The following is a 72,089-nucleotide window of genomic DNA, read 5'->3' as shown; positions in this document are numbered from 1 at the left end:
TCATCCCATTCAACAAATCTTGTAATTCTGCATTACATTCACACTACCTGATGCAATGTTTATATTCGCCTCCAACTAAATTGTCGTCATTACCAACACTAAAAGCTACTGAAGCACGATTTCAGACACTTAACAGTCAAGCTTCTATATTATTTAGAATTTGATGTAATGTGCCAGTCAGGGGCCGTCTAAATTGACCAATCAGAAACCACGTCCTGTGAAGGCACGTACGAAACACTGGAGCTAGTTCATACATACATACACACACACACACACACACACACACACACACACAATCTTCGACTATCATCCAAGAGTCTCTAACTAAGTTTCACGCTGACACAACGTACTTATAGCAAGTGGATAACTGTGTTATTCAACTCAAGTTAAAGTGTTACTCTGCCTCGGTAAAACTTTATATCCTGTCTCGCTTGAGTGCGATCCGACGTGGGAATTAAAATTGTGTGGAGATTTTTGTGAACTGTGATGGTGAACGATAGGTGAAGATTACATTCCGTGAACGCAGATCCAAGTACTGCTGTTAGAGTGACTCTGAAGAGCATTTCTTTATTTGGTTTTAATAAAATAAGATGGCATCCTTTTATTTAGCGACTTTCATTGTTGTGGCGTTGCCACTTTCTGTTCCATCACTCACTGTCTGGGTGTTAGAACCTACGAACCTGTGGGCAACGGAGAAGGAATACTATGGGAACAATGAGACAACTTCACAAGCTACGAGACAGGCGAAGCTCCTCTCGTTGGGCTACAGAAACTGCAACAAATTTCCCGTTACGAGTTGGAAATAGCAATACTCTATACGTTAGAATTCACAAAGAACAAGTAGCGTGCGTACGGTCGTGTGCGCCGGCCATCTGCGACGAGGAGAATGGGCCTTCCACCGAAGGTTCTGACGCAGGAAAACGAGCACGTCACACAGAAAAGCCACACTTCGCATATATTATCGACTATCGATTTATTTGTTTTTAATTAACAGTCACTACTTCGTTAATTACCTTACAATTTTGTTTACGGTAATTGATCTGTCAGGCTGAAAGATTTTATTTTATGACTGTGTTTTAATCTTATACTTTTAATACTGGCTTTTATACAGTTGTATGTATTACCTTGCCATTATTCGTATTTGCACTTTTTATGTGGATTGTAAGTATGTATCTAATTCCACATATAGTATGTCAGTACATGTTTTATTGTCAGACGCTAGTTTTGCTTTTATGTTCACAGAAGAGCCAACACCGTGTTACGAGTGTAGGCCGAAATGCACGCGTTTTAGCTCACGCAGGCTGGCGTGAGGAGGGAAGAACTGTACTGACGTGAGGTCTGGAACATGACAAAATATGAGAATTCAGAAAACGGACGGAATTAGTTTGATCCTTAACTTTAATCCATTGATGATGAACGTCGCTCTTGACAGTAGACGATCCACAATATCTGTTCAGAATACATTCTTCAAGATAGTTATTATAGTAAATGAATATGGCGCCTTGCTAGGTCGTAGCAAATGACAGCTAAAGGCTATGCTAAACTGTCGTCTCTGCAAATGAGAGCGTATGTAGACAGTGAACCATCGCTAGCAAAGTCGGCTGTACAACTGGGGCGAGTGCTGGGGAGTCTCTAGGTTAGACCTGCCGTGTGGCGGCGCTCGGTCTGCAATCACTGATAGTGGCGACACGCGGGTCCGACGTATACCACCCGGACCGCGGCCCATTTAAAAACTACCACCTAGCAAGTGTGGTGTCTGGCGGTTACACCACATTTGCCATGTGAAGTAATTTTAATTAAAGACTAAGCATACTGCATTTTAACAATTAAATTTGTGACACTGGTTAATCATGTACCCTAGTTATAGTGCCCTCTAGTGGCGTCAATTCCCTTGTATAAATGCCAGACACATTCTGATCATCACGAGTACTTACTATGTACCTACACGTTTAATCTGACGTTGATACTACATCAGACTATTTTATGATATGTATGGCTGGTATACATGGATGTTAATAATGGAAACACTTTTTATCTTTCTTATGTAGCACCACTCCTTTTATAGATTTAGCGTCAGAAAACTGAATTAAGTTGGTTACACACTGTTTCTCTTTGTAACTGATCTGGAGACGGCAGCAGCAGTAACGGGTGATAGTGAAGTGTAAAAAAATTGTGTGATCAAGACGGACCTGTAAAACAGAGTGCCAAAAATATGAACACGCTCTCATTTTCAGACTTTATGTCTTCACTTAACAAATTGCGTTGTCAACAGAAATGTATCACGGCACATATCATCCTAAGTCGTTAATAAGCGAGTCAGGGGTTGCAACCGCTACAAGCTGTGGAAATCGTATAAATCTGAGTGACTACAAATGTAATGGATAATGGCTAATAGAAATTGTGCCGGGAGCCATTAGTCCTAAACTTTAGTAAATTGTTTCCCTCGTCCACTGTTAAACTAACTTCATTTCTCCTTCCTCCTCCTCCCCTACCTTATCTTAGACTCATGTTTCATCGTAATCACTCTGTAACTCTGCAATGATATCGATTTCGACAGAGAAACATATTGTATCGTTCTCACTGCTCGTAATTTACACGGATCGATTTAAATATCAACTGCCGCAGCAACATTCGACGTGAAATCTTTTACTCTGAACATCCACAAAGATCAAACATTTTTACCATGCTGGGACTGGAAGGGAAATAAGGGAAATTTTATCTCTCATAAAATATACATGTTGCCGAACGAGATACCCAGACTACCAAGATCTCTCTCGTACAGCTCCATTCAGACAGGCGGAATGGCCTCTTTCTTTCAAGTTTCGAAAGTAGGGGAGAAGTACACACAATGACACGTCAGAAGGAGCATTGTCAATAAAACGCCAATGCCCATAATACAAAACTCGCACAGAAGCGAGACAGGATATAAAGTTTTTTCCAAGGCAGAATAACACTTTAACCTGAGTTGAATAACACAAAACATCCACTTGCTATATGTACGTGCTGTCAGCATTAAACTTAGTTCTGGACTGCTCAAAACTGTTCAAAACTTTGCGAAAGTTCCATAAGACATTGCTACGTCTCCTTTATACACTTGCACAATACTGAGGGTTATCGTTCCCAGACAAATATACCAGCTACTACATCTGAATTGAGCACTTTATTATACTTTACTCCATTCTGACAATTTCACAACCTTCAGTTGCATGGTTCATGTTCAATAATGTTTAATTTCGCTGACCTAAAGCAGCCAACCTTAAAATTGAAGAGAACTACACGATTTTTTAGTGACCCGCTGTAGTTTATATGTTGTAGAACTTACGATGTGTGCGTAATTTATACAGGGAGAACCACATAAAATTTGCACTGCAAATATTGTGGAAAAGTAAATTGTTATTGATGTACGGTTTATCACAGTGGATTGGTAGTCAGGTGAACATACTGTTATATTATGTTATATGTGCTCTCTCTCTCTCTCTCTCTCTCTCTCTCTCTCTCTCTCTCTCTCTATATATATATATATATATATATATATATATATATATATATATATATATATATTATAGCACATAAACATATAGCTTGTTAACGGTAAAATGCCTATTGACATTAAAAGACGTAAAATAGGGTAAATCACAATGTCAGTGGTGTTTGTTGCCAGACTATATTGTGAGTTGTTTACGAGATATCGAATTTTGAGAAGTTTCCACATGTTTGTGCCCTTCAATCTGCGTAGTTGCTAGGTACGATTTTGTTATGTTTGCTTACAGTGTGCTGCTGTATTCCTTGAGTACACTGTGACTTGCTAATCGGTTATAATGCGGTAGTTCAAGCAGTATGTCGTGAGTGGACGATGAGGTATACCAATGCAGAAAAAGCCGAAATGCCCTTGGTGCATGGAGAGTGTAAGAAGATTACAGTTCGTTCTTGTTCAGTTTATGCGGCAAAATATCCCAACATACGTCAACCATCTCGACAGTTATTATCACCCTTTTCAATCAGTCAATTGAGAGTAGTAGTGTAATACCTAAACAACGTAACAGAAGGAAACAAAGGATAACGGAAGAGGAGAAAATTAACGTTTTTGCTGCTGTTCTAGTTGATCTCTACATTACCTCCCGCGCAAGCGCTCGGCGCATTTTCTATCAACATACAGTAAGTTCCATCCCCACCACATATCTCTTCATTAGGAGCAGCATGAAAACGATTAAGTGAATCGTGTTAAGTTGTGGACATGGGCATTAAGACAAGGCACTCAAGATGTGTCATGTATCTTGTTTAGTGATGAAACTACATTTATCAATCATGGCCAGCTAAACCGCCGAAACATGTACTATTAGTCTGTTGACACTCCCCTTTAGCTTCGTCAGGTGGACCATAAGCTTCATTAAGGTGCAAACGAAAGGTGTGGGATAGTGACCCATCAGCTTATAGGCCAGTGTTTCATATACAGATCACTGAAGGCGCACAAGTACAGTAGCCTCCTACAGACCATCTTCTATGGTTGCTAGAAGATGTTCCTCAGCAGACTAGGAGGGGAACCTATGACACCAGCATGATAACTGTCCAGTCCATAGTGAACGAAGTACTAAGGTATGTCTTCACGGCCGGCCGGAGTAGCCGAGCAGTTCTATGCGCTACAGTCTGGAACCGCGCCACCGATACGGTCGCAGGTTCGAATCCTGCCTCGGGCATGGATGTGTGTGATGTCCCTAGAATCGTTAGGTTTAAGTAGTTCTAAGTTGTAGGGGACTGATGACCTCAGAAGCTAAGTCCCATAGTGCTCGAAGCCATTTGAACTATTTTGTATGTCTTCGCGAATTGTGCCCAAATCGTTGGATTGGATGCAGAATCCCGATCCACGGATTTGATGCCTGTAGAATTTTTATATGGGGAAAGTTGAAAGACGCTGTCTGCAGGGGCATACCAACTACATCAAATGGTGTTCGTCGACCTGTTACAGCAGCCTGCTCGGACATCTCCGCTCAAATGCTATAGATATTCTATATTACCCATCTTTCCATATAGCTTACCCGTATTTCGTCAACTTTCTAACACGTTGCACCATTTGACATTGTCGCATGCTTATTCCAGGTCGACAGATCTAATGAACATGTCTTGATTTTTCTTCAGTCTTCCTTGAATTAGTAACCGCACCTTCAGAACTGTCTCTCTTGTGCCTTTAATTGTCCTAAGGCTAAACTAATCGTCTTCTAGCATCCTCAATTTTCCTTTCCATTCTTCTCTACATTAATCTCATCCGCAACTTTGATGCATAAGCTGTTAACCTGATTGTTCTTTTCTTCTAGCACTTTTCGGTTCTTACTACCTCCGGAAATGTGGTGGATGATTTTTTTCAGAAAGTGAATAGTCGTTTTGTTAGCGCTTTTCCCAACGATTTTAGAAATTTCGATAGAATGTTATCCACCCCATTCCGCCTTACTTGAGTTTAAGTCGTCCAAAGCTATTTTAAATTCTGATTGTAATACTAGATCTTCTATCTGTTCTGACTTTTCTATATGTTGATTTGGCCCTTCCGACAATCATTTCTTTTTCAAGTACATCACATTTTTCACGTAGCCACTTTCCCTTAGGTTTTCTGCACTTCGTGTTTATTTCGTCACTAACAGACTTGTAATTCTGTATTCCTGAATTTCCCTGAACATTTCTGTACTTCCTTCTTTCGACGATCCTCTGAAGTATTTCTTCTGTTATCCATGGCTCCTTCGCAATTACCTTCCTTGTACAGACGGTTTCACCTGAACTGCGTACTGAGGTGTTCATTATCACAGTATCAACAGCGTTAGACAACTTCAAGCGCTTTTCTTCATTCCTTAGTACTTTCGTCTCTCACTTCCTTGCGCAGTGATCCTGTCTAGTCTCTTAAACTTCAGTGTACCCTTGATCATTACTAAATTGTGGTCTGAGTTTATGTCTGCTCCTGGATATGCACTACAATTGATAATATGGTTTCGGAATCACTGCTTGACCATGATGTAATCTAACAGAAATCTTCCAATATCTCCCGGCCTTTTCCAAATAAACCTTCTTCTGTTGCTACTAAATGATGTGTATTGCAGAACTCAATTAGTCTTTCTTCTCTCTCTCTCTCTTTCGTACTACCAAACCCATATCCTCCTGTATCATTTGACATTATGTAACGTAACTGAAATCTTCCCAGATCTCCCAGCCTTTTCCAAATATACCTCTCCCTGTTCTAATTCTTGAACAGAGTATTCGCTACTGCTAAATGGTATTTATTGCAGAACTCAGCTTGTCTTTCTCCTCTCTGTTTCGTACTGCCAACCCATAATCTTCTCTAACACTTCATTCTATTACCTCCCCGAAAACCGCTTTCCAATGCCAATGACTATTAGATTTTAATCTCAGTTTATGTTCAGTATCGTCACATACTTTCTTTATCTCTTCATCCTCTGCTTGCAGCGTCGGAATTTGTACCTGAACGATTGTTATAGGTGTTGGTTTGCTGTCGGTTCTGATGACATCAACTCTACAACTAAACTGCTCACAGTAACTCTCTGCCCTCCCTTCCTATTCATAACGAATCCTACTACCATTATACCATTTTCTGGTGCTAATGATATTTCTGCTGCTGTACTCGGCTAACCAGATATCCTTATCTTCTTTCCACTTAACTTCACTGTTTAACTTCACTAACTCCCATTGCATCTGGGGTGAACCTCTGCATTTCCCTTTTCAGATTTCCTAGCTTCCAAACCACATTCAAACTTCTTACATTTCACACTCTGACTGGTAGAACGTTACCCTTTCATTGTGTATTCAGTCTTTTTTTTATTGGTCACCTCCACCTCAGCAGCTCCTTCCAGGTGATCGCAATGGGGGACTAGTCCGGAATGTTTTGCCAGTAGAGAGATCATCATGACAGGCCAAATGTCCCTAGGATCAGGCCACACGCCCTGTAGATACACACTGTGTGTCTTTAACGCAGTTTCTTTCACTCCTTTCTGCATCCTCATGCCGTTGATCATTGCTGATTCTAGCGCATTTCGGTGGCAGTTTTCCATCCCAGAAACCAAAAGTGCCCTGAACCGCCCTCCCTCCCTCCTTGACAAGGCCGTAGGAGGAGCTAGGATGACTTCTTATTCCTGAAGTCATCTGCCGCCATTGGTGGTGATTTTTCTTCATAAACTTGATTCGAACCGAGCACCGACGGTGTATTGATTTCTTATGAAAGACGTTACTCCTAGACTCCAGGAGTATCTTTTGGAAATGACAATAATTTTCTGAACTTTAGATTGCTATTAGTGTCTGTAGATGGGGTAGCACTGGTATCGCTATGGATTGTAGCAGTAGTAGATAGATGGTGGAATTTCCCGGTATTATATATTATGATTTATGCTACTGTGTTAACATGTTAGCCGTTTGTAACGTTCTACGGGCGGACGATGTGAATATTTTGAATTCTCTTCTGTTGTCTTTGTCAATTCCCGCTTTGTGTCACATTTGAATTGTATATTTATTGTATTACTTCGGAAGCTCTTTTACTTACGTTATTACGGTATTACGTCCATTTGGTGGACGGTGCGAAAAGTGGCAGGTCACTCACATGAGTAGTTAAAGGAACTCGTTAAGCTTCGGTTACACGATCAATCAGTCTAATCTAAAAGCCGTAAATTTCACTAAACACCTAGGTATTACTATTACGAACAACTGAAATAGGAAAGAACACATAGAAAATGTAGTAGGGAAGGCTAACCAAAGACTGCGTTTTGTTGGCAGGACACTTAGAAAACGTAACAGATCTACTAAGGAGATTGCTTGTACGTCCTCTTTTAGAATACTGCGGCGCGGTGTGGGATCCTTACCAGATAGGACTGACGGAGTATATCGAAAAATTTCAAAGAAAAGTAACACGTTTTGTATTATCGCGAAATAAGGGAGAGAGTGTCACAGAAATGATACAGGATTTGGGCTGGAAATCGTCGTCGCCACGGAATCTTCTCGCGAAATTCCAATCACCAACTTTCTCCTCCTAATGCGAAAATATTTTGTTAACACCGATCTACATAGGGAGGAACGATCACCACAGTAAAATAAGGGAAATCATAGCTCGTACGAAAAGATATAGTTGTTCATTCTTTCGGCGAGTTATACGAGATTGGAATAATAGAGAATTCTGAAGGTGGTTCGATGAACCCTCTGCCAAGCACTTAAATGTGATTTGCTGAGTATCCATGTAGATGTAGATGTAGATGTAGATTTTTACATAAGCGTTAGCTCTGGACAGAATACTGTTGATTTATAATTATTTGTCTAACATGTTGTTGGTGTGAGAACAACCCGCACCCCCAAAGGCAACTCCATACATAACCTACGGTACAACCGGTAGCCTAATGTGGCTGTAAGTTGTACCAGTGTGGCGTTTGTGTTCCTATCTCTTGTGGTGTTGCAAGTGTGGCCGGAAGGGAGGCACTGTGACCAGCCTGTCTGCGCAACGACTATTTAGCCCTTGAGATATCCTTTCGACGATGGCACCTGCAGCGCTGTCTTCGATTTATCCCTGCAAGTTCTGCAGGTCAAGGGCGAAACATTGCATTTGCCAGCGGAGCAAAGGACGGACATCAATTACGACATCCACGACGTTAGGTCTGCCATCGAAAGCATGGCACCTTCCCGTTGGCAGATAGGTCCTTTATGGCGACTGGGTTAATGGTTTATTGTCGTTAGTGAGAATGGCGGTGTTGTCTGGAGGTAGCCCATTTGACTGGTAATCTTAAACGGTCCCGGATTCGAATCCCGCTACCACTTAAATTTTGTGTAAAATTAATCTCAATTGTGCCCCAAGACTTCCGACATAAGAAGTCACCTCTGTTCTATCAACGGTGTTGTCAAAGCGAGCGGAAGAGCGGGCAGAGGTTCAGGGCACTCTCTTGTGCTTGGAACAGGAAACTGCCCCTATAAGAAGGCGGAATCACCAATGGTCAAAAGTATAAGGATGCAGAAGGGATGGAAACCACTGTACTAAGGACACATAATATGTATAAAAAGGACGCGTGATCTGTAATTGAATAAGTTTCATGATGATCTTTCCAACGGAAAAAAAATCCCAACTATCCTCCCATGCGGATCACCGTGAGAAAACCGTCAAGGGGAAGGTCAACATGAGAAAAGATGAATCACCAATGGAAGGGTAACGTTCTACGAGTCACGGCCGCGCGGGGTAACCTCAATGTCTAGGCGTCTTGAACGGTTCGCGCGGCTGCCCCCGTCGGGGTTCGAGTCCTCTTTCGGGCATGGGTGTGTGCGTTGTCCTTAGCGTAAGTTAGTTTAGGTTAAATTAAGCAGTGTGTAAGCCTAGGGACCGTTGACCTCAGCAGTTTGGTCCCATAGGAACTTTCCACCATGCCCATGACGAGTAGGGGCGTGGAATGTCACAAGTTTGAACGTGGTAGGGAAGCTAGAAAATCTGAAAAGTAAATGCTTAGGCATATTTTAAATATATAGTGAGAGAACGAAGACAAGGATTTCCAGCCAAACGAGTATAGGATAATATCAACAGCAGAAAATCTTATAACTGAAGTGGAAAGGTGGAGCAAACAGTGAGTTATTATGAACAGTTCAGCAGTAGGGCTGTTCTTATCAGATTCGGCACCAGACCAACACAGTATACGTACCGAAGTTGCAAGCACGAGATTTGGAGATACAGAAAGTGTATAAAAATATTGAGCAGCAAATATATAAAGGGATCCAAAATTTTGTAGTCATGGGGGATTGAAATGCGTTTGTAGACGAAGGAGTAGAATAAAAGTGTATGGGCGAATATGTTCGTGGTAGTAGGAAAGCGACAGGAGAAAGATTGACTGAGTTGTTCAATAATTTTTTTCTACTAATGGCACATACTCTGTTCAAGAACCACTGGAGGAGGAGGTACACTTGGAACAGGACGGGAGGTAGGGGGAGATACAAGTCTGAATACATCACGGTCGGGCAGAAATTTCGAAATCAGAAATTGGGCAGCAATGGGTACCCAGGTCACTATTTAGTAATGATGTAGAGCAGACTAAACTATAAGAGAATAGTCATGAAGAATAAATGCGCAAGGAATTGGGATACCGATGTACTAATGAATGAAGCCAGATAATCACGAGAATTATCCGGCAATAAGATTAACAGCACATACAACCAAGTTGCTGACTAGAGTAATACACAGAATATTGGAAAATAAAATGGTGGATGGCTTCGCTGATGGTACGGCTGTCCTCAGTGAATGTGAAGAAGAATTACTGAATCTGTAGAATGGAATGAACAGTCCAGTGAGAACAGAAAATGGATAAAGTTTAAATCGATGAACGAGGGCGTAGTGAGTAGTCATTGTGATTAGTGAACTGTTTTCACGATTCATCCTGCTGGCTATCAGGATGGATTAGTATGTTGTACTACGGAGAGTGTCGCTACTACCGGAAGTAGGTGAGGCCTCAGGAACCAGTTGTGGCTTCAGCTTCTTAGATCCACAGTTTCCGGGCCGGACTCACGTCTTTTACATCTTTCGGTATGTTTCGGAAAACTTTTTTATGATATTTCCCTTTTTGCCTTCTGGTTATATTCTCTTTCCATTCCTTCTTATATAAGTCAATTCTATTTATTTATTTCAAATATTTAATCTCAATTCTACTATTTTCGCCTCGTAATCCAACTACTAATTCACATTAACTAATACGAGAAATTTCGTTTGTGATGTCACTATTGGTTTAATGTATTCCTTGTTTGCTTCCCGGACTTCAGATGCGTAAAGTACAAACGGAGGAGCTAGTGTGTCATAGAATTGCACTTGTGTTTCTTAATCAGTGCTTTTGTTTAGCGTCTTTTTAATTGTTCAACTTACACTCTGTCATTTTGTTATTTTATTCTTTATAGGTTTATTATGATAAAAATAATGCCGCTGTCCAGTTACTTAAAATGAATTAACTGCTCAGTTATTTTTTTTTCCTAGTATTTTTGTTGGCACGAGTTGCTTCCTCAGAATGTTTTTACTTACTTCCATTTACAGCTATTTGGAAATCAGAATTTTGACCATGAGGGTTCAGTTTTAAATTATTTCTCTGCAATTAATCTTCTGAAGAGGCTGGTATAGTCTGGTTGTGAGTGTACTTCAATGTTTTAGTATAATGTTCTTTCTCTAGTTTCATTTATTTGAGGTAGAGGTCCTGCTGTATGGCCCTAACCAGGATTGTTTTGGATGCTGCAAGGCGAGCCGAAGTTGTCGTCGTGGGTTAAGTTGGAGAGCTGATTTGTTGCCAGGGACTGAGACAGAAGTGAAGACGGACCTTGGTGTGCTGAGGAGATAGGCAGTGGGTACAGTCAACGGTCCTCTGGGGACGTGGCCAAACTGTCGTGGATATCTCCTACAAGGAAGGAAGAAATGTCTCTACCCAGCAGACAGTGAAGATGCAACCACACTGAGACACAGAGAGTAGCTGTTTTCTTATTGTTGTAATGTACAGCGCAGTAGGAAAGTCCTTTAACGTTTCATGGGCACCTGGCAAGTTGTCAGATTGAGGTTATCGTACGGTGGGTACCGCGTACAGTGAACACAGCCAGTGGCTTGCGTCATGTGCTTTCAACATGAAGTATTTGTTACAAGTTCTAATACAATATGAAGTATTTGTTAGAAGTTCCTATATTTCACCACGTGGCCGAGGGGGCGCAACATTGGACTCTCCAACTGCGTCTCATCTCCGCACTGGGGATAGTTAACGATTGTACAAGAGAGAATTCTGTGATCTGTCTGTAATCACGCTAAAGGCGTGTTTAGCTCTTATATGTAACTGTACGTTTTCTGGATTATATATTACTGTTGTTGTCCGTATATTAGGTAGCCTTGCTATCCTTGATATAGCACAAGTAAGGTGTCGGTGGAGGTCCTTGGTGGTAGAAGTAGACGCTTTGGTGATTGTTATTGTATTTATATGTCTGCCCTATTGCAGCATAGTAGAGATGATGGGTATGAACAATAAACCATCCATACTGTTGTCTTAGTGACCATCTGTGTGTCACAGGGGCTGAAGCTCATTTGACTTGAGTGCGTAATGTAGTCCAGAATGGGTATTCCACTATGCAACTGTGTGTGTGCGCTGATACGAAGCTTCCAGACAGTGTCTGCTGGAATGGGACTCGAACCTGAGACCATTACCTTTGGCGAGCTAACAATCTATCATTACTTCAGCGAAAAAACACTATAACGCCTGAGGTAGCCAAGCACCACTCACGACAGGTCCTCAAGTTTTACTTCCGCCAGTTCCTCACCTCCTACATTCTAAACGTCACAGGAGTAACGCAAGTTACGCAGAAGAACTTCCGGGTAGTTTGGAAAGTAGGAGATGAAATACTCGCGGAAATAAAACTTGAGTAGCAGTTGTGAGTGGTGCTTGGATAGTTGCGTTATTAGTGCTCTTGCCGGCAAAGGCAATGGCCTCGTGTTCGAGTCTCGCTCCGGACCACAGTTTTAATCTGCCAGGAAGTTTCATGTATGGTACTGGTTAGGAAGTTTTTATATATATTTTATTGTCATGTTATGCTGATTTTTTAATAAGCGTTAGCTCTGGGTAATATTGTGTTGATTTATTATTGCAATGTTGTCGTTTTGTCTGTATGAAAATACCTGTGTCGTCAATAAACGATTTTACAAAATAAACGGATTCCTGCATAAGCCCTTGCTCATATCCAATACCACTCAACACATGCGATACAAAACCTAGTTATGAACGTAACTACCTCCTTAACACAGAACCAAAGGAATAGGAAGGTTAAATTTCCCATCCGACAGGCTAATCATGACTTTCAACATCAGGCCATAAAGTATTTGTAAAAAACTTCACATAGCTACCTATGCAATTTGCCCGTCACATTCAAGGCTTGAAATTTTGTTTCGATAGTCAAATGTAAGAGCCTAACTTAGGTGATGGAGTGATATCACACTTGCCTGTTAACGACAATTGAATGAGGTGGAAAATTCCCTTACAGAATATGAATCTAGGCAAAGTAGCAAGGACCAATGGTTAGTAGTATGTAACAATATTATCTCTGTCTACTTTATTTTTCAGATTTCTTTATAATGTTCAGCTGATATAATAGAAACTAATTACTTTGTGTGAAACGCTCATTTAGTCTTACAAAGAAGCCTCCCAGAAACAACAGCTAATTTATACCCATAATTGAGATAATCGGGGTTGACATAAAGCAGCTATCCAACGAGTAAATAACCTAAAAAACGAAGGTAGGACGTTACGGATTCAGTGGCGTCTCGATTCGAAACAAATCACATGTTCTGATTGCAAAACTATCAGTGTCGTATTCAAAGGAACACTTCCAGCTTTTCATTAAGCAGTTATGGGAAGCCACGGAAAATCTAACTGTCTCTGGCATTACAGGGATTTGAACTGTCATCTTTCTGTCTCTTACCCCTGCGCCACCGCGCTGAGAAGTACGTGTAACAGAATAAAGGCTCAAGGTCGTGTGCTGGGGGACTCCCGACATTCACTGGAAGAAGGAAGTATGAGCCGAAACCCTTATTGCGCCGCTACGGTAATATCAAATTAGTGGCAACCGTTAACTGTTAATAAAAAAACAAAAAGGCAAAATGTTTAGGAAACTGGAATCAAAACATACTTCTACCCAGCACCACAGACAAAGTCACTATTTTAATTTTCATCTTCAACACGAGAAAATTCGCGGCAATGCACTGTTATGTTGCTAAGCGCCGAAGACAACTGTGATGGCGAACATTAACGGATGTTGTAGAGGTAAGGTGCCCTAACATTGCTCACTTTGTTATTCTAGAATGGAAGCTGTTATTTCAGTACTCGCGTCTCTCTCTCTCTCTCTCTTTCTCTCTCTCTCTCTCTGCGTGTGTGTGTGTGTGTGTGTGTGTGTGTGTGTGTGTGGGTGTGTGTGTGTGCAGGACGCAGACAATAACAATAGTGAAGTTTCCCTGGCACAGTACTACTGTGAACACGCGAACGGCTAACTTCACGTGTGGCGTACTCCCTTAATGAACTGAACTGTGGCGTAGCAAATGTCTGGCAGTTTGCTCCTCTCCAGTTCTATCGGAGATTACGGCAGAACGTCCACGAGAAACTTCATAACCGTAGTAGGAGGCCATTCAACAGCGACTGAAGCATCGATTCACCGACAGCATTCACGTAGACACGTGGGCAAGGACCTTGCTGCTGTTCCAGACCTACACCCGAAGCACTAACTGGAGATAAAGAGACGAGCTGCGCTGGCCCGCCGTGTGCGAACGGTAGCCTAATTAGTGATGCGGTCATAGCGATAGCACTGCGTGGCAGCCCTTTGCAGCGTTTCGTCCAAATACAATTTCAGAGGTGCACTCTCACGGCTTTGTGCGCACGAATAAAAATTTCAACCCGTATATTACGAATAAGAGCAGAAACAATTATAAATCTGTAGCAGAGTTTCGTCACCTACTGCGCTCTTGTGTGCGTGAAGGACTATACAAGAATATTTCATAGTGACGTAGACCTGTAATTATTTGAACGGAGCAGGTAAGATTCCCTACCTAGGTTTATTACTGCCAATCGGTGTAAACGTTTTTAGACGCATTAGGCATCACAGCTTCCTGAGAACTTTTCCTTCTATCGACAGTACTGCTCTTTCTTTCTCGTACACTTTTTTCCCACTCTAGTGGACCGAGTTTCCTTGTCATACCAATTTCAGAGTACTATTTTCATCAACCCTACGCGATCTTTCCACTTTCATGTAGTATTCCGCAACCGCATGCTTACCCTTAAACTTCTTGTCTGTAGGTCCACCATTATCTGTGTTTCTTTTATTGCCTCTTCTTTAACCTTCATTTCTACCGAGCGAGGTGGTGCAGTGGTGGGCACATTGGCGTCAGATTCGGAAGGACGACGGTTGAAGCCAGCGTCCGGCCATCCTGATTACTGTTTTCGGTGATTTCCCTAACTGGCTCCAGACAAATGCTGGAATGGCTCCATGGAAAGGGCACGGCCGATGTCTTTCCCCATCTTAATCCGAGCTCGTGCTCTGTCTTTAACCAATTCGTTGTCGACAGGACGTTAAACACTGATCTTGTCCTCCTCCTCTTACACCAGGTTCCTCTTAAAAATTCATTTCTACCACCTGCAACATTGATCCTTTTTATTAAATCTATGCTCGACTGTCATGCAACAGAGTAGCAAGGACCAATGTTTAGTAGAATATAACAATATTATCTATGTCTACTTCATTTTTCAGACTTTTTATAATGTTGAGCTGAGATAATTGAAACTAATTACATTTTGTCCAACGTTGATTTAACCTTTAAAAATATAGCAAACACCAAGTAAAAAATAATAGAATAGCTTCCGGTGAATTACTGTTACTGACTATTTCCCATTTAATATACAAGGTGATTCCACGATGATGTTACAAACATTGACCGATGATAGAGACGAATACATACATCGATTTGATCCAAAATAAAAAATAGCTCAAGTGCGACTCATAGTGAAGTACATGTACCGGTTCTGTTGTTGCTAAAACTGCTGGATATGCAACTTTCAGAGGTGCTTGTGTGCACCAAAGCAAGAAATATGCCTAGTAAACATGAGCTCTACAATATATACCACAAGAGCTATGAGTACTTGTTCATCTTGGAGACTGTGGAACACCTCTCTTCTACTGCAAGACACTTCCTTTCTCTATTTTTGGAGGGTATAGTATGGACCGAAAACAAGATAACGGCGATTGATTGTGGGATCTAAAATGCGTACCTTAAGAGCTTTGAGCACTTTTTCATCATCGCCACTGTGAAACACATCTCATCTCCTGCTGAAAAAGCCCCTATAGTTCTTAAGGTATGCATTTTAGAGCTCATGTTTACGACTGTTGGTTGGTGTTGACAGCGTGCGGTTGCCGATGAAATGATTTGGAGCCCATGGACTGAATAGCCTCACCGCATATTATGCATGATCAGTGCCATACATTTATGCGCCTGAAGATGGGATCTTAACGTCCCAAAACTGGGCGTGGATTGAATAAATAATTATTACCACTGAACCTAATCTCGTTTAATCATGCCTCTCAGTTACGGACGCCCTACATATCAGATCTTGTGGCAGAGCTTTAACGTAATGTATTAGTTCAGGATGAGTTCACTTTTGTAATGTTAAGTTCCTTCTCTTTTTCCGGTAAGATTAAAAATTTAATTTCTGCTCTCTTTTCCTTTGTGAAAACCAGTTTCATCTTGCAGCAAAATATGTCCTGCTACTTTGTTTCATCTTTGGGTTTTAATTTTTTAAAATTATAGCAGGGAATTGCCCCGTTAGCCTTTCGATTACGTTCATTATTTATTAAGCAGGATTAAAGCTTTTATCTCATGTTTAATTAGTTCTGCTTTATTTCCATCTCTCCCTGAAGAACTCAGGGTTTTCTATTGACTTCACTGGTTGCTATAGCTCTTTTATCTGTATAAGTTCTAATGATCTAATCTTTTTTGCTTACTTTTCCTCTATGAGTTAGTTGTCGATTCTTTCATTTGTACATGATTATTCAGTGTTTATGAATAAGCATGGTACTCTAAAAGTTATAACATTTAATGATTTTCCTCTTTGTGTAGATTAGCTTCTAATGGCTCTTTGTGTAGTACAGCTGGTTTCCTTATCCACCCGAGCTAGACGTTAGGGAAGACTATTAAATGGTAGCTGGAGAGTAGGGAATAAATTTATTAAGATATTTACCTCAACTGAACTGCTGGACGCGAATATATTTTGTAGCACAGATGATATTTTATATGAAGGTTACTTGAGAAATTCCTAGTTGGTTATATGAGTCTATCCAACGCAAAAAACAAAGATTAGAACACACTGAAACTTCCTTTGTCCATTAAAAGAAAACTGTTACCAGCAAGTACAATTATATATTATAATGTAGTACGAGTTTGGCATTGAGTAGAGGATTCCACCTCCCGATCTTTTAGCTAGGTTTGGGTTGTGGCTTAGAAGCGAATGGCGTTGCACGTACAATTATTCAGTGGCCGTCGGAAAGAATGTTACGACCAGTATGTGTCCGGAAGCTTCATCGGCGTCTTTAGTGGTTGTGACTCGCTAAAGGGTATCACTTCTGGTAAAAAAAAAGGGACCAATATGCGCGCAGGAAGAACACTCTTTTTTACAGGTGGCTGAATCACCCTATGGGATTTCCCAGTAAACATTGTCATTTGACATTTAACCTGAGTCACTCATGTTGTATCACTGTTGTCATATGAACGGTCTGTTGGAGAACAAAGTATAGTGCCATGTCCTATGAAAACTTTCGCTGCATTGGCGATACACTGATGAGACATAAAAACCTGGAAGGGTATCAGCGCAAAGCTTGAAAATCAAGACACAGGTTTAAGATCCATGGCAAAACGTCTTAGTCTTCCGAGAGATCTTCTTGCTTCTTATTACCGTCCTGAACATAGAGTGTTTTTGCAGTCTCTCACATAGACCAGGTTAGAGAATGCTCCTCACAATATTAGGCACGCGACTTACATATTAAAAGTACCCTTAATGAAGAGTCTCACCCGGAGCTTTAATAAAGATTGCTACCCTCCATTCCGATTTTGATAAACGTCTAACCAATCACGGCTCGTATGAGTAGTCGAAGGGATGTGTAACACTTTCATGTCGATGTGCTCTTTGACCATGTATTATTGTGTATATACTTGCTTTAATCTTTATGTAAATTTGTATGTACAGAATGTATGAATTAATTTGTTTATTTTGCTATGTAATTAATTATGTATGTTATGTAAATGTCTCTGAGTAATCGATGAGGGAATGTTAGAGAAACGTTAGGTTTTTGTCAACGAATAAGTATCGTTGGAGTAGCAGCGTCTCTGGACGCGGGAGGATGTTACGTCAGAGCGCGCGCTACACAGAAACTCTGGTGTGAGACTTGGTGAAGTGCGGACGCATGGATGGATGGCGTGCACTGTACTGGAGGAGTGATTGTTTAGCGGCACGTGACAAGTGGTGAGCGTGGGTGGTGGAAATATTGGCTGCAGCAACATCAAGAACTCGCCACGCTAATTATCATGGAAAGGAGCCAGCAGAAGTATCGTCGTCAGCAACTTCATTAGTGCGAGCATGGACTGAAGTAAGATTTCTGCATAAAAACGTATTGTCAACTAGTTTTGTAACGGCGTTACTCAGCTTTGTGGTGTTTTTCGAGTGAATAATTACCATAGTTCAATCAAAACTGTTTACCCATGATTCTCCTAAAGTCAATAACCAAGCAGGTTCCTGTCCTGTCCTATTGTTACAATAATCCGAGAACCGTTTATGAAAAATGAAAATTGCAGTGCCAGTTAATTTTGCTTATGAACTAAATGATTCAGTTAGATTCAAGATTTGAACTTAAAGCATTCAGTAATTTCAGTCTCACTAACCTTAATTTTGAACTTTAATCTGAGGCGATCTAATTGTTGCAAACAGTTAATCAACTAATCATATTAAAATGATCCCTGTCACCATGAACAAAAGCACTAACTAGAATTAATGAGTGATTGTAAATATCAGTGATTATTGTAATTTGTTGTTAGTATAGTTCTGGTTCACATTCTGACTTGCAGTCGTGCTAAAGTATAATAATTACCTTTTGGTACAGTAATTATCAATTTCTACTTCCCTGTTCAGAAGTCAATAGAGTTTCTTTCAATTATTTTTTGCCATTTTCCCAAATTCATACGAAAATAGTGGATGTTACTGAGATGTTGCGCCACTGTCACTTACAAAAGTAAGTAACCATTAATCTACGTGTTACCTTGCATGTTTTCAAAATTTCTGCTATATTAGTTGACGATATTTCGTGTGCAAACTATTTTCCCTCTCGTTGTATTACGTAAATGTTTCAATTGTTTTCGCTAACGTGCGTGTAGCTCTCTGCTGCCGCGCGTGTTCGAGTAATTCTTGACAGTGACTGTTCGGCTCATAAATTCACTTTTTTTTGTCAACAGTCTACTGACTGGTTTGATGCGGCCCGCCACGAATTCCTTTCCTGTGCTAACCTCTTCATCTCAGAGTAGCACTTGCAACCTACGCCCTCAATTATTTGCTTGACGTATTTCAATCTCTGTCTTCCTCTACAGTTTTTGCCCTCTACAGCTCCCTCTAGTACAATGGAAGTCATTCCCTCATATCTTATGAGATGCCCTATCATCCTGTCCCTTCTCCTTATCAGTGTTTTCCACATATTCCTTTCCTCTCCGATTCTGCGTAGAACCTCCTCATTCATTATCTTATCAGTCCACCTAATTTTCAACATTCGTCTATAGCACCACATCTCAAATGCTTCGATTCTCTTCTGTTCCGGTTTTCCCACAGTCCATGTTTCACTGCCATACAATGCTGTACTCCAAACGTACATCCTCAGAAATTTCTTCCTCAAATTAAGGCCGGTATTTGATATTAGTAGACTTCTCTTGTCCAGAAATGCCTTTTTTGCCACAGCGAGTCTGCTTTTGATGTCCTCCTTGCTCCGTAGGTCATTGGTTATTTTACTGCCTAGTTAGCAGAATTCCTTAACTTCATCGACTTCGTGACCATCAATCCTGATGTTAAGTTTCTAGCTGTTCTCATTTCTACTACTTCTCATTACCTTCGTCTTTCTCCGATTTACTCTCAAACCATACCGTGTACTCATTAGACTGTCCATTAAGTTCAGCAGATCATTTAATTCTTCTTCACTTTCACACAGGATAGCAATGTCATCGGGGAATCGTATCATTGATAACCTTTCACCTTGTATTTTAATTCCACTCCTAAACCTTTCTTTTATTTCCATCATTGCTTCCTCGATGTACAGATTGAAGAGTAGGGGCGAAAGGCTACAGCCTTGTCTTCCTCCCTTCTTAATACGAGCACTTCGTTCTTGATCGTCCACTCTTATTATTCCCTCTTGGTTGTTGTACATATTGTATATGACCCCTCTCTCCCTATAGCTTACCCTTACTTTTTTCAGAATCTCGAACAGCTTGCACCATTTTATATTGTCGAAAGCTTTTTCCGGGTCGACAAATCCTATGAACGTGTCTTGATTTTTCTTTAGCCTTGCTTCCATTATTAGCCGTAACGTCAGAATTGCCTCTCTCGTGCCTTTACTTTTCCTAAAGCCGAACTGATCGTCACCTAGCGCATTCTCAATTTCCTTTTCCATTCTTCTGTATAATATTCTTGAAAGCAGCTTCGATGCATGAGCTGTTAAGCTGATTGTGCGATAATTCTCGCACGTGTCAGCTCTTGCCGTCTTCGGAATTGTGTGGATGCTGCTTTTCCGAAAGTCAGATGGTATGTCGTCAGACTCATATAACCTACACACCATCGTGAATAGTCGTTTTGTTGCCACTTCCCCTAATGATTTTAGAAATTCTGATGGAATGTTATCTATCCATTCTGCCTTATTTGACCGTAAGTCCTCCAAAGCTCTTTTTAATTACGATTCTAATACTGGATCCCCTATCTCTTCTAAATCGACTCCTGTTTCTTCTTCTATCACATCACACAAATCTTCTCACTCACAGAGGCTTTCAATGTATTCTTTCCACCTATCTGCTCTCTCCTCTGCATTTAACAGTGGAATTCCTGTTGCACTCTTAATGTTACCTCCGTTGCTTTTAATGTCACCAAAGGTTGTTTGGACTTTCCTGTATGCTGAGTCGGTCCTCCCGACAATCATATCTTTTTCGATGTCTTAAAATTTTTTCTGCAGCCATTTCGTCTTAGCTTCCCTGCACTTCCTATTTATTTCATTCCTCTGATACTTGTATTTCTGTTTTCCTGATTTTCCCGGAACATGTTTGTACTTCCTCCTTTCATCAATCAACTGAAGTATTTCTTCTGTTACCCATGGTTTCTTCGCAGCTACCATCTTTGTACCTATGCTTTCCTTCCCAACTTCTGTGGTGGCCCTTTTTAGAGATGTCCATTCCTCTTCAACTGTGTTGCCTACTGCGCTATTCCTAATTGCTGTATCTATAACGTTAGAGAACTTCAAACGTATCTCGTCATTCCCTAGAACTTCCGTATCCCACTTCTTAGCGTATTGATTCTTCCTGACTGATGTCTTGAACTTCAGCCTACTCTTCATCACTGTTATACTGTGATCTGAGTTTATATCTGCTCCTGGGTACGCCTTACAATCCAGTATCTGATTTCGGAATCTCTGTCTGACCATGATGTTATCTAATTGAAATCTTCCCGTATCTCCCGGCATTTTCCAAGTGTACCTCCTCCTCTTGTGATTCTTGAACAGGTTATTCGCTATTACTAGCTGAAACTTGTTACAAATCTCAATTAGTCTTTCTCCTCTTTCATTCCTTGTCCCAAGCCCATATTCTCCTTTAACGTTTTCTTCTACTGCTTTCCCTACAACTGCATTCCAGTCACCCATGACTATTAGATTTTCGTCCCCCTTTACATACTGCATTACTCTTTCAATATCCTCATACACTTTCTCTATCTGTTCATCTTCAGCTTGCGACGTCGGCATGTATACCTGAACTATCGTTGTTGGTGTTGGTGTGCTGTCGATTCTGATTAGAACAACCCGGTCACTGAACTGTTCACAGTAACACACGCTCTGCCCTACCTTCTTGCTCATAACGAATTCTACATCTGTTATACCATTTTCTGCTGCTGCTGATATTACCCGATACTCATCTGACCAGAAATCCCTGTCTTCCTTCCACTTCACTTCACTGACCCCTACTATATCTACATTGAGCCTTTGCATTTCCCTTTTCAGATTTTCTAGTTTCCCTATCACGTTCAAGCTTCTGACATTCCACGCCCCTACTCGTAGAACATTATCCTTTCGTTGATTATTCAATCATTTTCTCATGGTAACCTCCCCCTTGGCAGTCCCCTCCCGGAGATCCGAATGGGGGACTATTCCGGAATCTTTTACCAATGGAGAGATCATCATGACACTTCTTCAACTACAGGCCACATGTCCTGTGTATACACGTTGCGTGTCTTTAATGCAGTGGTTTCCGTTGCCTTCTGCATCCTCATGTCGTTGATCATTGCTGATTCTTCCGCCTTTACGGGCAATTTCCCACCCCTAGGACAAGAGAGTGCCCTGGACCTCTATCCGTTCCTCCACCCTCTTTGACCAGGCCTTTGGCAGGAATGAGGCTGACTTCTTATGCCGGAGGTCTTCGGCCGCCAATGCTGACAATTTATCAAAATTTAGGCAGTGGCGGTGATCGAACCCGGGACCGAATCAAAGACGCTACCCCTAGTCCACGGGTACAGTAACTGTTGTTAATCTGTTCCTATCCACGTGGTACGCCTTCTCCTTGGCACAGTACGTGAATGATAGCACGAACCTTTCGAACAACCGTACTAAATTTTGTAGTAGGCGGAATAATCTGTCCTTGAAGGCATCTTGTTGTTAATCGCCCCCTCATTTGTCGAATTTATATTGAATCTTCGGAAGGATAGCCTTTTAAAAATTTTATTCCAATTGTTTAGGCACATGCACACACGGTCACATATTTCTAACATAGATAGAAGGGAAGGGGGAAGTAACAGATGCTCCTGTCATCTCGCGGACATTTACATACCGTTGCAGGCTAATAGTTGTATACCTGCACTCAAGCCAATGAAACAGTGCTCAATGAAGCTTTCGGACTTTTCTGTCAACCTACTCGAGGTTTCTCTCCTAAAAATTGGTCACATGTAGTCGCACCTCCATGGTGTCCATTAGTGTCAGATTAGATCTACAGGTATAAAATATGTAGGAAAAGAATAGATGGTTTAAGTATAGCCTAGTATATCACTTAGTGCAGGCTAAATTCGAAAATATGCCGAGGCAACCCTAACCGGAAGGTCAGCTAGTGAAATTCAGTGGTGGTTAAAACTAAACTTTTGCCAATTGAGCAGGTGTAGACGGAAAGCTAATTACCATAAGGAGCCCCTCCTTTATAGGGAAGAAGTTGAGGCTGTGTGCTGTAGGATTTACTTTGTTAATAGTGTTAGTGATACGAGTTGCCACTAGACGCCTTTACTGGTACGACAGCGCAGGGTTGAAACACAAGCAACAGTGTGTATCACAGATGCAGACAGCTGATCTGGGTCTGGACAAGCTCAGCTTGGCTGTAGTCGCCAAGTTGTTTTATCAAAGCAACAGCCACAGAGCTGCCACTCTTCGCGAGTATCGGCGCATTAAAGGAGTCCGAAGAGGTTCTCTTTTCGCACCGGGATAGACGAACGTGATGCGGAAGTTCGAAATAATAAAAATTTTGGAAAGTTCTCGTGGGAGAGGTCGACCCCAGTTGGGCTACAAATTTTTGAAGTTACTATTGCCATCCCTTAGATTGCTGCACACTGACTGCGATATTCAAGTAGTGCACGAGATATTTCATGAAAACTTAACAGTCCATGGCCCACCGTCCCATAAATATTGTGAGCCATCTCTAGCGCCGTTCCATGCTTTCGTGGCTGCAGATCATCGTTACACTGAGTAACGACTGTAACCTTGAACGTGAACATGGCACGCAGTTAACCTTTAGTTTTACCCTCTCATGTGGAAATTAAAATATTTTTCTTTCAATAGTTTATTCGATATCTCTCTTCCGCATGTCATTGCAAATGTTTTTACAAAGATTTATTGTCCTACTATCATTTGTAATTCAAAGGGCTCTCTCAATTAACAAAAGAATAATTATAAGAATTGCATTCAATAAGTAAGGCAACAGATTTTTCTCGGCCAATTTCGGTCGGAAAAAGGAGGCATTTCTTGCGGTAAATCGTGGTATATTGCTGCTTCAGCCCCTATAGTTTCATTAAATTCAGATGGGTGGCGGCGCTTTACGTAGCCTTCAAGTTGCCGTCTGTAACGGAGATGCGTTTCAAGCACAGATCTGTCACTGAATTTCTTTTGCAGGAAAAGCAGAGCATCACAGATATTCAGAGAATCTTGCACTATGTCTACGGAGACCTGAAAGTGATCAAAAGCACGGCGGGTCGTCGGGCGAAGCGTCTGTTATCATGGCAAAAAGGTCGCGCAAACCTGTCAAATCTTGCAAAAGCCGGCCGGCCACACACCGCTGTGACTCCTGCAGCGTTGGGACGAGCACACACTCTCAATCGAAGTGATCGACGGATCGTAATCAAGCACCACGATGCTCACCTGAAAGTCTGATGTCCCTCTTTATGGTGCAATAATCAACTCTAAAGTGTGTGATTCTTAAGTTTCTCCCGGCGTATTTCTTGCTCAAACAGTCCATGTATGTACTGCCGGTCCATAGTGTCCAACACCCACAATATTTCGGCGATCAGACATGTCGCCATCGTCAGGTGCGCTGACGAACTGAGCTCCTGAGGGCGGGCGGCCGTCTTAAATCCTGTCCCTTCACAAGGCGTTCTCTCCGTGGTCCGCTCCCGCTCATCAGCAGTCCGTAAGACGCTGGCGTCGGCGTCTGAGGTGGCGTCGGGGTAATTGCCTCTTCAGCCCTAGTCGCCCGTTCGTTTCCTTTGTTGAGCGTCTTTTTAATTAGACTCAGTGCTGGTTCCTACGCCGTGCTGAGGTTGTAGCCGTAATCTGGGTTGATGAATCCGTCCCTGGTACGAATTTCGATAGTCTCTCTAACGACGCTGTCCCAGTATGTAGATGTGTGTGCAAAGACGCTGGTATGTTGGTAGTCCATTTCGTGCTTTCGGACAAAGAGCGCTCTGCGATCGCCGACTTGTTGGGGTACCCAAGTCGAGTGTGCCTCTGATGTTCTCGGCAACGATCTTCGATGGTGCACACGGTCTGTCCAATATATGTCTTCTCACATTGGCATGGAATCTGGTATACGCCGGCCTTCCACAAACTGAGATCGTCTTTGACACTTATTGGGATGTTCTTCCTCATCCACTCTACAGCCCGGAGCTCGCACCATATGACTTCCAGCTGTTTTTCCCAATTAAGGATTCACTCGGCGGGGGCAGTACATTGATGATGGGAGAGGTTATTGATTGGCAAGACGTTGGATTTCCGACGTCGGCCAGTGGACTTGCATCACGCACCTTACGTGCCCTCGCATTGAACGGAGAGTATGTTGAAAAATATGGTTGTGTAACCAAACGAGTGGGGAATAGTATTGCGTACCGGAATCCTGAATAAAATCAACCTACTTTCAGAAACAAAGTGTTTACATTACTTATCAAACACCCCTCGTAATCCGTCTGTACATAAGGAGTACCATAATAGATTTAATTCTTTATTTTTGTTTCAATATTTTCTTCGTTTTAAATTCTTTCTAACAAGTAATTTATTTTTAACTGTTGTTGTTGTCAGTCCGAAGACTGGTTAGATACAACTCTCCATGCTATTCTATCCTGTGAAAGCCTCTTCATCTCTGCGTAACTGCCGCAATTTACATGCTATTGAACCTCCTTCTATAACCAAACTGGCTCTTCTTTGATGCCTCAGGTTGTAAAGTGTCAACCAATACCTTCCTGCATCTATGTTCTTCATGTTCTTCTTTTTCCCAATTTGATTCATTCCCTCCTCGTTTGCTACTTCATCTACCTATCTAATTATAACATTTACCTGTAGACGACAATTCAAAATCTGCTACCTACACCTTACGTGAACTGTCTATAATCCTCGTCTCACTTCCGAATAAGCTTACACACCAGACAAATACCATCAGAAAAGTCTTCGTTGCAGCTTAATGTATACCAAATATTATCTGATTACTCTATTTCAGAAATTTTTTGTGTTGCCAGTCTGTATTTTACATCTCCGCTATTTCAGTCTGAATCGGCTAAAGTCTTCAAAAAACCTGTCAATTAAGACCAAATTTAAAGCTTAGAATGCAGTGATACTGCCAGTGTTGTTATATGGATAGAAATCCTTAGAACCGCAAAAAAGATGTAGAGAGCCTGATCTATGAACGGACCAGTCTCCGAAGCGAACACCTGGAGGTGTAGAAAGAACCAGAAACTGTACGACCCGAAGAAACAGCCAAGCATCGTTCAGAAAAGGAAACCGCGGAGAAGATGCCTGGCAGGGCACATTGCCATGTGACCAGACCAGTGTTGGTCCAACGCTTTGCTTACAAGAAAATCTGATCGATCCCGTCCTACTGGAAGATCAAGGAAGCGATGGGAGGATGACCTTCGGCAACTGGGTGTCCATAAGAACTGAATTCAAAGTGCACAACATCACCATCTATGGAGGAACATTGTAAGGTTGGTGCATGACCTTCAGGATCTAAGATAGTCTGTATGTACGAGTATGTATACTGTATATATTGCTTTCATATTGCTGCCCACATAACAAAACACGTCTACTACTTTTAGTGTGTCATTTCCTGATCGAACTGCCTGATTTAATTAGACTACGTTCCATTATCCTTGCTTTACGTTTATTGACATGCATCTGATAATTTATTTTAAATACAGTATCCGTTTAACTATTGATCCGAGTCCTTAACCTTCTCTAACAACTACAATGTCATTGGCAAAGCAGATGATTTTTATTTCTTCTCCGTAAACATTCATTTGATTTCCGAATTTCATCTTGGTTTACGACTTGCTCAATGTATAGCATGAAAAACAATGGCGATAAGTTACAATTGTGTCTTGCTCCCTTTTCAACTAAAGCTTTCCTTTCATAGCGTGTAGGCTTTCACGGCCGGCATCGTCAGTAGTTAAAACTTCCGGGCTGAGAGGCCGTGGTCGAACAGTAGAACTTCTTCTCCCTGACGTTTCGTTGCCAGCTGCGGACAACATCTTCCGAGGCGAGTCTTTCCTTTCATGTCTTTGACTCTAAACTTGTCTCTGGTTTCTGCACAAACTACAAATAACTTATCAGTCCCTGTATTTTATCCCTGATATGTCGAAAATATCAAAGAATGTAGTCCAGTCCGCACTATCAAAAATTTTACCCAAATCAACAAACGCTAGAAACATATATCTTAAATTAATTCAATCTGTCTTCTAAGATAAGTCATAGAGTGAGGATTGCCTCGCATGTTCTGTACTCAAACTGATGTTCCCCGGGGTCGACTTCCATTATTCCATTCTACTGTGTGTAATTCATGTTAAAATTTTTCCTTGCACTAATGATTCGGTAGTATTCTCAGGTGTAAGTACCTGTCTTCTTTGGAACTGTAACTATTACGTTTGTCCTGAAGTCTCTGGATATTTTGAGACTCTCTAACGTGTTGCATACCAGACTAAATAATTTTGTCACGGCTGTCTCATTGATCTTCAGAAGCTTAGTACCTCAATACTGAATTATTAGAGTTAAGAAGTAAAGGGCTAAAGGCTAAATAGAGAATTTTCTCCTTTTTCTTCTTGTTTCTTTCTTCCTAGGCAAAAGTCAGTTTTCTCCATTAGCCCTCCGTCTAAATCAAAATTGTTACTGTATCTTTTATTTGGACAGTCTGTAGTTTTCTTAACAGCTGATAATTTATTTCTTACGATTTTTCGTTCCTATATCATGCCTATGTGTTCTTTCCATTCATACTTTCTATTACGTACCCACTCATTAATGGAATCCGTTTTACGTCCATTCCTAACGTTTTCACTTCTCTCTCTTCCAGTATCTTCCCCTGTAACCGCTCCGCAGAATTTTCATTTCTGTGGTTCTCCAAAGTCTTCTGGTCTTTGATGTTTCAGGTCTTTCTCAACTGTGAATGTCAATAGCTGTCGCAATTATCTCGTATATTTCTACCTTTGCATCTTTTCGTTTAAGCATCCTGCCACTTTGCTTTTGTTGTTTATTCTCTAATCCCATTTCGACATTTATACTTCTGGATAATTCACTATGAAGGGTTTAAACATAATTATCTGTAGACTGACTTCTCCATCTGCTTGCAATTAGTATCTAATTGATTCCACAGGTACAGACAGACAATTGGTTTTTTGAGCGGATATGACCATATTTAGGTTTTTGGCTGTCGCCTTAAATGTATTTGACTTTTTTGCTAAAATCTTATTTCTTTGTCCTCAATCTATATCCACTACCAATCAATACGTTCTTCATCACCTCGTCCATGACTATATTAACAACAAGCGGTCTCAAAGAGTCAGATACCACTACTGACTGACATACAGCTAGTTAACCTATAACTAATTTACACCGGGGACGTAGCTGCTGCAATAAAGGTCTTCAATGATTTATATTAAGTTCGGAGCAATGCCTCGATTGTAGAGAAGATTTACTACATCCGTTAGCTGAATCGTATCGAAGCATAAAAAAACGATAAGCTGGTGTACCATACTCAATGGATTTATCAACGACGAGCATTGAATGAATAATGTAACAAATTTATTTTCTCGGCGAATTTTGGTTGAAAAAATTTGGAATGTGTTGTGGGACATAATAGAATAGTCCCGCTTCAGTTCCTTTAGATGCTCAAAGTTCCGTTAGGTGGCGGCATTTACATAAGTAGTAAGGCAAATGCGGCACGACCCCACGTTTTATATCAAATTGACATAACAATTAATTAAATAAATCCATTAATTACCCTCCACCTATCCCCCAGATGACATAAAGTGTTTTCTTCAGCTGGCACAAGCGTCTCTGCCCCCTCTGCCTCACCCTCCTCAACCTACCTTACTGGTGGGAATTTCAAATTTTGGGGGGAATTTAGAGTTTTGCCAAGAATTTTCTTTTCCCAGGGCTGTGTTGAAGTACCACCCAACCTGGGAATTGGCCGATAATTAAAAATGGCGATGCCCTATCTGCGATTCAGACCCTAGCCCCTAGTCCACCTCACCCCCCCCCCCCCCCCCCGACCCCTCCCCCCGCCAACACATGCAAACTGCCTAGATGCAGGAGAGAAAGGTTAGGCTAGGATTCTTTGTTAATTTTGGTTAGAAGCTGAAGTAAAGGTCGGTCCTTTATTACGCAATTTATCATAATGATTGTAAGTAGGCTGTTTAGGTTTTTATATTGATAACGCCACGTAGCGCTCTGTATAAAAATCACTGACTGTGCTGTGTGCAGTCTGTGGCCAGTTTTCATTGTAGTCTGCTATTGTAGTGTTGAGCTGTTGGCTGTTAACAGCGCGTAAGGTTGGGCAGTTGGAGGTGAGCCGTCAGCAGTGGTGGATGTGTGGCGAGAAATGGCGGGGTTTTGAAATTTGTAAGACTGGATGTCATAAGCTGCTATATACATTATGACTTTTAATGATATTGAGGTAAATACATTGTTTGTTCTCTATTAAAATCTTTCATTTGCTAACTATCCCTATCAGTAGTTAGTGCCTTCCGTAGTTTGCATCTTTTATTTAGCTGGCAGTACTGGCGCTCGCTGTATAGCAGTAGTTCGAGTAACCAACTTTTTTGTGAGTTAAGTGATTAGTGAAAAGTATAGGTTAATGTTAGTCAGGGCCATTCTTTTGTAGGGATTTTTGAAAGTCAGATTGCGTTGCCCAAAAAAATATTGTGTGTCACTTTAAGCACAGTCATGTATAACTTTTCTAAGGGGACGTTTCATAAAATTTTCTCTTTACGTTACTAGTATGTTTTGTCAGACTTAGAATCTTTTATCATGCAACAATGTTTGAAGTTAAATATCCAGTCAAGAACCAACAGAACTTATTTAAACAGAAACTACGAATGCATTGCTATTATGAACAGACGCCACAGTGTTATGGTGGGTGTACATTCTTGCTTGTGAGTTGCACGATTACGTAACGACTATAAGGCTCGCATACTTAGAACATTTACCAGTACTGCTAACGAGATTTTAATGTAACATTTTGGTTTACTTGAAAATGCAATCTGGATTTAAAGTACTTTTTGTGAGATACCAGATGAGACACTGGTTAGTTTATTTGACAGCTACACGATCATATTGCGACGCTACTAATGAGTGGCACAATTTATATTATTGCTTTTGCGCTTTACCTGTTTTATATCTGCACAGTTTTTCTGATTTATTCTGGAAAGCAAAACATGTTTTAGTAGTAACTTTTGTGGTATAGCTACAATGAGACAGCCTTTTCCGTACCACAACAATACGTTACAGCACAATACTTTCTTCATCACGGCAATAAGCGTAATAACTAAGATATCTATACGCAAAGCATTTCACTTTTGTTTATCATGAGTTAAGTACATTGACTTCTGCAGAACTTAGCTGTCGGAGGACGATAACTACGACACTTCCACAAAGATTATCTTACAACAAGACGCACAGTTTAGTGCTAAAGTACACGCATTTGTTTGATTAATTTTGTACTTAAAACATTTATTTTTAAAGATATTTGAAGTACAATGATGCAAAGGTTTTCCGTGATACATTTCATCTCATTGCTGTTATCTGCAACACCTGAGGGTATAATTACATTAATCCTCATGGGAGTACACGCCTACTTTGTGTACCATTTGTTTGGCAAGCACAAGGAGCCCTAGCTAATATGGTATTTGCTTATACCACTTTACAAGTCGGTACCATACTTCTCTAACACATAAAGTACACAGCTATCTGATCATTTAACTATGAGAGACAAACATTCTTTTTACTCCATCAGTGGCAGATGTTTACGCAATTACACAGTTGGATAACTTCACACTTACGAAATTGTATTTTGTCTGTACTTTGTGAACTGTTCATATTTTTTCGGAACCATTATGATACTATGAGAGCTTTGAATGATATATTTGGTATGAGATCATGATTTTTAAAGTACGTTTGAGGTAGATGACACTATTGAAATGAGCAGAGAATTTTTTAGGTTTTGATATTATTGGAGGAAGATACGACGATTTTGAGAGTTGACTGACGTGTTATGATGTTATTATTACGATGACTATGTGCATTATGCTGTTGCGGTATGTTTATTATCAATAAGCTGATGCTATATGAGTTATTTGATTATGCTACGTATCTGTTATGATGAAATATTGAAGAAATGTCGACGAGTAAGGTAAGGAATAATGAGTAGTGGTTAGGGACCCTGGTTTGTGAAAAAGGTTGTTGGAAACCAAGAATCGTACTTTAAGTGCTATGAAATGTATATAAATGCGTGAATGTATTACAATGCCAACGAAAATTTTTTGGCCACTTTTATAGCAATAGGATTTTGTTTCTACATATTTGTAACGCAAATTCTCAACCTGTGAATTTTTTTTATAAAAGACTGTTACTGTAGTGGAAACTGGTGTCGTAAATATTTCGGTAAGAAAGTTAAGTGACCACCTGCACGTAATGCGTCATGGGCACCCAGCTGCACGACAGTCGCCTAGAAAAAAAGCCATTAGTGTGTGCCTTTCAGAGGCACAGGTGCAGAAAAAAAGAGGCCATTATCCTCGCTATTGACATTCTTTTGTAGAAAGCATCGCAAATACGACACGCTCAGACTTGAAAACATATGATTATACTGTGGAGCTCTTAATTTATGATATTTACTGAAGTGCCTAATGAATTGATGAGAAATTTTCTATGTCTATACACCTGATTATGTCTATTGTCTTTCTAGTAGAGAGATTTTTTTACTGCCTTATGAAATGCCATATGGCTAGTGAATGATGTTTCATGGCTTCCTTTGTACATATTTGCTCATTTTGTTTAATATCTAGTTTATAGCTGCACTGCAGCATTGGTTAAAATAAAATTTAATAGCTGTACTAATATCACTATTTTCTGTCTACAGACCCAGTAAAGAATACGTTTATGATGTACTTTCTGAGAAAAGAGAGCACAAATAATCATTTCCCTTCAGAGGAACTGTATAAATAATTTTTTTAACGACTTGGTAACATTCTTGCAGAGTTTGTTTTTGTGATGCATTACCCTAGTGTTATGTTGTGACATAGGTATTAAACATGGCCATTTTTACTGTAATATATTTTCTGCTTGAGCTTTGTCATGTTTCGGTAGAAGTTATAGCGTTTGCTGCTCCTGTTTACCAGGCATAGTGCTACTGAATTTCACTTTATATTACTCTGTTAAGCCAGCTTAACTACGGATTTATTTTTATTGTTTGCTGCACATTGCCTTATATCAGTTGTAATATTGCAATTGATTTGCTGCTTGCTTTGACAATTTCCATTTTGTTTCATTGCTGTTTGTGTTAATTGTTTTGTGTTGCTGCGTTGCCCCATCCCTTAGTTTAGCATCTGAGCTCAGTAGATTTAAGTTAGCTTCAGAGGGAGTAGACTTTATAAGAGAATGAGTTGCGATGAATTGGAAGGAATGCATTGAGAAGCTATAAGAAAATGGTTTGGCCAAAAAAGTATTTTGAAAGAGGGTATCAACAAAAAAAGTTGTGATTAGGGACAACAGGTTTAGGTAAGATTTGCATGGAAATAAATGATGAACTAATTAATGAGGTAAGAAATATGTAAAGATATAAGTACAGAAAGAATGCTTGGATAGGATTTTTTTTGTGGAAAGAAATGTTGAAATAAGATGAAAAATCCATGGAATGAAGTTTTTGGTTGGACTGCAATACCAAATGATACACTGCAAACAAAGTCTGTCCTTTCCTCCTGTGTTATTCCTCTATGTGTTTGTGTACTCTTGTATATTTGAGTTCTTCCTGTCTATATATGATTAGCTAATACGATTTGTGTTGTAGAATTTTTCTAGTACTAAGCTACATTCACTATGATGAGGAATACTGTTATCCTCAAATATAATTTGCATTTATAATATGTTATTTACTTTGTAAAGATGTTTAGCCATTATTTATTCTGTTCTGTTTTAATGCTCATGTGTGAAGTTGATGTTTCAAAAGTTATTCCGATCTTTTATGTATGTACTTATGTCATAATTCCTGTAACACTGATGTATATGTTATTTGGATTCTTTTGTAAAGCCGGTATTACTACAAATGTTATCTATACAATTATGTTTTTTAATGATGTACTTTGTACAGTTGTTATTGTATTCTTCTGTTATAAAATTGTAATTGACACCAGTTCATTAAATTAAGTAACTTGTAAGTAACATTTCACTGCACATGTTTCTGTTGGTCATAGTATATGGACAATATGTGAGAAGTAGGGACTGATAGTGTTGGGACGTGTGTTAATAAGTCAGCAAGGGACTGGGTAACAGCATTGCTGGTTCCAAGGACATTCCAAAAAAAAAATTGTGAGTGCACAAGTGGTGGTTATGGACTTGCTATATTCTGTGCAAGAGTCTTCGATGGTGATTGCGCACCTGCACATTCACAATGGATGGCTGCTAGCCATCTCTACAAGGACTAGAGTGGGTCTATACATTTGATGACTCACCAGTACCATTATCTCTACAAGGACTATAGTGAGTCTGCAACTCTGGTGGCCCACCAATACCATCATCTCAACTAGGACTACAGTGGGTCTGCTCTGTGATGACCTACCTACCAAAATTCTTCAAAACTTCGACTGACTCTGCAGTGGGTTTGCTCTGTTGTGGCCCATTACCTGTCTGCATGCCAAGAGTCAGTAGTGTCTTTCCATTGGAAGAACAACACTACTTCTTCAAGACTGTATGTAAATCCACTACTTCCATGTGCATTTTCTTTTACTGCTCAGACTTTGAGATAAACACTGCAATTTTACTGTGATCAACGATCAGGACTGTCTTAATGGACTGTGAGAAAATATTAGCTTTTGACCAACATTGTATCAATAAGTGTGTGCATTTGATATCTTTGTTATTGTAATTATGAAATTTTTTTTCAAATCTGTATTGGCAACTGCCCAAAACAATTCGTAAAATTTTTTGTGGGGAGCGTGGGGTCTATGTAAGTAGGCTGTTTAGGTTTTTTTTATTGGTAACGCCCATTAGCGCTCTGTATAAAAATTACTGACTGTGCTGTGTGCAGCCTGTGGCTAGTTTGCATTGTTGTCTGCTATTGTAGTGTTGGGCTGTTATCTGTTAACAGCGCGTAGTGTTGCGCAGTTGGAGGTGAGCCGCAAGCAGTGGTAGATGTGGGGAGAGAAATGACGGAGTTTTGAAATTTGTAAGAGTGGATGTAATGAACTGCTATATATATATATATATTATGACTTTTGATGATATTAAGGAAAATACATTGTTTGTTCTCTATTAAAATCTTTCATTTGCTAACTGTCTCTTTCAGTAGTTAGTGTCTTCCATAGTTTGAAACTTTTATTTAGCTGGCAGTAGTGGCGCTCGCTGTATAGCAGTAGTTCCAGTAACCAAGATTTTTGTGAGATAAGTGATTTGTGAAACATATAGGTTAATATTAGTCAGGGCCATTCTTTTGTAGGGATTTTTGAAAGTCAGATTACGTTGCGCTAAAACATATTGTGTGTCAGTTTCAGGACAGCGATGTATAATTTTTCTAAAGGAACGTTTCAAGATTAGTCCTAATTGCAGAACTACATGCACAGGGTTACACAAGGATTGCCTAAAATCGCAATACAGCTCAAAATTGATAATGCCAGCATCCCTCAGATTAATGAGTGCAATCCTGACCTCAGGTTGTTTGTGTAAAAGGACGGCTGCGACCTCCTACAGAACTCGCCCCCACACCTCTACTAGCCTCTAGGAAAAAGAATTCCCACTATTTTGCTGTGAAATCTACCAAGCACTACAGAATGTCCTCTATATTTCAAAATCATGACTGAAGGAAATAAAAAGCGAAAATTTAAACTCCTTAGAAAAAAAACGTCTATGTTGAGGAATTTCTTTCAGCTTGATGGGCAAATAGCATGACCTGAGAGCATGTCTCGCGTTGAGATCAGTGCCTGTAAATAAACTGTTATGTGTGTGTTTCATAAACATTTTAGGCATGTGACATATCAATAGATAATACACTCTAAACGCTATTAAATCACTTGTCAGGGAAAACAGAGTTTCTGGCCACATGTGGGGTCTGGAGTCCTACACCATCCTCCACACTTATAAATCCCTCATCTCCCCCATCCTCTGCTATGCCTATCCTGCAGGGTCTCTGACCCTCCCACCTACTATAAGTCCCTCTAAATCCTTGAACACCATGCACACAGCATTGCCTATTGCATCCATCTCCCAACCCCCATGCGGATCATACACGACTTGATTCCCTTCTCGCACCTTCTCCTTTTCCCTCGAACCGATATGGACCCTTTACACCTCCCACAAACTCAATCCTCCACAACCTCTTGTCTGTCCCATCCTCGCCCATCTCAGCATGCTGCTGCGCCTGCATTCTTGCATCCCACCTCCTCTCCATCTTCGCACCCTCCATACCCTTTCCCAAGGTGGCTTCCACTAACTCCGCCTCCGTGATGATCTACTTGTCCTGTACATCTACCCCTCCTACCAGCTCTGACACTCCCTTCCTGTTCCCCCCTTTACCCCCCAGTGCTCCCTCTCTCCCTCCTCACCGTTCATTCCCTCCTCCTCTCACCCATGGCTCCCGCTTCCACATATCTACCTAAGCTTTCCAACTCTTCCCTCTCTCCTCCCTCTGCTCTCCCTTCTTTCTCCCACTGGCCCCACGCCCTCCTTTCCGCCTTCCTACCTCACCCTTTGACCTGGTGGCAGCCCCCCCCCCCCACTCCATTCGTCAGTGAGAGTGCTTCGCCGATGACCGTCGGCAGTGTTTCTGTGTGTCAATGTGTCTCCATTTGTGCACAGTGTGTCATCAGTGGTTTTTACTATGTTTGCTTCTCCACCTGGTTGTCTTCATCTGTTCAACTGGCGCCACCCTTCATATACACTGCCTTCCATCGAATGACGTCTGATTTATTGGGCAGTGTTTCTCATACACTGCCGGCCATTAAAATTGGTACACCACGAAGATGTGCTACAGACGCTGAATTTAACCGAGAGGCTGTTATATGCAAATGATGAGCTTTCCAGAGCATTCACACAAGGTTGGCTCCGGTGGCGATGCCTACAACGTGCTGACATGAGTAAAGTTTCCAACCGATTTCTCATGCACAAACAGCAGTTGACCGGCTTTCTCCAAAAGCTACCGACGTGGCTTCTATACTTACTGGTGCCCACAGGTGGATGGGTTTTGTTGCGAGATTTAGTTTGGCTATGTCATTGCAAGGAACGGGTAATGGATGGATTACTATTGCCTTTGTTCGTTCTAGTGATGCTAAGAAGAGTTCATGTTTCCGACTTTGGTAAAGGTAGGATTGTAGCCTATCGCGATTGCTGTTTATCCAATGACTGTTAGCAAAATACGTAATCGGTATCCCAACGGCCTCGTCTCACTAGCAGTCGAGATGTCAGCATCTTATCCGCATGCCTCTAACGAATCGTGCAGCCACGTCTCGATCCCTAAGTCAACAGACGGGGACGTTTGCAAGACAACAACCATCGGCATAAACAGTTCGACGACGTTTGCAGCAGCATTTACTATCATCTCGGAGACCATGGTTACGGTTACTCTTGACACTGCATCACAGACAGCAGCGCCTGCGATGATGTAATCAACGACGAACCTAGATGCATAAATGGCAAAACGTAATTTTTTCGGATGAATCCAGTTTCTGTTTACAGCATCATGATGGTCGCTTCCGTGTTTGGCGACATAGCGGTGAAAGCACATTGGAAGGGTGCATTCGTCATCGTCATACTGGCGTGTCACCCGGCGTGATGGTATGGGGAGCCATTGGTTACCCGTCTCGGTCACCTCTTGTTCGCATTGACGGCACTTTGAACAGTGGACGTTACATTTCAGATGTGTTATCACCCGTGGCTCTATCCTTCACTCGATTCCTGCGAAACCTTAGATTACAGCAGGATAATACACGACCGCATGTTGCACGTCCTGTACGGCCTTTCTGGATACAGAGAATGTTCGACTGCTGCCCTGGCCAGCACATTCTCCAGATCTCTCACCAATTGAAAACGTCTGGTCAATGGTGGCCGAGCAACTGGCTCGTCACAATACGCCAGTCCCTACTCTTGATCAACTGTAGTATCGTGTTGAAGGCGCATGGGCATCTGTACGTGTACACGCCATCCAAGCTCTGTATGACTCAATGCCCAGGTGTATCAAGACCGTTATTACGGCCAGAGGTGGTTGTTCTGGGTACTGATTTCTCAGGATTTATGCACCCAAATTGCGTGAAAATGTAATCACATGTCAGTTCTAGTATAATATATTTGTCCAATAAATACCCGTTTATCATCTGCATTTCTTCTTGGTGTAGCAATTTTAATGGCCAGTAGTGTATGTTTACTATGCTTTTTATGTTTTCTCTGTCTCCCATGTGTATATGTTATTTCTCTTGTCCGAAGAGTGGCGTATGTAGGGCGCTGCCGGCCCGCCTCAACTGAGGCATAAAATAACAATAATGAAAAAAAAACACAGTCACTTAATGTTCGACAAAAGCAAGCTATAATTCAAGAGGACATTGCTGTTTTGTTCACTATCTCAAGTCCCATGTTACCACTCCTATACTATAATTCTTCTGCGCTTATGAAAAAAATCTTGAAAGACTATCTTGTAGTAGAACTTCCTATAAGTTTTACGCATCTGTCTCCCTTCCATTACATCGAAACCAATTACCATATGCATGCATACATTTGATATTTTTGCCCCATAATTTCCCTCTACCTACATGTCTGTAAAGTTTCTATCATAGAGCGGATTCTTGCATTCTAGTTTTTTAAGCAATTTACTTATCACAGCTTGTTTCACGCAATATGCTCACATGTCGGCTAAAAGCTCTAACATGTCTAGGTTCCATAACGAGTATAATCCAAGTTTTGTTTACTTTATAAATAGAGGGCATGAAGTATGAAATAAGACAGGACCAGCGGTAATATCAATTTTTTAAAACATGCATTCATTACGAAAATAACAAAAACAGTCACGATTCCACGAGAATAAATTCAGCAAATTTCAGTTACTTTGGTGAGCAAAATCGGTGTAGTTCTGAGAAACCTATCTGCACCCAAACGTTAACCAGTTTTACCACTCCTTGTAATAGAACTTTCTACAATATTTTACTGTTTTTCTCTCTTCCGATACACCGAAAAATCAAATACTGTCTGAGGGTTGACATCGAGCATATTACATATACATGTATCACTCCATTAGAACAAGTGGGCATGGCTCGAAGTCGCTTGCACATATCTGCATAAAGTTTTGTCGACGGCACTGGTGGAAAACCGTATCCAACAACTATATGTCACAAGAGAGGGTTCCTGTATTGGGCCTTAAAAATCAGTGCTCTTTTGGCTGTAACACATACAACTAGTGTACCACTGCAGCTTGTGTACTGCCACTCACTTTCTTCGGCTACCATGACTTCGAGGTCTGTGTCAGCTGGTAAACCGACATTAACACGGTCCAACCCTTTGCTTCTCACATAAAGCTGAACATTACACGGTGTAAAATATGCTGAGCTGTCACTGAGTTACTTTTGGAGGAAAACCAGAGCATCGCAAGTACTCATTGGCACTTGCAGAATGTCTACATAGATTTCGCAGTGAACAAAAACACTGTCATTGGGCAAGACGTCTGTCGTTAACGCAATAAATCGAGGGAACCTGTCAGATCTGTTATGTGTTGACTGGCCGCACACAGCTGTGACATCTGCAATGTTGGAACATGCGATCACACTCATTCAAGGTGACCGACGAATGACAGTCAAACTACTCCTGTACAACTAGATGCCTCTGACACATTTGTTCCCCAGTTTGGGTACTGAAATGTTGTGCCCATTTCGTTTCTCGCTGCCAACAGAAGACTATAGAAGAGCAACGGAGGATCATCTTTGAGGAGCTGCCTGCCCATTACGAGACTGATCGCCACAGGCGATGAAACCTGGGTTCGTCACTTCAAACCGGAGACGAAGTTTCGACCCATGGAGTGGAGCCACGACAACACTTCTCAGAAGAAAAAGTTCGAACCCCCACCCTCAGTTGGTAAAGTCTTCTCGAGCCCTGAAGGGGTTATTCTGTCTAATGTCCTCCCTCCTCGTGCAATGATCAACTCTGATCCGTACTGTGCTACCCTCAGTATGTTTGTCACTACAAACAAGCAAACGAACATCTCCATCTCCATCACAACACGAGTCTGCGCACCCAAGAGGAGCTCACAAAACTTCATTGGACTTTTCTTCCTCATCCACTCTGCGACCTGGTTCTCGCATCTTCCCACTTCCATCAGTCTGAGCCAGTGAAGGACGCACTCCACACGAATCAGTACGTGAATGATCCTATTGACGCCATACAAACAGACCCTCCCGTACGATGGCGTAAGGTCGTCTATTGAAAGGAGATTTTGTAGAAAAACAGGATTTTGTGGCCGAAAGAGTGGGGAATAGCATGGTGTACTGGAAACTTCAATGTAACAAATCTAGTGTCAAAATGTGTAGCATTGTTTATTGAATGCCACTCATACAACCTAAAAATTGATGCTGCATCTGTGCGTGACCTACAGGTTTTATAAGAATACTGCTCTGCTATTATGAGTGGGCCGTGGCGCGGCTGGCGCCAGTGTTCCCGCACTTAGAATGGCATCGCTGCCATCTATTATAAGGTCACCATCTTTGCCTTCCGCGATTCAGGCCGCTGCTCGGGTGGTTAATGGGGAGAGAAAAGAGACGGCGGCGTGGATGCGCAGAGACGGAGGTGGCCTGTTGACGTTTACCGTGAGGCCTGTGGTACGACGCCTGTACGCTATGGGCAGGGTCAGCGAGAGATCCCAGCAGTTACTTGATGGACCTCGGGTTTGGTATCGCGGTGGTACACTGTAATGTTTTGTGGCTTTTCTGCTGTATAGGTTCTTGTTACTGGCCATTGAGGTGTGTGTATGGCTTGACGGAGGAAATGTGTGATGCTCGCCGCTGATGCATGTGAAAACGCTTCGCCTGCCTTGTGTCTGTGCAGGAAATTATGTGAAGTAAATAGCTGATACCACGGCAACGTCTCGCTCTCACGCGTTGTTGCATATATTTCGCAATTACTGAAGGGTGAAGATATCCCACGTGTAAAGCAAATCAAGCTATTTGCGCCATACTGAGGTATGGTTTTATTCTGCTTAAATCTGTGTCAATTATATGTGCATTTATATGAACTTCTTTAGTTGCATAAGTTATAGAAATGTGTAAACAGAGAGCTATGTGGAAAGGGATGTAAAGTTGAAACCCTCCCAATAAGTGAATACACTCGAACTCTGTATTACTAAATGTGCCTTTCGATACAAGCACCTACCCTGAGTAATAAGTGTTATTCGGAGGTTGTCATGGTACTGTAAGTAATTAATATACACAAAATTGTTTATTCTCATTATACTAAATTGGAGATGTAAGGTCGGATGTGTGTCGCTGTAAATTGCTATTGCCTCTTCTCTGTGGCAGCCTAGCATTGTCAGTGGCTTCAATCATTATTCCTGTCATATTTCTACTTTTGTATTCGCTGGTTTGCTTAAGCTGACACTGTTAAGCTGAGTTGTAAGACCTATAAACAGGCAAGTCAAACTGAGTATTCTATGAGCTCAAGACGATATTCTATTTCGTGGTACCTTAGTTTGTTATAGGTTAGAAGTATTTTACGTGTTTTTAGTATTCTGCTGTTTGCTTTGTCTAAAGAGGAGCTAGTTGTGTGAAGTAGTCGTTTATATTTTATTAGTGTGTTATGTGTTGTGCCTTTTAATGTTAGTTGTTTTTAAGAAGCTACAAATGACTCTGTGTATGTTACAGGTAGCTGAAACTGACGTATTCACGGGGGTCGCGTCCTGACGGGGTTGATAGTGGCCCTTTTTACTACGGCACACCCGGTTATCCTCCTTCAGTACCAAAAAATGGTTCAAATGGCTCTGAGCACTATGGGACTTAACCTCTGAGGTCATCAGTCCCCCAGAACGTAGAACTACTTAAACCTAACTAACCTAAGAACATCACACACATCCATGCCCGAGGCAGGATTCGAACCAGCCACCATAGCGGTCGTGCGGTTTCAGGGTGTAGCGCCTAGAACCGCTCGGCCACACCGGCCGGCGCTTCAGTACATTTTGTCTCGCTTCTATCATTACTACGTTTGTCGAGTGGAATTAGGGCTTTCTGTAATCACCTTATATGTATCTCCGTTGCTAGGGCGCGAACCTTCGTGGATATAGTCGTATTCTCATCTGTATAGATTGATAGTGTTACTCATTTGTTCTCGTCACATGTATGATTATTTATCTTGCTATATTTAATGTCAGTTGAATGTAAGTGTTAGCGAGGTCCAAATTGGGACGTTGTATTCTCCTCTTGTGGAAGCAAACTTGGGTGATTTTATTCCTTTTTTAAAAATGGTTCAAATGGCTCTGAGCACTATGGGACTCAACTGCTGTGATCATTAGTCCCCAAGAACTTAGAACTACTTAAACGTGTTTCGACGTGCCTCAGACACACAGTCTGGCAGGTTTTATGATTGCAGTTAACAAATAATAAGTAATAATACAGTGGAGACCCCTTTTCCTTCTTTCACAGTTTAAAAATTGTTCGATCAAAAGTTGTGTGCATGTGGCTGTCTTTGAAATACGTGAAGTGTCAGTCTCTCGCAATTACTGAATTAATAATACCTCTCCACACTACTGAGAATAGGCGGACTGTGGGACAATACTGAAGTTAGTCAGAAGGTTTTTGTGGCTACCGTCGGACGTCTCGCGAGACAGAATCGATTACTCCGGCCGGCTCAAGCTGGCGGCAGACTTAGTAGGGGAAGATCTGCTTTCAGTCCGTGACACGTGCGCTGCAGGTAGGGAGCGAGACAGAGAGTGGCAGGGTGGAGGCGGGCGGTGACTTACAAGTGTCCACTTGGCGGTCTGGCCGGCGCAGCTTGGCCGAGAGATGGCGGCGATGCGATAGCCACGGAACCGGATCCCACGAGAGGACGGCTCGGACGGTGGTGTCTCATTCCGCAGTCAGGGCGCTGCCCGCGGCGGCTGCTGACCCGGAAGGACGAGCGAGTGGCGCCGGCCGGCCGGCTTGTAGACGCTGGCGGGCAGTCTGCGCTCGCAGGTGGAAAGGCAGGGCAGCTGGAAACAGGAGACAGCGATGCGAGGACACCGATACCACGGGTAATGCAAACAGAGCTCCACTAAAGATGCAATAATGTCTACAAGAAGGTTGCGGGGAAGATATGCATTTTATCCTGAATGTGGTTTAATTGCAACACGATGTACGGAAGTAAAGAAAGCTACGGATGACAAGATACATAAGAGGGGATATATCTAGACAAAATTACTCATCAAATGCACGTTTTATGAGGTTTCCAACTTAAATCATCAATTAAAATAGACGTAAATAACCAACGTTTCGCACAACATCTGACATTTAACCAAACTCGAAGAGGAAACTTGGCGAGAAGTCTACAACACGGCAAAACTTCATCACCTTCTGTGATAGTCTTTCCCATTGACATATTTCAAGAACACATACACAGGGTGTGCCGGCCGGTGTGGCCGACCGCTTCTAAGCGCTTCAGCCTGGAACCGTCGGACCGCTACGGTCGCAGGTTCGAATCCTGCCTCGGTCATGGATGTGTATGATGGCCTCAGGTTAGGTTTAAGTAGTTCTAAGATCTAGGGGACTGATGACCTCAGCTGTTAAGTCCCATAGTGCTCAGAGCCATTTGAACCATTTGATTTGAACATACACAGAGTGTTCGGAAATTCCAGAACTTGTAGAGGTGAGTACATGATATTTTTAATAGGAACTCTATCCAGATACGTACCGTTTCCATTCTACGGCGGTTTCAATTTAGGTGGTCCACTCATCCACGTCTGCTTGAGAAATTGAATTAGACGTGACGCAGTACAGTTAGTAGGTAACAATTCGAAAGGAAATATAACGAAACAGCCATTTATCACTGAAACACATTTGTTTGAATTAACACTTAAATCTTACATATTTACTTTGTTGTAAAAATAAAAAGAAACTAGAATACTGTACATACAGTAAGATAGTGTTTAAGTGATAATGCAAACAAGCTTGCTTAAGTGATAAATGAATGTTTCGTTATGTTTCATATTGAATTATTGCCTAATAATTGTACTGTACCAACATAGAACAGTTCCTCAGGCCGAAGTGGATAAGTTAAACATGTGGAAGTAAACCGTCGTTGAATGGGAACTGTATTTTTCCAGACATGGATTCCTATTCAGAATGTTATACTACATTACATTAAAACTTGTTCCACAGATCATGAATACGGCCTTTCATAATGATGTGGAACATGTCCGTTAAATATAAGTTTCCTTTACCGATATTATCGTTTTTTAAAATTACTGCCTGATATCTAAATATTCATCTATTGAGGAGAAGGAGTTGTGACTCAGAATTTCTTTTAACTTACTGTTAAATGCTGGTTGGCTACCTATTAGATTTTCAATGCTATTTAGTAAATAGGGAAGATCATACCTTCTTCTAGTGTACTTGCTATGTACTTTGCAATTATTTTTGAATTGGAATAGGTTTCAGAAGTGAAAATGTGTACTGCGTTGATACCGTATACATCGCGAGTTCCTTAAATAACTGTCTGAAAGGTGATTTTGGGCAGGCTCCAGTTATTACTCTGATTACACGCTTTTTTGCAGCGAATACTTTTTCCCTTAATGATGAATTATCCAAAAATATGACGCCATGTAAATGCAATGAATGAAAATATGCATCATAGCCTAATTTACTGATATGTTTATCATCAAAATTTGAAACAGGAGTAATAGCACAAGTAGCTTGTGAGTTAAAGAGCATTTCGCCCTCATGTAAGAATATAGCCGAAAGAGACAGCCTTCCAGCAACTGTGAAACGAATACTGTCGTCCAGGACCGTGTGTCACAAAGAGGGCAGATTCGCCACGAGATGGGGAAATTCACAGGCTTCTATTGTGCTGAATCAGGCCAGGCTGATCAGGCCTAAGTGCAGTAGTGTGTGAGTGAGACAGACGAGAAACTCCGTCATAGCGAAACCCCGTAGGAGCTGTATGTGTCCAGGTAGGCGGTGCAGTGTTGAATATAGCGGACCTAAGTTCGGCCGTAAAGGAAAACATTTATGAAAACTATTTAATTCCGCAGTAATTCATCAAATGAAGCAACAGTAATATTACTCTACCATCTTTCTTAAATTTTCATCGTGATCCAAATAAAACTTGAATACTGATCATATTGATAATAGTTTATGATTTACTGTTAAGGTGAAATTAATAAGTTTTCTAACAAAGACCTGCTTACTAAAATCTGAACTCTTTGGTCGAGCTTAACGACCGACGTTTCCTATAACAGCGCATCATTAAAATGACAGATGTTGTAAATATCAATTCTGTAACTTAATTTGTCTAAAAGATATATCAAATTTAAATTGTAAGTATTTTCAGTTATGCATCATTCTTTCCACACAAAACACACTGAACGATGACAGCAGGACACCTTATTGAATCATTAGGTAACAGAATATTTGTTGTATAGTTTAGTGCATAATAGCTACGTTTGTTCTTTATTTACTTATCAGAAAGTACATTGGTCCAAGGCTACTGGCCGTGACATTCAAAGTTAAGAAGTAAATTGTATTGGTTTTATGTAAAATAATTTGTTATCTAATGGATATTATTGTTACGTTATTTAGAACCTGAAACTGGCCAAGCTGTGATTACTTAAATACTTTAAAATGTAAAACAATGTAGAATAAGCCGTAGCTAGTCAGATGGACGGCTTCAGGGAAGGGAATTGCCCTGGTCAGTTAAGTGACGATGTTCGGCACGCGGTAGAGGCAGCCGAAAGCGGGCAGAGTGACAGTTCTGGTCTAGACACCAAAGGCACAGTTCGAATTGAGATGCGAAACCTTACAGGGGGTCATTAGGTAGCTAGGAATAGAAACGACGTAGAAAATTTCGCGTTGTGTTGCATAGCAGGTCACGAACATCTTAGGAGTTTAGCTCGCCATTAACGGCTCGTCTGGGATAGGAATTTGGAGAGTGTTAGTTGAGGGATAAGAATCTTGTAAAATGTTGCAACGGGATTGGATTTTGGAAGGTGTTAGTTGCGTAATAAGGACTCTGGAAAGTTATACAACGGGATTTAATTCTGCAAAGTGTTTCCAAAAGTAGTTTTGAACTTCCATAGGCAGAACCTCTCGCAAAAGTTAAATGTGAGATCGTTAGGGACTGAATATTAAGATTCTTTAATAGTTTTGAAATTACAATTTTAATTAATTTCCACGGTTAACGACATTTTGTGATCAAGGTCACAAGTCTGTGGCAGTTTGCGTGGGGGGGGGGGGGGGGGGCTCCTTGCTACGAATTTTGCAACAGTTCTGAGCACAGAATTGTAGCAGTGGTTAGGAGTGATAAAAAACTAACGTGGAAGAAAATGTGACGTCGAAAGCACGTGGTTCCAGCCAGCAGCGGCATCTTCCATGGCGATTCATCGCGCAGTCGCGGTCGCAGTACCACTGCAGAGGCTACTAGATAGTCAGCGTCAGATTCAACTTCAACATCGGCAGCAGTACCATGGCAGAAGGATCCTGGAAGACAAGGCTAAGTACCTGCGCTTATAGCGAGATTATGTGTGATTCTGTAGTTCAATCGCCAATAATAGACGTCCATACATTAAACGGTTGGGCAGTCTCTATGGGTCCGAACATACTAGCGAGGCACTTAGCACTAAGTCGGACGGGAGAGCGTGATCGGCGGTGAAACTATTAGGGAAAATAGTCCATTATCAGGCAAGGGAGATAACTTTTGGGGAGACATGATGTAGCAATTAATGCAAATGAAAATAGGATTTGGAAACAAAATTGATTCCATTAAAACTAATAAGGGTGACGTTGCAAGATTCCTACTTTCAATTGTAATCAAGACTTTAATGAAAATGGCAAATTTAATGTTAATCAGAACACTAGGTGGAGTTATGGTCTAAATTACAATAGATTTATTATTTCTTACATCACAAGACAAAGGAAAATGGCTAAAGAAACGGCACACAAACATTTTTATTTGACAACCGCTTTTACTAATATGTGATCTATGGTGACCAAAGTGATCAGCTAGTGGTCAAACAAAACGAATCGCGGTACTTGACTTCATACATGTGAATCTTTGGTTTGGACCTAAAACTACTATCAAGCATCTATACTCTACCATTCCATAAACAAAATTATGGTCTGATTCTGCTTAGTGTATTCATCTCTTGATCTTCCTCTATGATTTTTACCCTCTACGCTGAACTGCTTCTTCATCTTAAAGAACGTACTGCAGCCTACAACCGTCTGATTCTGCTTAGTGTATTCATCTCTTGATCTACCTCTATAATTTTTACCCTCTACGCTGAACTCATGCTACTCTTTCCTGTGAAAGTTTCTTCATCTTCCAGTACCTACTGCAGCCTACATCCGTCTGATTCTGCTTAGTCTATTCATCTCTTGATCTTCCTCTATAATTTTTACCCTCTACCCTGAACTCAAATACTAAATTGGTGACCCCTCGATGCCTCACAATATGCTTTACCAAGCGATCCCATCTTCTAGTCAAGTTGTGCCACAAATTCCTCTTCTCCCCAATTCTGTTCAATACCTCCTTATTAGTTATGTAATCTAACCACCTAATCTTCTGCATTCTTCTGTAGCACCACATTTCGAAAGCTTCTATTCTCTTCTTGTCTAAGCTACTTATCGTCCACGTTTCACTTCCATTCATGGCTACACTCCATACAAATACTTTCAGAAACGACTTCCTGACATTTAAATCTACACTCGATGTTAGCAAATTTTTCTTCTTCAGAAACGCTTTCCTTGCCATTGCCATCCTTCATTAGATATCCTCTCTACTTCGACCAACATCAGTTATTTTCCTCCCCAAATAGCAAAACTCCTTTACTACTTTAAGTGTCTCATTTCCTAATCTAATTCCCTCAGCATCACCCGACTTAATTCGACTACATTCCATTATCCTCGTATTGCTTTTGTTGATGTTCATCTTATATCCTCTTTTCGAGACATCCCGTTCAACTGCTCTTCCAAGTTCTTTGCTGTCTCTGACAGAATTACAATGTCATCGGCGAACCTCAACATTTTCATTTCCTCTTCATGGATTTTAATATCTACTCCGAACTTTTCTTCTGCTTCCTTTATTGCTTGCTCTTTATTGATTGAATAACATCGTGGATAGGGTACAACCCTGTCTCACTCCGTTCCCAACCACTGCTTCCCTTTCACACCCGTCGACTCTTATAACTACCATCTGGTTTCTGTACAAATTGTAAATAACCTTTCGCTCCCTGTATTTTACCCCTGCCACCTTCAGAATTTGGAAGAGAGTACTCCAGTCAACATTGTCAAAAGCTTTCTCTAAGTCTACAAGTGCTAGAAACGTAGGTTTGTTTTTCGTTAATCTTTCTTCTAAGACAAGTCGTAGGTACAGTATTCCCTCACGTGTTCCAGCATTTGTACGGAATCCAAACTGATCTTCCCCGAGGTCGGCTTCTACCAGTTTTTCCATTCGTCTCAAAAGAATTCGCGTTAGTATTTTGGAGCTGTGATTTATTAAACTGATAGGTCGGTAGTTTCACATTTGTCAACACCTGCTTTCTTTTGGATTGGAATTATTATATTCTTCTTGAAGTCTAAGTGTATTTCACCTGTCTCATACATTTTGCTCGCCAAATGATAGAGATTTGTCAGGACTGGCTCTACCGAGGCTGTCAGTAGTTCTAATGGAATGTTGTCTACTCCAGGGGCGTTGTTTCGACTCAGGTCTTTCAGCGCTCTGTCAAACTCTTCACGCAGTATCATATCTCCAATTTTATCTTGATCTACATCCTCTTCCATTTCCATAATATTGTCCTCAAGTACATCGCCCTTGTATAGACCCTCTAAATACTCCTTCCACCTTTCTGGTTTCCCTTCTTTGCTTAGAACTGGGTTTCCGTCAAAGCTCTTGATATTCATGCAAGTGGGTCTCCTTTCTCCAAAGGTCGCTTTAATTTTCCTGTAGGCATGATCAGTCTTACCCTTAGTGAGATAAGCATGTACATCCTTACATTTTTCTTCTAGCCATGCTTGCTTAGCCATTTTGCACTTCCTGTCGATCTCATTTTTAGATGTTTGTATTCCTTTTTGCATGCTTCATTTAGTGCATTTTTATACTGACCCATTTCATCAAATAAATTCAATAATTCTTCTGTTACCCAAGTGTTTCTAGTAGCATTCGTCTTTTTACCTATTTTATCCTCTGCTGTCTTCAGTATTTCAACCCTCAAAGCTACCCATTATTCTTCTACTGTATTTCTTTCCCCCATTCCTGTCAATTGTTCCCTTATGCTCTCCCTGAAACTCTGTACAACCTCTGGTGGTTTCGGTTTATCCAGGTCCCATCTCCTTAAATTCCCACCTATTTGCAGTTTCTTCAATTTTAATCTACTGTTCATAACCAATAGATTGTGGCCAGAATCAACATCTGTCCCTGGAAATGTCTTTCAATTTAAAACCTGGTTCCTACATCTCTGTCTTACCATTATATAATCTATGTGATACCTTTTAGAATCTCCAGTGTTCTTCCATGTATACAACCTTCTTTAATGATTCTTGATCCAAGCGTTAGCTATGAAAGTTATGCTCTGCCCAAAATTCTGCCAGGCTGCCTGCTCTTTCATTTCTTAGCCCCAATCCACATTCACCTACTATGTTTCCTTCTCACCCTTTTCCTACTCTCCCAGTCACCAATGACTAATAAATTTTCGTCTCCCTTCACTACCTGAATAATTTCTTTTATCTGCTCATACATTTCATCAATTTCATCTTCATCTCCTAGTTGCCATATAAATTTGTACTACTGTAATAGACGTGCGCTTCGTGTCTATCTTGGCCACTATAATGCGTTCACTATGCCGTTTGTGGTAGCTTACCCGTACTCCTATTCTTTTATTCATTATTAAACCTACTCCTGCATTACCTCTATTTGATTTTGTATTTATAACCCTGTATTCACCTGACCAAAAGTCTTGTTCCTCCTGCCACCGAACTTCATTAATTACCACTACATCTAACTTTAACCTATTTATTTCCCTTTTTAAATCTTCTGACCTACCTGCCTGCTTAAGGGATCTGATATTCCACGCTGCGATCCCTAGAACGCCAGTATTCTTTCTCCTGATAACGACGTCCTCTTGAGTAGTCCCCGCCCGGAGATCCGAATGGGAGACTATTTTACCTCCGGAGATACCCAAGAGGACAACATTATCATTTAATCATACAGTAAAGCTGCATGCCCTCTGTAAAAATTACGGCTGTAGTTTCCCCTTGTTTTCAGCCGTTCGCAGTACCAGAACAGCAAAGCCATTTTGGTTCACGTTACAATGACAGATCAGTCGATCATCCAGACTGTTGCCCCTCCAACTACTGAAAAGTCTGCTGCCCCTCTTCACTAACCACACGTTTGTCTGGCCTCTTAACAATACCCCTCGGTTGTGGTTGCACCTACAGTACGGCTATCTGTATCGTTGAGGCACGCAAGCCTCCCCACCAACGGCAAGGTCCATGGTTCATGGGGGGCAGTAAGGGTGGCACACCACAATGCAGTCAGCGTCTGCTGGTGTCATGGCCGGCGGCCGTTTGTTATTAATGGGACGCACCAGAAAAATGCAAGTACTTGGGCTCGTGTTCGACTAATTCGGAATGCAGGTACTTCGCTATGAGCCCCTGAAACACCAGTGGATTCTAGTGTGCAGGTGGATCCATTTGCTGGTCTGCCAAACAAATTTGACTCCGTACCGCGACAATGCGTGACAGGATATGTCAAATGCTTAAACGACCAACTCAAAACAAGTAAGTACGCACATGCATCACTCGTTGTGTGCGTGATGCTAGAAACAGTACCTCTGACGGTTCAGATTGTGACTGGCACAGTCTGATAGAGGCATACTAGCAAAGAACACAATCACCACTTAGGTAAAGACCTGCAGTTCTTTACCAGTGAAGCGCCAGTACGAAAGTGACCTTTCTCTTTCTCTCAGCTTTTCTCGCCCGTCTGCCCAGCTGCTGCATCCACTCCGGTGTCAGTGACCTCGCCAACTGCTTGACACATTGTCATAAAATCAGCTTCCATAGTCTGCGCGGTGCTTACATGGGGACTTAGTGCTTTGTTTTTAGGAGTATGTTTAGAGCATAAATACAGTGTATTGTGGGGCGATCACTCTGTTGTAGAAATGATTCAAAGGCCAATATCGCTTACACGCTGTTTACTAGGTGACTGATTTCAACACACTAAAGGTGCCATTATCATATCTGAATGTAGCTTAACGAGTATAAATCATTTCGATATAATAATACATGAGGCAAACCAGCTGATATAAAATCATTCTCACAGAAATAAAAATTAAAAAGTCAACTGCTCTTATAGTCATTCTATTCCATCAGATATATAAAACCGAAGTCAGAAGATAAAACTATTTGACACATGACCGCAGCTCGACTAACAGCCTAGTTAGTTAGTTGTTAGTCAAGCTGCGGTCATGTTTCAAATAGCTTTATCTCCTGACTTCGATTTTATATATCTGATGGAACAGAATGACAATGAGAGCAGTTTCTTTTTAATTTTTATTTCTGCCACAAAGATTTAATATCAGCTGATATGCCTCGTGTATTGTTATATCGATATGATTTATACATGTTAAGCTAAATTCAGATCCGATGATGGTACCTTTAGTGTGTTGAAACCGGTCATCTAGTAAACAATGTTCAAGCGATCTTGGCTTTAGAATTATTTCTACAACAGATTGAATTATCATGAAACTGTAATGGATTGCTTTACATGATTATGCCAAGAATAAAAAATAAGTAAAATAGTTTACAGAGCTCTTTTGACAAAAATAAAATGTTTTTCTATTCTACAATTATTATTTGATTTATTACAGCAATAAATTTAAATGATTAATTTTCTGCGTCTACGATTTGTAATCTTGAGTAGTGGTGAGGTGTTGTAATGTGTGATAATGTAGTGTTAATTTCCCACGACCTTTCATGCACTCAAAGAACTAAGCCGTCTTAGACTACACATTCACTTCAGTCGCTCTCATACCATCTGAGTCTACTACTTATTCATGCAACCGAACTACTATAAACGATATACGAACTACTAGACTTCTCATTACATTGTTGCTGTGGAACTAACGCTGGTGTATGGCGTGCATCTCAGTGAGTGCTGACGTAACCAGTCCGGTCTCTCTCATACGTGACAAAACAACCGCTGCGAAATTCTCTTTTAGCTGAAACTGACACAAAATTTACTCAGGCTGATGTACAAATTTTCCACTCCATCTCCTGAAACAAACAGTTTCTTCCGTTCTTCTCTTTCTCACAAATTGATGGGGTGCCTCGCTCACTCTGCAAAAACTTCCACATTCCCTACTCATGCCACAAAGTACAAACTAACGCCCAAGATCTACCACTCAGGCGGTCGCGAACTACTCGACAAAGGCCACACTAATATCATCGAACAGTAATGTGGAAAACGACATTCGAATACCTCAAGCTAATATCCACAGTAAACAACAATCGCACAACACTTGATAGCTCATCTGTGTAGCCACACTCGAATAAAATTTCTCATTTGCTAGAAATATCTCACCAAAGGCGACATCTATGGACAAAAAAACACACCACAAATACATCGCGACACTCACGATGGCATATATTCAGCCCTCAGCGAAGACACATTGCACTGGGCAATGGAGACAAACCACGGCGAAACACAAGAAAGTTAACACGCCTCTCGCGTGAACAATACATGACCATCCAGCAAAATACCTCCACAGCTTTCGCAAAATAATCTGAACGACGCCCCTCTCACACGCTATACTACGAATTATATGCCGGAACGTACAAGGGCGTTTGAGCAATGCACACAGAATAAACAGACGAAATTTGATTGTAGCTGAATTCTAAGATGTTACGAGAAGAATTCCCTCCCCCAATGCTTGTGCTCTAGTTTCGGTCTCTAAGACATAAATTTCTGTCGTTGTTGTAACACCTGATTCTGTCATTCTGTGCAAACTGCAGAACTGCTGTGAGTACATATTAACTCGCACAAAATAGGACTCAAGAACAGAACTAGGTCTCCGTCGTGAAATAGGCACATTTGTACCATCAACATTTGTAATTAGTCAGCTCAGGGATGACCATCTGTACATCTATAAATTTGATACATGTTTGGAAGAAATACCTGTTCAGTTAAATTCAAACAATGCCCCACTCCTTCGACTAGCACTAATGGGAGAAGTTCCAATGCTAATTACCATGGTCGAATTACAAAAAAAAAAAATCTAAGGAAATGATTGTTGTCTTTAATACTATTATAAGTAAACAGACCTCATGTTCGGCTGTCACCGACCGTTACACTATCTGTGGCTTCTTACCAATAAGACTCATCCAGCAATGTTTCTTCAGTATCGTCGTATCTAATAACATTAATGATGCTAGGTCCGAGTTCAGTTGCAGACGCGTTTTGTGCCTCCTCTGCATACTCAACTAGTCACTGACGTTGGTTATCATTTCCTCGCGCCCCTCGATCAGGGTTCGATAATCAAATCTCTGTTTCCTCCACCTGAAACATTTCCGTTTCCTCCGTTGTTCATTCGGGAACCTCTTCCATTATCGTTTGAACCGGAGCCCTGGTTTCGCCATCCGTTGTTTTGTGGTCCGTAGTCTTCATTCCTCCTTCCATTGAAGCCTATGTTGCGCAGTACATAATTATTGCAGTTCCCATTCCAGTCTCTTCCTTGTTCAACTTCATTACTCCTGACATTTCCTGAACGTGAATGGTTTCCGTAAGGTGTTCCATTCCATGCATTTCCATTTCTATTAACATAATTGTCATGTTGTGGAAGTGGCACAGGGCCTGCGAAGTATCTGTCAGAGTTTCCTCTTCGATATTTTCTGCTCGGAATGCTTACTCTGATTCATAAAGAGTGTTACGGAAAATACTGAGCTCCACATTAAATCTCCCAGCTAATACTTGTGCTGACGGTAGTTTGGTGTAACAGTGACGTATGATTTCTCCCATAGAGTATAGTACGTCATAATACTGGTTCTTGTTAATCAGTGCATCAAGGTACTTGACTGGGCTCTTTTAGTCAGAACTCTCGAAATCTTTGCCAACAATCATATCGCACTTTATGTGCCCTTGCTTCTACTTGGATCAGTAGATATTTAGGAAGCTGTCCTTGAACTCCTGGTAACTTCTACATGCTGCTGATATTCCGCGTATTTTCTCTGCAACTGATCCTTGCAAGTGTCCGCAATTAAAGTCTAATTTGTATCTTAAAGGCGAATTTGGAGGTAAGGAACAGTCAAATTCTAATACCCAAGTGCTTGGGTGAGTAAAGTTATACTCATCTCAGGAAATTTCGAATTTTCGGAATTGTAAGAGGTGTTGAAAATCAAATATCATTTGACAACTTACGTCCTACGGGAAATATCAGTCCCTTGGATGTCCTCGTCCGACGTTCCCTCATTTGTGCTACCTCCACAGCTTCTAGGAAGTGCGACGTTCATCTCACCGTGTCCTCTGTTCGCTGCTAACGTCATGCAGTTATCAGTTCCGTCCGAATTTGTTTCTGGTTCTGTTGCTTTCGCGTTTGGCCGCATTGAAATTGTTTCTTTAGCGCCTCATACAATTTATTCTCCATACGCGTCTTGATAGCTTTCTGTTGAGATCTGAAGAAGAGTCCGGGCCTCATCAGTCTCGCTCACTGTAGCTGCAGTTGTAACGTCCGAACCAGTCTCTAAATTGCACAGCTCAGATTCTAATTTGTCCATGGCCGCTGTAGCATGAAGGTCCGTGGCTTCACGTATTTTCGTGTCGATGCACTGCTCCTCTTCATTTTGCCGCTTTTCCAAGCATTCGACCTTCTTCTTCAAATTGATCACCACCTCTCGTCCTTGATGTTCTGTGCATTTACTCGTTTTCAATGCTTTAGCTTGTAATGGTACTTGAATTACGTAACCATTATGGTACCTCACCTGAACCTCTAGATACCAGTTATATTCTAATGTGTTTCTGTTAACTGCTTAACATATTTCTGAGACAACATTCAGATATGATTTCACTTTTGATACATCGATACGTTTATATTGCAATGATATTATTCTTATGTGTATTCCTTCTTTTGTCACTATGATCTTTGACGTACTCGTAACTCTGATTTTTGGGCACGTAAGCGATTGTTAGTTGGTTGTTAACTTGTTAGAGAATCGTAACTTGAGAAAGTCAAGTCTTGGAATCGTAACCACCTAGATTTTCAACGATTGAGCCATGACTTTACGACGAGACCAGCGTGGGAAACACAAAAAGATGAGTGCCTAGTTTTTTCATTATTACATGAAAGGACTATTAACTGTGCTCTAATGACACCTGCCACGTAATATGACTGTTGTTGCCCGAAAATGCAGTCTTTAGCAGCGTGAGCAAAACCACAATCGTCATTAAAATGCTGCCTCTTGTTGTGGTAGGGTTGTTAGAAGCTGCTACTCGCTTTGCGGAACTCGCTACTGTCTTGGCGCTCTCTGCCATCTTTTCAGCATCATGAGCAATCTTTAGACTTTTCATTGCTTTGGTGTATATTTGACGTAGGTTTTCATTGAGTTGATTTGGGCATTACTTGTTTTCCTCTCGCATCCAATTTACCTGAGCACCGATATTTTTGATGTCAGTCCTCATCTCGTTGTTATCTCCTTCAAACACATTAATTTTCTTCTCCATTCCTCTTAGTCCATCAAGTTTCTTCTCCATTCCCATTAAAAATCCCATCAGATGGAAGTCCTCTTCATTTTACTCAGAATAGTGAAAGACAGAACTCATACGGTGTTGTATCCGGATCATTGCGTTCTGATATCGCCGTGTCTTCTCTGTCCGGGTTTATAATACTCGCCTCTGCTTCGATATGTTATGGTACGCTCACCTCCTCTATCGCACGTAATACGCTATCTAACACTATCCTTTCCCTCAAGGAAAGCCATATCGCTTTTGTCTCCCTGATTTCCATGTTGCACGACATCATTGTTGCTAACACCGTTCAGCAGCAACGCCTCCCTACGTTCAAAATCTGCCTCCACAGTTTCGTTTCTCCGTTCCTCCATGACGTACCCTTTGTTTACATTTCCCAGCCTACTTGTTCCATGCCCTACTTCTCGTTATCATTCAAGTACCCTATCCACAAGAAACTTTAATTATCTGTGCAAGACGTGGACAGCCGTATAATCTGACTCGCAAGATAGACGCAGTACAACACAATGACGTAAAAAGAAAATAGCAAAACAGTTTGCAGTCCGAGACTACGAAAATAGATCACGAAATTCAGAGTCCAAAAACAACCAAATACAGAACAAATACAATACTAAACAACACAAAAATAACACGACAACGCCGTTGTTAACGACGGGAAAACAGCCGACAAATGAAACAGAAGTCACTGACACAAATGCGCTGTAAATAAAACAAGTAACCACATAAACAACACAATCAGAGAATTACATACTAATGCTCCATATTTTTCTTTCTTTTTGCTTTTCTATTTAATCATAATGTAGACCTCTTTGGCAAAGACGCTAAATGACATCGTCACAGAAAAGGGAAGGACATACACTCCTGGAAATTGAAATAAGAACACCGTGAATCCATTGTCCCAGGAAGGGGGAACTTTATTGACACATTCCTGGGGTCAGATACATCACATGATCACACTGACAGTACCACAGGCACATAGACACAGGCAACAGACCATGCACAATGTCGGCACTAGTACAGTATATCCACCTTTCGCAGCAATGCAGGCTGTTATTCTCCCATGGAGACGATCGTAGAGATGCTGGATGTACTTCTGTGGAACGGCTTGCCATGCCATTTCCACCTGGCGCCTCAGTTGGACCAGCGTTCGTGCTGGACGTGCAGACCGCGTGAGACGACGCTTCATCCAGTCCCAAACATGCTCAATGGGGGACAGAACCGGAGATCTTGCTGGCCAGGGTAGTTGACTTACACCTTCTAGAGCACGTTGGGTGGCACGGGATACATGCGGACGTGCATTGTCCTGTTGGAACAGCAAGTTCCCTTGCCGGTCTAGGAATGGTAGAACGATGGGTTCGATGACGGTTTCGATGTACCGTGCACTATTCAGTGTCCCCTCGACGATCATCAGAGGTGTACGGCCAGTGTAGGAGATCGCTCCCCACACCATGATGAAGGGTGTTGGCCCTGTGTGCCTCGGTCGTATGCAGTCCTGATTGTGGCGCTCACCTGCACGGCGCCAAACACGCATACGACCATCATTGGCACCAAGGCAGAAGCGACTCTCATCGCTCAAAACGACACATCTCCATTCGTCCCTCCATTCACGCCTGTCGCGACACCACTGGAGGCGGGCTGCACGATGTTGGGGCGTGAGCGGAAGACGGCCTAACGGTGTGCGGGACCGTAGCCCAGCTTCATGGAGACGGTTGCGAATGGTCCTCGCCGATACCCCAGGAGCAACAGTGTCCCTAATTTGCTAGGAAGTGGCGGTGCGGTCCCCTGCGGCACTGCGTAGGATCCTACGGTCTTGGCGTGCATCCGTGCGTCGCTGCGGTCCGGTCCCAGGTCGACGGGCACGTGCATCTTCCGCCGACCACTGGCGACAACATCGATGTACTGTGGAGACATCACGCTCCAAGTGTTGAGCAATTCGGCGGTACGTCCACCCGGCCTCCCGCATGCCCACTATACGCCCTCGCTCAAAGTCCGTCAGCTGCACATACGGTTTACGTCCACGATGTCGCGGCATGCTACCAGTGTTAAAGACTGCGATGGAGCTCCGTATGCCACGGCAAACTGGCTGACACTGACGGCGGCGGTGCACAAATGCTGCGCAGCTAGCGCTATTCGACGTCCAACACCGCGGTTCCTGGTGTGTCCGCTGTGCCGTGTGTGTGATCAATGCTTGTACAGCCCTCTCGCAGTGTCCGGAGCAAGTATGGTGGGTCTGACACACCAGTGTCAATGTGTTCTTTTTTCCATTTCCAGGAGTGTAGATACGGGCAGTGGTTCGCCGAACTGCAAGATCCCTACTTTCAATTGTAATCAAGACTTTAATGAAAATGACAAAGGTAATGTTAATCAGAACACTGCCAGGAGTTGCGGTCTAAATGACAAAAGATCTATTCATTCTTAACATCACAAGACAAAAGAAAATGGCTACAGAAATGGCACACAAATATATTTTATTTGACAAATGCTTTCACTAATATGTGGTCTATTGTGAACAAAGTGATCTGCTGGGGATCATCACACAACACTGACCAGAACTAATCGCTTTTCTTGACTTCATACAAGTGAATCTGTGGTATGGCCCAAAAATTATGCTACTGTCAAGCATGTGCACTCCACTATACCATTAAGAAAAATATGGTTCGAGAGAACATGGTGCTGAGAATGGTATATTGGAGCCCTACGCCGTAGCAGCGAATACTTTACCCTCCTTTCTGTAAGTGTGGCAAACCATGATGCGCTCGGTGACCGGAGTCATGGACGGCAGCAATCTGTTATTAATGGTGGGCGCCTGAAAATGCAACTACGCGGCCTTGCGTTATACTAATTCGGAACGCAGATACTTCCCTATAAGCCTCTGAAACCTCGGTGGATTCCAGTGTGCAGGTGGATCCGTTTGCTGCTCTGCCAAACCAATTTGACTCTGTACGATTATATGTGACACAATAGCCAAATGTGTAGACAGCCGACTCAAAACAAATATTTACACCCACGTATCACTCGTTGTGTGCGTGATGGTAGAAGCAGTACCTCTGATGGTGCAGATGGTGACTGGCACAGGCTCTAAGTAGCACACTAGCAAAAGACACAAGTCTCACCTTTGGGTAAAGACCTGCAGTTCTTTACTAGCGAAGCCCAGCACAGGAGTGGCCTCTTCTCTTTCTCTCAGCTTTCCTCGCCAGCTCAGTAGAATAGCAAATTTATCTTAGACCACTCCAACTTTAGCACAAGCCAATCACGAGCTGGAGCGCCGCATTCGAAGCTGAGAGACTGCCCTTTGCTCTGCATACACAGATTTGACCAATCAGAGACTTTAAAGTTTATTGTGAGAAAATGGAAAAAGATTCCGCTTCACTGCCTCTTTCCCACGCATTTACGAGTATATTTTACTGTGAACATGAACTGGATGGAAAAACAACCCACCAAAAAAAGATCGTTGTGTCTATTTCGAACTTTCCCAGAAATTTCCATAAACTTGCTAAAAGCCTCGTGCCTTCGCAGATATGTTTTGTAACAGAGTCTGGACGTCTGGGCGCCACGGATACTCACAGAAACACGCAGTCGTCTCATCGGCTTCCTGCCTAACAAGAGCCCATCGTTTGCTTTACTGCTGGTCTTCAATGCTCTGCCTATTGCAGCGGCGATTCGCCGGCGGTACTCAGCCTACCTGGATGTGGCCACTGACCGACCGACGCCATCCAATAAGTCTGAACAATGAGACCGCGGAACTCAGCAGTGTGCAAATGTTTTCACCTAGGTTCCGCAGAAAAAACGCTGCCCTCGGCCGTCAGCTGCCATACACATTTCCTGCAGTCTTTTAAATCGGCACGCTCTTCCTTTGAGCACAGGTAAAGCTTACCGCTATTCCTTGAGTAGAGCACACAAGCAGGGGCGTAAACTACTTCCCACCATTTCATCGTTATGTATGAAGTCAGATCGTATCCAGGTATAGCAAGCAAGTAATAAAGATCATTTTCCCTGAGAACATTAAGCGGTATGACACCAAATCAGAAGTGAGAGTGCCCTGAAATATCTCAATGTAAATTTAAAAATAGATTCGGTTCAATCCGAAATATTTTAGATTGTGAAAGACAAAGTAGGTAAAAACTGCTAGTGGAATCAAGGAATTGATAGACAGAAAATCAAAAACTGTTTGGTATGAAACGGGTAAATTTTTTTGATGAAGCTGGGATAAAGGAAGATGAAGCACAGAAAAATTTCATTGATAAGTTGGAGAAGTTGCAGGCAGATCTGGGAAGCAAGATAAGAAATTGTATGAGCAAGTAAGATGCTCTAATGTCTGAGACAAGTATTAGAAACTTGTCCGTTCGAATAAGTAAAGATGATAAAGGGGTAGATAACATAAAGGGACAGTTAGAATCCGGCATTAAAAGTGAAAATGGTCAAGTTAGAAAACAAATCAATGAAATAAAAAGCGAACTGAACTCTTCAGCTGCATATCAAACTTCTATAGTGATCAGTGTTCCGTGGACGAACTCAGGAACGGTCAAATGATTAGGAGACGACAGGAAATATCACAAGTAAATTTTCTACCTGCGTACAGAGATGGTTTTATAAGGGGAATGTCCGACGAGGCGAAGATGAAATTCGTGAAAAGACATTTGGGAAGTGAGAGGCAATTTTGGGCAAATATACACAGTGATACGTTCACTACCTACTACATATTTGAAAGCAGTTTCCTGAACCAGTTCTGGTGTGAAGCAAAGCAAACGCGACTCCAAAATAAATTTCTGAACATTTAAATGCGGGAACGAGGTCCATCCTAGAATTTTGTAAACGTGAACTTGCGAGATTAATGCATGTGGAGCGTCCATTGGGAGTGCTTACTGAAATTACGGCACTCGAAAGAGGTTACTGGAAAATTTGCAGTGGGATGTAGTGCATAGTCCTAGCAATTAAGTGGACGAATTTTTTGACTTTTTACAAAACTTAGAAAGGGCATTGAAATTTAAACCATAAAGTAAGCAGACAAATAGTTTTCAGAGTGGAAATCGTAACTTCAGTCTGAGTAGCTGCTATGAAAGACATCCGTGAAGTTACCAACGGAACGAAAAGAGCAGTTTTTCTGAGTAAAACAGTAACAGGAACACATTCAATGATAAATATCAACTGAGTAATGGGAACGGATACTTGCGTGACGGGGACCGACACCAAGTACGTAGATTTGAGGGAAAGGCACCTCCCGAAATGAACCAGCGTAATGGGAGATCGGGAAACTAAGTTTTGCTGCATCTCAGGTCCGGAAATGGCAAAATAAACCGGCGATAAATACGGAGCGAGTAAACGGAAATGTGATAGGTGTGAATTAACCAACAGAAAGGCGTCAGAATTTTGAAATGAAATTAGTAAGAAATGAGAATGAAATAGGTAAACTTACAAATCGGATAGTAAGTAAAAGGCGTAATCGTAAGGTAATGAAGGATAACGGTAAAGACGATGACAACGATTTAAGGCTAAATGATTTGTTTTATGAATATGAGACGAAAGAGTGTGTGAATGTTAATAAAATGAAAGATTCTATGTGCCAAAATGAAGCTGATGTGGAGCTAAATTTGGTGGAGTTGGATGGTATAGAAAATTGTAAAGAGGTACTAACCAGCGGTAACAATTATAGTGAGGAAGTTGATGATGTTTCAGGTGATATTGTGACGGTAAAAGTTGTTAAGGAGGTTAATAAGGGCGGTGCAACATTAATCTCGTCACCTGATGGTGAATTTGTGTATAGGCGGATATTGATAAATTATTTTTGAAGGAAGGTAATAATGATGTCTTATGTGCTGAAGTTACTAAAGTTGAAGTTGCTGGTATTGATGCTTCAAAGGAAGAAATATGTGCATATCTTTCTAGTAATGGATATGAACCCGAAATTCTGGATGGCTCTCTGGATATTGAATGTTTCTTTGAGAATGAATGTTATCTGAATTTGATGTGCTATCTGAAATTAATGTGCGCAGGAGCAGGTTTGAGAGGAATAGGTATTATGCTCCGGTTTAAATCAAAACACAGTGGAATTTGACAGTACTGTCGATGCTGAAATTTCACGACGCTGTAGCTACAATTTATGTGATATAACGGCTGAGCATGGCGAAACTGTGAACGGTACTTGTACCGCTGATTTGTCGATGGAGGTAAATCAGGTTTTATATAGCGATTCCCATGACTTATCAGTGGCTGTTGAAAGAGCTGTTTGTGAAGTTGTTTGTAATGACGTGGAAGTAATAAGTAGTGATTTATTTCATGATAATGATGTTGTAGCTACTAATATCGATAATTTTAAGGGGAAATACAGTGAGTTTGGTTCTAATATAGAAAGTGATGTTTATACAGAATGGTATCTTAAGGAATGTGATTTTATTATAACTAATTGGCGATGGTACAGTAGAACAGGACTATCGTTTTTGTCTCATTTGTGGACTCGGGAGAAGTTTAAGATAGCGAGAGATCTAGAAGGGGGAAAAATGAAATTTGGGGGAAAGAAGCAATTAATGAATTATTTTGGGACAAGTATGAAATTGAGGGGTGGATTGAACAGGATATTTGTACTCTAGAGGTGGAAGAGAAGGGATGAGACATAGAGAAAGATTTGTTGAGGGATCATGTTTAGAGTTAAGAAAAATTATTAGTTTTAGTTGACTGAGTACCAGGTCCTAGGCTTTGCTGAGGTTTAACCCGGTGTCTCTGTTGATCAGCCCATCAGCTACACGTATTTCAACCGATTGAAATACGTGTAGCTGATGGGCCCATCAACAGAGACGCCAGGTTCAACCTGAGCAAAACCTGGGATCCAGCACTCAGCCAACTAAAAGGAGAGCGCCGACAAAGCGACTTCCGCGCCCGACGAAGGCCACAGGCCATCTGATGGTCCACAGTTCGTATCCAGCAGCTAGCAGTCCACGTCTCCCCACCACCACTCCACGAAGCACCGCGTGCGGCATGACGCGGAGGAAGGGGTGGGGGCGGTCAGAGTGTTAAAGGGGAGGAGATTCATCGGAGACGCACAGTCTGCAGGTATCACCTGAAGATAATGGCGAAGAACGCTGTCGAAATATCCTGGTTTGAAAACGACTGCACCCGGCTGAAGACCCGGGAACAGTACAAACAGTTATTGTAGCATGTTTGTTGTTTCGTCGAATAAGGATTTTTCTGGCACAAGGTTAGTAGAATTATAAAGAGATAGCTTAGACGCACATTAGGGTGGGAGGAGGTGGGAGAACTCGATTATTTGGTGAACGGTACCAAGTCCAAAATCAGTGCACAGTATGACTATTAATTAGGTTTTTGGCGTTATATAAGGGAATTAGACTTAAGTTTTTGGATGGTTTTAGGTCTGTTGTAGTTTCCAAAATTATAATCTATGGTTACGTCAATTTGGTTGCATGGAGGTCGCAGAAAGTTGGGAAATAAAAATTAATAATGCTTATCAACGAAGACAGTTGTATATTTATCTACTTATCTGAGAATATTTGGAGGAATAATTTATTGTTGCATGGAGTAACGATTTGTGTAGGCAGCTTCACTACACGAAAAATCGAGGGCTGAGATTTCTTCATATTTGTTGTTAGTTTTGAGAGTAAGGGAGTTATGTAAATTAATGAAGCTATTAATTTGTCGGTGAAGTCGATTGGGAATCAGTCACGAAATGCATGTATCCAGTAGGACTTGAATAACGTTTCAGAATCATTGAAGAATTTACGAGCATCTTGCAGACGCTGTAAACCAATTGTTTACTGTATGCTTTTGATCAATTTGTATCGATTCCTCTGCGGGAAGTGATCAGTGCAGACCCTCAGTGGTTTCGAAAAGTGTTTGTACACCCGATTCCAATTTCAACAGATTTGTTCCCGCAAAACAATGGCGTTGGAATGCAGAACAATAAAGAATTTCGGGGGGGGGTGGGGGTGGGGTGGGGGGGTGGGGGGAGAAGGCTCGGCTCCGAATATGTGGAGCGCAGCTGGAGACTTCATGGTGAGGAAAGACTTCTGCGAAAGTGAGTGCAGTGGCACTGTTATTTCTGCTGCATTTCAATAGACAGCTGATTGTGATAAATATGTAGTTCTATTTGGCATTTAATTAATATGCCGCAATTCATAATTTATGTTAGATATAAGTTTCTTTGAACTTAAAGCATGCTGCATCAACAATACTACAAATAATTACACTAATGATCTGGCACTTAGGATATTTATGTTATTGTAGTATGAATTTGCGTGCTACTTCGTAACAAATATGGCACGCCAACATGTTATGAAGTAGAGGTGTGTGAGTTAAAGAGCATTTCGCCCTCATTTAAGTATATGGCCGAAAGTGACAACCTTCCAGGAATTGTCAAACGAACCCTGTCGTCCAGCACCGCGTGCCACAAAGAGCGAAGTTTCGCCACGAGATGGAGAAACTCACAGGCGTCTATTGTGCTGAATGAGGACAGACTAATCAGGCCTAAGCGCTGTATTGATCTAGTGAGATAGACGGGAACGTATGTCACAGGGAGACCCTGTAGGAGATGTTTGTGCCCAGGGCCTCGTAAAGTGTTGAATATGTCTGACCTAAGCTCGGCCGTAAAGGTAAACATTTATGAAAACTTTTTAATTGCGTAGTAATTCAGGAATTTAAGACACAGTAATTTTAATCTACCATATTTCTTAAATTTTCATGTTGATCCCAATAAAAATTTAATATTGATCACATCGATAATAGTTTAGGATTTGCTGTTCGCTTCATTCTGGAACCGCAGGACCGCTACAGTCGCAGGTTCGAATCCAGCCTCGGACATGGATGTGTGTGATGTCGTTAGGTTAGTTATGTTTAAGTAGTTCTACGTTCTAGGGGACTGATGCCCTCAGATGTTAAGTCCCGTAGTGCTCAGAGTCATTTGAACCATTTTTTTGATTTACTATTAAAATAAAATTAACAAGTTTTCTAACAAAGACCTGAATGCTAATATCTGAATGCTTTGGTCGATCTTAACGATCGACATTTCATATAAAAAGCGGGTCATTAAAAGACAGCTGTTGTAAATATCAACTGTGTAACTTTATTTGTTTAAAAGATATAGTAAATTTAAATTATCAGTAATTTCACATAAGCATCAGATGATAATTTCCTCCACACGAAACACATTGAACGATGACAGCATGAAACGTTATTGATTCATAAGGTACTACAATATTTGTTGTACAGTTTAGTGCGTAATAGTTACTTTTGTTCTTTATTTATTTTCAGATCGCACATTGCTACAAGGCTACTGGCTGTGACATTCAATGTTAAGAAGGAAATTGTATTTGTCTTATGTAAAATAATTTATTATGTAATGAATATTATTGTTATTTCATTTTGAACGTGAAAGTGGTCAATCTTTGATTATTTGAAAATGTTAAAACGTAAAATAAGGTAGAATAAGGCGTAGCCAATCAGATGGTTGGCTTCAGGAAAGGGATCTGCACTAGCCATTTGAGCGACGATGTTCGGCATGCAGGAGACGCGGCCGAATACGTGCCGAGGGACGGTTCTGGTCTAGATACCAAAGGGGCAGTTCGAATTGAGACGCGAAAGCGGACAGTCGGTCTTTAGGTAGCTAGGAAGTGAAACGATTTAGAAAATTGCGCGTTGTGTGGTATCGCGGGACAGTCTCTGAGCTGTCAGCAGCTGCGCGCCTGGTGTGAACTTTTCTCGTAGATAACGAGATGGAGTATTGGACTAGTATTTTGCAATGAGATTGTGAATAAACGAACTGAGTCAAATGGATATGCGCTCGAGTGTAACAGTAACACTGAATACAACCACTTTCGCTGTTATTTTGTTTTCTGAATAAACACTGTTCTAACCAAATCGCAACTGTGTGGCATACATCACTTATGGAGCATTAATTTAGCTCCCGGTATTATAATTACTGTTATTATACTTTATATTAACGTGGTAAGTTTCATACAATACCGCAAACTTGCCATCAGCCAGACAACTTAACTAAAGGGTCACAAGCGTATAATTTAGGGCGTGTTATGCGCCACGTTCGTTTCAACCCCAGACGAGTTTGACGCAAGACATTTCGACGAAGAGGAACCGCCTATGAGCCGTAACATCTTTGCGGCGTTAGCTCGCAAGCTGACCCGAAACATTTAAGCAGATCATCAATGTGTCTCTTCCAATTCAGTTTCACATCACATTTGGAATATTCTACCTTAGAAACAGACTTCTGTTCAATATCGATATTTATGTGTGGTGTAATGCTATTTACTGTGTAAATTCTGTATGTATTGCGTTTCTTGAAATTTAAATCACGTCCATTTGCCGATAACCACTTAATGTGAAATACGTCATTTACAATTCTGCAGGTAATTCTTATCTGTTGTTTGAGAATACTATTCTTGTATCATCGGCAAAGAGAGCTAGATTTACATTTCCATGACTATAGAGTGTCAAGTCATTAATATGTATGAAGAATAATAAGGGAATGGACAGTGCGCTGAAAGGAGAATATAAGATGAACATCAACAAAAGCAAAACGAGGATAATGGAATATATTTGAATTAAATCGGGTGACGCTGTGGGAATTAGATTAGTAAATGACACGCTTCAAGTAGTAAATGAGTTTTGCTATTTAGGGAGCAAAATAACTGATGATGATCGAGGTAGAGAGGATATAAAATGTAGACAGGCAATGGCAAGGAAAGTGTTTCTGATGAAGAGAAATTTGTTAACATCTAGTATAGACTTAAGTGTCAGGAAGTCTTTTCTGAAAGTATTTGTGTGGAGTGTATCCATGTATGGAAGTGAAATGTGGACGATAAATAGCTTAGACAAAAAGAGACTAGAAGCTTTCGAAATGTGGTGCTACAGAAGAACAATGAATATTAGGTTGCAGTAGGTACTGAGAGCTGAAGAAGCTTGCACAGGATAGAGTAGCATGGAGAGCTGCATCAGACCTGTCTCTGGACTGAAGACCACAACTAACAACAATAGGGGACCCAAGACAGAACCCTGTGGGGCACCATTCTTCATATCTCCCCAGTTAGAAGACTCTGCTGACTTCTGAACACTATCTGCACTGCTAATTTCAACCTTCTGCAGACTTTCAGTTAAACAGGCTTATGAATGAAATCATTTGTTCCCTGAACCAGTCACACCACAACATTTAAGCTTATGTAGAAAAACTTCATAATTCACACAGTCAAACAAAGCCTTTGAGAGACGACAAAAATCACTACTGGTGATGTTCGGTTATTCTGAGCATTTAATATTTGACCAGTCAAAGCACATACGGCATTTTCTGTTGAAAAGGCTTTCTGAAAACCAAACTGACATGTTAATACTTAATTTATAAAGATATGCGAGGTTACTGTTGAATACAGAATTTTGGATGAAGTTGTCAGAACTGTGCTTGGGCAGTAGTTTTTAGCATCAGACCTATCCTGTCTCTTATGCAACAGTTAAACAATACCACATTTCCATCTATCTGAAAAAATTACCTGTTTCAGTGAGCTGAAACATGTGTAACTGCGAATCCTACTTATCCCTTGTAATCACCCCACCCCCCCCTTTCAAGCCCTAGAAGTTTGTAACAGATATTTCGAACACTCTCTATACATCGTCCAAACCCCCATGGGAATCATGATGTGCGATTAGAAATGTCATGGACGTGGGACGCTGCATTGCAGTGTGCATTAAGTTGGAAATTTGAGTGAGTCAACGACTGTGTACTGATGGCCGAAGCGATTAAGGCAATTGCTTATGAGAAACGGTAAATCCGGTGAGGCTTATATTTTCAGCTTACTCCACTGCTTTACAATAATGAATTGCACGGCGAGCCTCCACAATACCCCACCCACCTTTTCCCATTTCTTTCATTTCCTACGTTACATGTTTACATTTCATGAATATATGCAGTAGTAATAAGCAACAACAGGAGGCTGGTTTGTTGATACCACCACTGTAGAACATTTGACTATGTTGGCGGAGCTACATCACCTCTGCCTGCGCCGCTTCAACACTGTCAAAGTGAATCCTTGAAACTGTTCTTTAAGTTTCGGAAACAGATGAAAATAGGATGGGGCTAAGTGAAAACTTTATGGAGAATGATCGATAACATTGAATGCAAGGCGTCTGACTGTAACAGATGTCGCTATTGTCGTGTATGGTCCAGCATTATCTCCTGAAGGAGAGAATGGCCCATGTGTGCAACAAAACGTCTTAGAATATACAGTGGAATGTAGTTTAATTTATTGAATGTTACAGAAACAGCCTATGCCTATGTGATCAGTCACACAAACAACTTTGGAGAAATCTTTAAAAATTGCTTGCTAATAATGGTTACGGATATAAACACATTAAATTGCAGACACTCAGAATATGTGCTTGTTACCAAAAATCGCATTTACACCTAAGTTCTTGTCCAGTGTACTGACTATCTTATTTCCGTAATTTGTTTTATTATTCTTTCCGTGGATGTTATATAACGTCCAAACTGTTGAAAACTCTAAAAAACTCCTCCCGCACAGGGCATGAACGCCCAAAGGTACCACTGGCCGCCGTGTCATCCTCAGCCCTGGATGCGGATATGGAGGGGCACGTGGTTAGTATACCGAACTCCCTGCCGCAGGCCAGTTTCTGAGACCGGAGGCGCTATTTCTCAATCAAGTAGCTCCTCAGTTTGCCTCAAAAGGGCTGAGTGCACCCCGCGTGCCAACAGCGATCGGCAGATCGGATGGTCACCAATCCAAGTGCTAGCCCAGCCTAACATCGCTTAACTTGAGTGATCTGATGGGAACCGGTGTTGACACTGTGGCAAGGCCGTTGGCCCAAACTGTGGAAACGGAAGACAATTTATTATGAATCAGCTGCAACTTGTTGCTTTTATGGGTGTTTATTTTTCCATGTCGACATTTAAAGATGGCTGGTATCCCTTCTACAGATGTTTACATTTATTGCACCTCCTTATTTTTTATTTCTTTGGTGACAGCGTTGCAAAATTTGCAACAAAAGTTTTGAAGATAGCTGTTGTAAAACGGTTTAAGTAATCAACAAGGTTCACGATGGGCTTATGAGTGTAAATGTATGAAGCTGTGGTGAACATAAAATAAAACACCCCGACAACACATCTTTCGAGGCAAAGTGCTTTAGTGTGGGCTCTCGGGAATGGGGTACTATTCATATAAGTGGATTACCCTCTGAACCTTAACGTCACGGGCGCTATAGTTCTGACTATATACACGAGGAACGCTGCTGTCGCATCACGTGACATGGCGGCACACTAGCTTAAGCAAATATGCGACGTAGGCGCATGAGTCACCAAAGGTCTACAGCCATCCCTAGTAACATATAACTGATTACTTGACATCTTAACACAGGTACTACCATCCTGCCTCTTCTTGTTATCACTGAGTCTTTCTTTTTCCTTGGAAATTTTTTGTAAGTTCTAAGGGACCAAAATTCTGAGTTCATCGGTCCCTAAGCTTGCACACTACGCATCCTAACTTAAACTATCTTAGGCTAAAGGCAACACACTTACCAAAGCCCGCGGGAGGACTCGAACCAGCGACGGGGGGAGCTACACGAATCGTGACAATGCCTTTTTTTCCACCAATGCTGCGGAGAGCTGTCTAGAGTTACATACATTCTTTGTTTTAACTGTTAAATGGAAACATTAAGTGACCAGCATAGGAGGAATAGCTGTGGCTTTCCTGAAAGTTGCTATTTTTTCCTAACAGCCATATACGTTACGAAATTGTATGTGCAACTATATTCCACATCTCTTCCTAAACAACTGGAACGATTTTTTCTGAACTTCGTGCATGTATCGCTTACTGCCTGCAAAGAACCACTGTGGGGGTAAGAACCGTTCTCAAAGGAGTGGGGGTTGAGGTGGGGTTTAAAAAGAAGCTACGTCGCTATTTATAGCGATACTATAATCATCGCGTATTTGACAATGAGAACACTTAGTGACATTCAAACAGCCTTACACATAATTTCAAACCGTAGTGAGACCTTTTTTTTTATCTCTGATCCTGTCTTGCCCCCCCCCTCCCCCTGCCCCATAAAACACATACAATATGATGGAAAGGAAAAACGTTTATTGCTTACTACATTTTCGCTGATCATACAGTAGAATTGCCGAGTCAAGCATGAACTTTTAATTTATTACTAATTTGCTAAAAACTTTATTCGAACCCATTTTTCAGATGGTATCACATATACCACTGAATGTTTCTGTACTAATAAGTTACTCTATGACACATAGTTTAGGAAATATGACATATAAACATTGAGCAGAGTAAAGACTAAACTGCAGGACGAAATTCCCAAGAGATACAGGTGAAATATGTGCCCATGTATGTGTGAAATATGTTGAACGCAAATGAAATATATGTGGCATATGCGTATGTGGGCATAGCCATTGAGGACCTTCTAAACCCCTGGATCGAAGTGAATTTGATTCACATACTACTTACTGTGTGGAAAGAAATAGTATGGGGGTAGGATCTAGAAACCTCCTGTTGGGGCTGGGATGATGACTGGGATGGAGAGATCCCCACAGTGGGAGGAAGAGATGGGCAGAGAGATGAAGGAGGAAATGGACACAGATAAGGATATGAGGCGACAAACATAGAGAGGGGAGAAGAAAATAGACAGAGAAATGGATGAGGAGGAGATGGATAGGACATTGTAGAAGATGGTCAGAGAATGGGAAAAGGAGGAGATGGACAGAAACAGGCGGGAGGTGCAGGTAGACACAGAAATGGGCAGGAGGAAATTGAGAAAGAGAAGAAGATATGGACAGACAGATGCGAGAACGAGATGAACTGAGAAAGGAAAGAGGAAGAGATGGGCAGAAAGAGTGGGAGGAGAGGGAAAGATGACGGGAGGAGGATGAGACATATGGGGAAGAAGCAGGTGGACAGAGTGGGCAGGAGAAAATGGACAATGAGAAAGGAGAGGAGCAAATAGGCAAAGAGAGATACAGGAACTAACAGATTAACCGAGGGCGGGACAGGGGGTGATGGAAGGAGAGTGGGGGTGGAGGATGTTGGTAGATAGATGGAAGAGGAGGAGATGAACATAAAGGGGACAGGAGGACATTGGTAGAGAGCGATGGGTGGAGGAGGTGGAGAGTGTGGGAGAAGGAGGTGGAGAGAGAGGGAAGGAAGAGATGGGAGGGGACTGGAGGATTGGTACTTAATAGAATTGGAATAAATACATACCCAGCCAAGTCTGGTATAGAGTAATCTAGAGGTAATTGCCATAATTATTAGTTTTAGTACACTAGCACTAGTTATAAATTTTTCTTCATGCACTTTACAGAAGTATTCTGCAGTGTTTGCTTCTGCCTGTTGATGCTAATTGGTCTTATTTCACAGCCGTAAAAGCTCTCCTTAACGATGGGATTTAGATGTAATTTACGGGACATAATGTGTGAATGGATGAATGACTGACTGAATGAATGAAAACCACGAACCATCGCCATTCCTCGTTATTCACACATGATTGCTAACTTTAACCCAATGAGCTGTTTTTAACCAAGTTACTTCTATTTTAATCACTCCACATCGCAAGTGTCTTCACTCAGGCATCAGTATTCTCTCTTTCTCCTTATTCCCACTATCTTAGTCGTTGTATACATTAATTTCACATTTTAAGTTCACTACTAAGCAAAAAACTTTCACATCACTACTCAAAATTCTGACTGCCCTCTGTCGATTCAAACGACCCACTGAACAAATGTTAACGCACACTCGCTCGAGGAAAAGCCACTACACCTTGTCCTACAGTGGAATATTTGACAGTGTACTAAAGAACTATGTCTCAGTCGATATAGTAGTTTAGTAAACGATATCATTTAGGCAGTATTGTTCCATTCGTACCGGAAACTTTTACGTCAGAGAAATCCTACATTCTTCGCAGTTGGTGCATTCAGTAACGACGGGAGCGGGACAGGAGCAACGCATGTAGCTGAAATCGGCACGCGAGGCGGAATACATATTCACCAGCGGCGCCTGTCGCTCAGCGTCAGAACGGAATCTCGTTGCGACCATAAATATGCATATTCGCTTATGCTTCGAGCGCTTGTGGCCTCTGCGCGTCGGTCGGTATTCGCACCCCACATGTTCGGCCGTTGCCGTTTTGCACCAGCGGCACCCGCTCTGAATGTTTTTGTACCGTTTGTGATACACATCGGCTGTGCAGAAGTGAGGCAGTAGCCATCTGCGATGCCGGATGTTCGTCAGTACTATGCCACAAACTCCACTACGATTTTTCCCCGACACGGAAGCGTACTTCACTAGACAGTTAGCAGCTATTGTTAGCCTTATTAGCGACGGCTGGAAACCACCGCGTATAATCGTAGAAAATAGACTAATACGCTTCATTTGTGCCTGAATCTTATCCTTCTCTCATTCTGATCCTTACCGGGAATAGTTCGTAAATGAAGCTTCAATTAAAAATATACAAAAAAATTTTTTACTGAAGCCTTGCACAACTTGGTTTCGGGGACTGAGGCACATATTCTGATGCAGCTAAAATCAGTGCGAAGTGTAGATGCCCAAGTGAAGTTGAAAGGCAGCACATCTGCCGTACCCTTTTGGAAATAACTGTTATGTCCATTTGTAGTTTGCGCCAGTGACAGATCGGTGCAAACTTGGCATTGGTCAGCGTTTCACTCTAGGATCTCGGCGCTTGCTCCGGAGACAGGACCCTCCGACGTATGGTTCTTGTGGCGTGTAGTTCACTTTGCGCCACATTTTATTGGACTATGGTGGATTTTCTGACAGATCTGCCCTCTATTTTAAGTAAAGTTAAAAGAATGTGCGGCCTAAGACGCTACAGTCATGGACTGTGCGGCTGGTCCCGGCGGAGGTTCGAGTCCTCCCTCGGGCTTGGGTGTGTGTATTTATCCTTAGGATAATTTAGGTTAAGTAGTGTGTAAGCTTAGGGAGTGATGACCTTAGCAGTTAAGTCCCTTCAGATTTCACACACATTTGAACATTTTGTTTGAAAAGAATGTGGTTCAAGTTTTTAAGTTTTGTGAGTTGTCCAAGATTTTTCTCAAGATTATAGGGAAATGGTTTTCATTTGTTAACTGGGTGACTGGCTCACCCAAGTTTTTGTAAGAGGTCAGCCAGTCACATTTCCTGTGCTTATCTTTTAATTCTTCTATCTTTTCTTTTCATTGTGTTTTGATTTCATGTATAGCTACTTACACTCTTTCTAAGTTGTTTTGGCGTATGTGAGATAGAGTGACAGTGTGGCCATTTCGAGTGCCTGAGCGAGCAACAATTTTAGAGTTTATATCCACGTTCGTTTGTTTTATTCAGGGTAAGGGCGCTGATGACCTCGCCGTTGAGCGCCCATAAGATTCTCACACACACACGCACGCACACACACACACACACACACACACACAC

Source organism: Schistocerca gregaria, chromosome 6 (genome assembly GCF_023897955.1).
Source record: "Schistocerca gregaria isolate iqSchGreg1 chromosome 6, iqSchGreg1.2, whole genome shotgun sequence".
Classification (NCBI taxonomy): domain Eukaryota; kingdom Metazoa; phylum Arthropoda; class Insecta; order Orthoptera; family Acrididae; genus Schistocerca; species Schistocerca gregaria.
Note: the sequence above shows the minus strand (reverse complement) of the source record.